Here is a 72,089-nt window from a genome sequence, read left to right on the forward strand (position 1 = left end):
CATAGATAATGTAGTTCTACATCATGAAAATTGCACGAGCAGAAGTCGTCGTTTACAATCATGAGATTGTGTCTAGCTTATGACTACAGGATTCAGGGGATTTGAGATTCAGTAAAAAGCTTTCAACTGCTGTTCAACCACAACTCTGAACTTTTGAATGTTTTGAGAAATTCCTGCTGAAGTTGATATTCTTTCTCGATATTTGTCAACAAATAGTTACATCCCGCAAAAGGTTAGTGGTACGATTGTTTTTCTGCAGAAGTATTGAAATAGGCTTATCTACCACTTTGAAAAGCTTTACACTGTCAAATTGCAGCTGTCTCTGGCATTTCATAATGTTGAAGCATTCATGAAGAAGTCACTATCCCTCCTTGATCACAGACACTGTTTAAAAACAGTGGTTGTGACAGACTGTTAGAGTAGGAAGTATATGCCTAAAAGCCACTACCGATATATTAGTCAATAGTAGCATACTCCTATGTCACCCCTTTACCAACTTGGTAACAATAGGCATGGTCAAGGTGCTAATTTGGCTGTCTAGCCAAATTAGCTACCTAAACTCGTCGCAGTTCTACAACGACAAGAGTCGCGAATTGACAAGTTAATATTCCCTTAAAATACAGGAGAGCTCAGGCCCTCGGTTAAAGGTTTTTTATGTCTAATTAAGGTCATTATTTCGATTAAGTTATTTGTGTTTAAGTCTTTTTCCCTTTGTAATACTCGTGATTGCAATTGTATTTTATTCGTGTAATACAAGTTCGAGTAATAATTGCATATTTATTCCTTGCACTTATTCATGATAAATAATTGTGGTAAAATCTCTATTCACGCACCTAGCCGGGGTAAGCAGTGTTTAATTAGCAGTGGCTGATTGCATTAGATGAATAGGGAACACATTAAGCACATAACTCTCTGTGTCAATCCCAATTATTGTGTACTTAAAGTGGCTAGCTAGCATCACACCAATCAGAGAATCCTAATCGTCATCTTACGATAAAGGTCTCTAACTACTAGTTATTTATCAAGACACTATAAACCAGTGTTTGTGACAGACACTGCTTAAAACTAGTGTTTGTGACAGACACTGCTCAAAACCAGTATTTGTGACAGACACTGCTCAAAACCAGTGGTAGTGACAGACACTGTTTAAAAACAGTGGTAGTGACAGACACTGTTTAAGACCAGTGTTTGTGACAGACACTGCTTAAAACCAGTGGTAGTGACAGACACAGTGACAGACACTGTTTAAGACCAGTGTTTGTGACAGACACTGCTTAAAACCAGTGGTAGTAACAGACCCTGTTTATAACCAGTGTTTGTGACAGACACTGCTTAAATCCCGCGTATGTAATTTATTTATGTATTTCGCCCTATTGGTTTGGTATGTATTACATTTTCTCTTCAATTGAGATACAAAATCTAGGCCTATCAAATGTGCTCAATAAAATGAAATGTTTAATTTATGTAATATCAGACGAAATCTTTCTAAATTGAGCATGTTTAATTTTGGGCTATTAATGAGGTATCTTATTATTTTTTAAATTGAAATAAATTCATCTTCTCTTCACGAATTCGTACTGATACAATCAAGGAAGTTTTGCTATGAGTCATCAAAATTTTACCGGTTATTGGTCAGAATGGTGAAATTCTAATCTTGATGCTTTAATCGGAAATAGCAACGCCATTGGTCGAATGGGTACCCACTATCCGGCTACCAACTAGGTATCATGATAAAGATAAATCTTTGAATTTTAAATGTTGAACATTTTCTTTTTCGCTTTAGTATGTACAACTTTAAGTAAAGGATTGACGTCGCCCTTGCAAAGTTATTTTCGTACGTGATTATGCCAAGAGTTTAATTATCAGTTACCTATTTTACTATGGTTAAATTTGGTCACCAGTTTTTTTTCGCGTTAAATGTAATTCATATTGCATTTTTTTCATATTGTCATTCTCAAAATTTGCAAAAGCCGGTTCTCCTACCTGCGAATAATACAACACCGCCTGCTATTTTATCGCCAGGGGAGGAGTACTGGAGAAAGAAGTACCTCGCACTTAATCGTAGAATCAGGTGTTTTAAAGCCGCGCACGTCGCGACAACGCATTATGAAGACCATTATATTCACCAGATCCCCGATTATTTTCCATCTTCCGATTGGTCGTGTTATGCTGCTCACCATAAAACATTTGTAAAAAGTCCGAGAGATTTTGTTTTCAATATAATGCGAAGGTATGGCGTATACTATGACCCTAAAACGCGAGTACTATCCGAGATGAAGGAGCGTATGCCTCCAAAAGATATTCCAGATACGAGTTCAAATTCTACGATGAAACCTGATTCATTGACTCGGTTCGAAAAGCAGGTTTTCATATTGGACACGGTAAAATCATGTGCTAGGTGGTCTCTTGATTTGGATCTTCAATTTCTACGAAACATGGTGATTGGGTATGAAAAAAAAGGTTGCAACATTATCCGTTTAGCTTATGTGATTACGACGATGATGAAAGATGCAAATGATAATATGCATGCGATTGAGCAAGATACTTGCGAAGGTGTTGACACGGCCACAATCAGCCACCATAAATTGGGCAATATAAAATTACTAGACGAATTTAAAAAATGCCTCGAACGATATTTCAATAACTTTGGTTTCGTGTTAAGTACAACACCATCAAATGCTGAGAAGACCACGCCTTCCGTTTTTGGCAAACTGCATCCATCATTTGACTCAATGGAATTCAAGCCACGAACCCAATAGTTCAATTTCAAATATCCTTGTATTTTGCTTTTTAAAATTTTTACCTCAAATGTAGGTATGGTGTTATGTACTTATTTTCAATGTAAAAAATTTTCTGTTTTTTGAAATTAATTTTTATAAGGGTCTATACAATATATTTACTTATAGTCTTAATTCTCATTTTCTCCATAGTCCGGCATATGACAATGGGATTCGTATACGGTTACCTATACCTAACATTCTCTGTTTTCTATTCGAGAGAAAAATTTATTTGCAAGGTCTCATAGATGAAATCGTTGTCTGTGTCAATTAGGAAATAAGTGGCAGGATTTTCAATCTCATTTAGGTAACTATCAGGAAAAAAATCGGATGTGAATTACAAAAGTAGATAGAAAAATTAGAAATTAGAGATGCTTGAAGGCAAGTGGTAGTCCGGCATATGACAATAAGAGTAATTGCACCCCCCCCGCCGATCCTCCGGGACAACTTTTTTCATGAAGGGGACATCCTAAGGAACATTTTAAAGCAAACTTGCCAAAAAAAAGTTGGCCTTACTTACAAAATGGCGGCCATTTTGATTGACAGGTCAGCCGAAATCGCAGATTTTGCGTTTTAACATAGGACTTGCACGAACTTTTTCAAACTTTACAAAGGTTGATCGAAAGATCATGCAAAAATTTATCACCTGTCAAAATTTCAAGTGCTAAAGTTCGTTTTTCGATTTTTGGTGAATTTTTGAAAATCGAATTTAGGCCAAAAATGAGGGAAAAAATCAAAATTTTACCAAATTGACCAAGAAAGCTGAAATTTGGGATATACCTACCCTATTTTCAAGATGCCAAATCGATTGGAAACAGTTTCAACTTGTTTTGAGCAGTTCTGGAGCCTCCAGCAGATTTTTGAAACTCGAAATTCCCACAAAATTCCATCACATTGGAGTTGTAAAGCTAAAGTTTATTCTAAAAACTAATTTCAATACGCTACGAAGTACTGCAGGTGAATTTCAAGTCATTTTGGATCCTCCAGTGACTTTTTGAAAATTCTTGAAGCGTCCAGCAGATTTTTGAAACTTTAAATTTTCACAATACCTATTTCATAAAATGGAGATGGAAAGCTGAAATTTACTTTACACTCCAATTTTAACACCCTCTGAAAACGACTTCTGGTGGATTTAAAGTCATTTTAGAGCATCCAACGACTTTTTTGAAAATTACTGGAGCCTCCAGTAGATTTTTGAAACTTTAAATTTCCCCAAAATGTCATCAAACTAAGATGGAGAGTCGAAATTCATTCTGCAAACTAATTTCAATACGCTACGAAGTTGACTGCTGGTGAATTTCAAGTCTTTTTGGAGCCTCCAACAACTTTTTGAATGGTTGTATGACGTTTTTTTGGAAAATGGAAATTTCCTAAAAGTAGCTGGAAGCTTCAAAACGATTTGAAACCACCATGTAGTCTGCGAAGTAAATTTCAGCTTGCCAATTAATTCCATTTGATAAATTAATGTTGGGGAAATTTCATGTTTCAAAAATCTACTGGAGGCTTCAGTAATTTTCAAAAAAAGTTGCTGGAGGTCCCAAAATGACTTGAAACTACCTGAAGTCGTCTTCAGAAGGTGTTAAAATTGGAGTGTAGAGTAAATTTCAGATTTCCATTTCCATTTTGATGAAATTTTGTGAACATTTAAAGTTTCAAAAATCTGCTGGAGGCTCTAGTAATTTTCGAAAAAAGTCGCTGAATGCCCTGAAATTACTTGAGCACACCTGAAGTCGTCTTCAGAGGGTGTTAAAATTGGATTGTAGAGTAAATTTCAGATTTTCATCTCCATTTGATAAAATTTTGTGAAAATTTAAAGTTTCAAAAATCTGCTGGAGGCTTCAGGAATTTTCAAAAAGTCACTGGAGGATCCAAAACGACTTGAAATTCACCTGCAGTACTTCGTAGCGTATTGAAATTAATTTTTAGAATAAACTTTAGCTTTACAACTCCAATGTGATGGAATTTTGTGGGAATTTCGAGTTTCAAAAATCTGCTGGAGGCTCCAGAACTGCTCAAAACGAGTTGAAACTGTTTCCAATCGATTTGGCATCTCGAAAATAGGGTAGGTATATCCCAAATTTCAGCTTTCTTGGTCAATTTGGTAAAATTTTGATTTTTTCCCTCATTTTTGGCCTAAATTCGATTTTCAAAAATTCACCAAAAATCGAAAAACGAACTTTAGCACTTGAAATTTTGACAGGTGATAAATTTTTGCATGATCTTTCGATCAACCTTTGTAAAGTTTGAAAAAGTTCGTGCAAGTCCTATGTTAAAACGCAAAATCTGCGATTTCGGCTGACCTGTCAATCAAAATGGCCGCCATTTTGTAAGTAAGGCCAACTTTTTTTTGGCAAGTTTGCTTTAAAATGTTCCTTAGGATGTCCCCTTCATGAAAAAAGTTGTCCCGGAGGATCGGCGGGGGGGGGGTGCAATTACTCTTATTGTCATATGCCGGACTACCACTTGCCTTCAAGCATCTCTAATTTCTAATTTTTCTATCTACTTTTGTAATTCACATCTGATTTTTTTCCTGATAGTTACCTAAATGAGATTGAAAATCCTGCCACTTATTTCCTAATTGACACAGACAACGATTTCATCTATGAGACCTTGCAAATAAATTTTTCTCTCGAATAGAAAACAGAGAATGGTAGGTATAGGTAACAGTATACGAATAATAAATTAAACTCGTCGTAATCGTTTTACAAATTCACCCCTCACGATAGGTCGACCTTCGACCCGACTTTACTCACGTTTCCGTACCTCGACAGCAGCAGCATTCAGCATACACAAGTATATAGCATTCTACAGTCTACACGTATCCAATGCGAAACGCAAACTCGTCCATCCATTTGATAGCGATTCAATTTATTAAACTGTCTTATAAGATGAGCGACCACATCTCGTCGAATAAATTTACTCGGTCGTTTTCTCGCTTCTCGTTTCTCTCACACACATGCTAAACAAACACATCTCGTATGTACCTACCAACGAGCAAGTATACGTTTTCCAATAACAACGATAGATACTTTTCACTTATGTGCAAACTTCATTTGTATTCCAAGAGGCGAAAAATTCGCCATACATTTGAATAAAATTGACCTCTACTCGGAGCAATGATAAAATATACCAACTTCCCATCACCATCAGCGTATATATAACTCTCAATCTTCGTGCTTAACCAAGACACATCACACTATAATACGAGTATAGGTACCTCAAAACTAATAAAGTCACTTTGTCATTCGCGATGGCCTTTAAAGTGCGAGAAAGAAGAGAAATCCTTCTTATTCGCAGCTATACGACGAGAAACTTTCAAAGAGGCCTACAAACGTAATGACCCCGAAATAATTCCATCCGACTTTTAAGTTGTTATCTTTTCCCGTCCTTTGCACCGATGGCTTTTTCCTCTCATTATCCAAATGGCATCAGCGTATCTAATTCTTTCCAATTCTTCGTCGAGCGCGGTTTTTTTTTTACTACTTGGGCTATATTTTATATTTCTTTTTTCTCGTTTTTCCCGCCTTAAGTCTTATATTCTTTTTGGGTGGATTTTCAAGAAAAAAATTTGGCTATTGCGAGGAGATCAATTTTAAAAGGAGGAAGGAAGGGAAAATTTTGATATACCCTCCTTTGTCTGTTTGTGTGGGCATTTTTAGAGGTTCTTTTGATTTTCTGTGTGCTGCTGAAAAATTTCTCTACTGGTTGAAATATGATGCTTGCTTCCTTTTTTGAAGCCTCGAGTGTGACAAGAAATGAATTGATTATATCAATGCTACGAAGTGATTTTATTTTAAATTTTCATGCTGGCATAAGGCTATCTAAAAAATAATTGTATGATAAGGTAAAACATTAATCGATGCTGGTATCAAAAAATATATTTATTAGGACCTGACGAAACACTTGGGAATACCGAGTTCCTTGATCATTCCATCAACCACCATGTTGGCGACAATTTGAGAAACAGTATTATCCTGTTCGTACTTTATCGTTGTATCTATCTTTGGAGCGTCATTCTTCTTCAAAAAGAACCCAAGTTTTTCTTTCAAAAGTTCATTACCAGTTAGATCAACTTGATGATAAATGCTTTGGATGCTGGCACTTTGTTTATGAGCATTCAAGTATACGAAGAAATTATGCACCCAATGCAAGCATTTCAGATTGGTGGAGTCGAATTCAGGAGAATTTGACAGTACCGATGACAGTTCTTTGTTGACAAGTTTCTTTATAGATTCTACATCCGCTTCGGTTGTACTCGTATCATATTGTTTAACAACCCAAATTTTGCTGAGCAGGCGTTTTGGTAGAATTTCCTCTAGGTCTTGCTTAGATTGCTCGGCAGTTCGAGATGCATTTTTTAATACTTGAGTAACTTTTTGGGCAAGTTTTCTATTCACTTTGATTTGTCTCAGCACATCATCCGCATCGAATTTCTTATTCCACAAGTCGTCCAGAGATTCTGGTTCGGCTGTACTCGTATTATGTTTAACCAAAATTTTGCTAAGCAGGCGTTTTGGTAGAATTTCCTCGAGGTCTTGCTTAGATTGCTCGGCAGTTCGTGATGCATTTTATAATACTTGAGTAACTTTTTCGGCAAGTTTTCTATTTACTTTGATTTGTCTGAGCACATCATCCGCATCGAATTTCTTATTCCATAAGGTGTCAAGGGATTCAGGTTCGGCTGTACAGGTGCATTTTTGTTCATCGTTGCAGGATGCTAAAGTTTGAGGGGAGTTTTGCAGTTTTGCCATGAATGTGCATTGAACGTCGCAACCGAGTTCTTTGAAAAGAACACAGCTTAGAGAGGGGTTATTGTCTGATGGGTCCTGGCCATAAACTGGGTTGAGATTGGCTGAAATCATTCGATGGGTTGAGATTATCGGCGAATCAGTTTACAAAATTGCAGCGTTGAACAAGTGAAAAATGCAATAAAAATTTTACCCGATATGATGCCGATGAGCAAGGTTCCGCAAACGAATGATAAGTTATTCATGGTGAGAGTTGAATGTTTGTCTGGTTCTGTGAAAAAAATGAATTAAGAATAACAGTTAAATACCTACCTATCAAAAAAAAAAAAAAAAATCGAAAAAAAATTTGAAAAATCAACAGAAGACAAATGTCTCTTAAAAAATTCATTTCTCCATAAATTCTGAACTTTTTTTATTTTATTATTTTTTTTTTTTTTTGAATGAGCGATTATGATAAGATGATTAATATCATCAACGATTTTTTTCACAATCTAAAGCACGAAATATAGAATATGAAATGTTTGACTTACAAGTTTCAGGAGCAAAGATTCGCTCTGGTTCCACTGAATTGAAATTCGATGAACTAATGTATCGAGTGGTAAGAAACGTCATGTTTTATAGCAAAATCATTCGATGTCAGGGTACCTAACACAGATGTTTTTGACTGGGGATATGACAAAATGGTGTTAATTTGACGAATGAACTCGTTAGATGTTTACCTTGATCTCCTGCGAACGTTTTTTGAGTGAGCTGTTCAAATGAAATCTATGAGGCATCATTTAATCAAGTGTACAAAGAAATCATCTATCGAATACCTATGAATTTCCTAGAAGCCTTAATTGCTTACATTGATATTTCGTACAAAGTCTGGTACCTAAATCGAATTTTTTGAACGAACTCGGTGATGGATCATTAACCATTCATTTATTTGTCTAATGAACCTAGAATTTTTTCCTAGAAAAAAACTAGCATGGGAAGTTTCAATGATCCAGGTGCTATCAGGTTTATCGATTTTTTTTTCAAATTAATGCCACCTTAATTTTCTTCGAACGCTGCGTTTGAATGGAATAGATTTCTTTTCAAAGTCGTATAATTTCTCGAGGAATGAAGTAGGCTGCAGTGGAAAGTTTTCATACGAAAATGTTTAAAGTGCTCAATACTGTCAAATATGTAGGAGTACCTAGGTATTTAGGAGCAATGTTGAATAAAAGTTGAAATTTTTATTTCAAAATTTTCTCCGGAGACTATGCTGTGATTTCTCGTTACAATAACTTCAAATAGATGAGTTACCTGAGTTGATTTTTCATTCAAGTACACCCTATTGACACTTTTACTAGCAGAATGCTAGCATTAGTAGCACCCATCTAGCATGAGTAGCAGGAAACTAGAAAGACGCTAGCATGCTGCTAGCATGAAATGAACTAGCATAACATGCTATCAAAATGCCAGCTTATTACTAGCACGATACAAACTAGCAATAAGTATGCTAGCAATGAGCTAGCTACATGCTAGCAACATAACTACTGATTGAAGCTAACATTTCACATTAGCAAAATGCTATCATATTGCTGGTATGAAATAAGCTAGCACAATGTATGCTAGCAATATGCTAGTTAAAACCTCGCTCCACAATTACTGACTGATGCTAGCATTTCCCTCCAGCAAAATACTATCATATTGCTAGTATGAGGTGAGCTAGCAAAATATATGCTAGCAATATGCCAGTTGAATCCCAGCACCATAATTACCGAGTGATCCCAGCATTTCACACTAGCAAAATTTCATCATAATGCTAGCATGAGATGAGCTAGCACAGTATATGCTAGCAATATGCTAGTTAAATCCTATCACCATAATTTCTGAGCAATGCTGGCAGTTCTGCTAGCATGATGCTACCATATTGCTAGCATGATGTGAACTGGCAGAGTACACAAGCAGTATAACTACCAAATGAAGCTATGTAGCAGTTCCTACAAGCATAAAGCTACCATGTTGCTAGCTTGATATGAGCTAGTAAAAAGTACACTGGCCATACAGTAATTAATCCTAGCAGAATGCTAGCATTAGTAGCGCCCATCTCGCATGAGTAGCAGAAGACTAGCACAGTACTAGCATGGAATTAACTAGCAGATTACTAGTTAGGATGGTGTTAGCACTTTGCCAGCAGACTTTTTATTGGAAAATGCATCCTAGCGTAGAATTGGTGTTGTGCTAGCATGAGGTGAACTAGCAAAAGGCAGACCAGCAATTTTATGGTTACATGTTAGCAGCATAACCACTGAGTACGGCTAGTGGTCACTACTAGCATATTGCTAGCGCATTGCTAGCATCCTGTGATTGCGCTAGCATGAGATGAACAAGCAAAACCCGACAAACCATCTCGACTTTCAATTTGAGGTCGAGTTTTGATCGATTAGAAATCACCTGATACTTTTAATCATTTTTTTGAGGATTTTGAGAATCGACAAAAAATATCAAAATAATTGACTGATAGTTTTCAACAATTTTCAACGAAATGTAAGATTGATGGAAACTTGATCCTAAATCTTCCTACATTATAGTGCTATAATCTGTGACGATTTCACGTTGAAAATTCAAATCAATTTTAGGTTGATTTCATGCTCAAGGGCTAAACTTGACTGCAAATGTTCGTCGATTTTTCTTTCTCTGTAGACTCAATTATGCATACAAAAATTAAAGTCAGTTTTAGGTCGATTTTTGCTAAGTCATAAAAAAAAAGTCGTAGCAGTCTGCCGCTACGTAAGAGCCAAATTTTTGTGCAAGAAACATTGAGGGCTCTTGAACTACTCGCACCCTCGCTTCGCTCCTGTGCTTCGCCTGTATTTGGGGGGACTTTGTCCCCCCTACACCCACCTTGGGCTTTGCCCAATTACCTCCTGCTAATGTCTTTTTTTCGTGTTCTGCGCTTCTCCTGAGCTACTCGCACCCTCGCTTCGCTCCTGTGCTTCGCCTGCATTTGGGGGGACGTTGACCCCCTACACCCCCCATGGGCTTCGCCCAAATCACTCCTTCCGCGATTTCTTTCTTATGTTAGCGGGGGGACTTTGTCCCCCCTGCATCCCCCTTGGGCTTCGCCCAATTACCTCCTGCTGATGACTTTTTTTCGTGTTCTGCGCTTCTGTTGAGCTACTCACACCCTCGCTTCGCTCCTGTGCTTCGCCTGCGTTTAGGGGGACGTTGTCCCCCCTACAACCTCCATGGGCTTCGCCCAAATCACTCCTTCCACGATTTCTTTCTTATGTTAGCGGGGGGACTCTGTCCCCCCTGCACCCCCCTTGTGCTTCGCCCAACTCTCTCCTTCCGCTGTTTCCTTCCCATATTCGCGGGGGGACTCCGTCCCCCCTGCACCACCCTCGGGCTTCGCCCAACTCTCTTCTTCCTCCTTCAAAAAATGTGGTAACAAACCTGTCTTGACCCTGAAACAGGTCAAATGGGGGTGGAAGGTTGAAACTGGCAAAAGGCACTTCGGGTACATCCTCCAACTGTACTGTGAAAATTTGAGCCATCTAGGTCAATTTGGAGGGGCTGTAGGCTTGGCTAAAGGTCAAAATTTTCAAAAAACACGTAAAATCGATGAAAAAAATCCACTTTTTTGACCCTGGAGAGGGGTCAAATGGGGTTGGAAGGTTGAATCCTGCAAAAAGCATTTAAGGAGCACCTTCTTATTGTATGCTGAGAATTTGGATCCCCTAGCTCAATTTTAGGGGTGAGGGGGTCAAACATAGGGGTAAAATGTGGTTTTTCCCAACTAAAATGGAGTGGGGATGACCTAGGAAGCTGAAATTTGGATATGTTGATCACAATAGGGGTACTGACCAATGGTATGAATTTGGACCCTTTTCATTCATTTTGGGTCATATTATTCCCCTCCAAAAAAATGACCTTTCTGTAAAAATGGGGTTGGACGGTTGAAACATGCAAAAGGCACTTCGGGTACATCCTCCCATTGTACTGTAAAAATTTGGACCCTCTAGGTCAATTTGGAGGGGCTGTAGGCTTGGCTAAATGTTGAAATTTTCAAAAAAACACGTGAAATGGATGAAAAAATCCACTTTTTTGACCCTGGAGAGGGATCAAATGAGGTTGGAAGGTTGAAACCTGCAAAAGGCACTTCGGGTACATCCTCCCAATGTACTGTGAAAATTTGGACCCTCTAGGTCAATTTGGAGGGGCTGTAGGCTTGGCTAAACATCAAAAAATACGCAAAAATCCACTTTTTTGATCCTGGAGAGGGGTCAAATGGGGTTGGAAAGTTGAAACCTGCAAAAAGCACACAAGGGGCTCCCTCTCATTGTATGCTGAAAATTTGGACTCCTAAGGTCAATTTTAGGGGTGAGGGGGTCAAAAATAGGGGTAAAATGTGGTTTTTCTCACTTAAAATGGGGTGGGGATGACCTAGGGAGCTGAAATTTGGATATGTTGATCATAATGGAGGTACTGACCTATGGTATAATTTTGGACCTTTTTCGTTCATTTGGGGTCATATTATGCCCCTCCAAAAAAATGACCTTTCTGTAATTTTCAACTTTGACCCTCCCCACTGCAGGGGCCAACTCTAGCTCCCAAAAGAACCCTATTCTCCAAGTTTCATCTCATTTCATTCATTAGAACGTCTCTTGATTAAAAAAGTAAAAAATTCAAGTTTCGGTGAAACTTCTATATATCTAAACATATAAACATATAAATATATATTTGCTTATGACCAGACATGTCAACTATGCTTGTCATATATGCTGAAAAGTGAACAAAATTTTAAAATTGGTATAATTTCTGTTCTAAATCACTTATCAAAATTTCATTTGCAGATTCACCCTAATATTTAAAAAATCTATGTGTTGAAAAAAATAAAAATATTTTTGTAGAGGGAGAAAAATCATGCTTTTTATACCACTTAGCTGGGATAAAAAGTATTGATGTATTACCCAACCTGACGCGAATATCCGCGCCGCGAGCCTTACTATAGAAAGGGGTAATTCCGCGAAATATGACCTAATATCCAGCCAATCACAGCGCACCATCGCGCGCAGCCGCTGCATCTGCAGCTCGTCCCATATTCATATTTTCATCATTGAGCTCTCTCAAGCTAGTTTCTAAGAACTTCAGTATTCATTCTACTGCCACCTGACCTGGTCAGCTCCAAGACTACGAGCTTGGACTGCCAGGGAAGTGTGAGGTCTAGTCCAATGCATTGATTCTATTGATTCAAATGTACTGAAACTAGCACAGAGATGATGCTCACGAGGGATTATTTTCCTATGGCTCGGATTTTTCCCCATTTATTCTATTTATTTTGAGTCAATAGTAGTGTGTACTATTCCGGAAGTACATACCTATACAACACCAAACAGCAATTTTTAATTATCATTCTGGTGTTGGAATGGTATTTATATTGTCTTTCCCAATTCCAAGGTATTTATCATTTATTTTCTTAGTTTTTATAACAAATACTTTCCTTTTCCCCAAATCCACAAGAATAGGCTATGAATGTAGTAATTCTTGTTTTAACTTCAATTATAATTACGTTTCTTGAGATACCAACAAATGTTGATCTTTTCTCTACGTGATGAAGTAATTATAAACAGTTTTGAAGTTCATTTGTGTTTCTATTTCTTTATATACATACGATCCTACACATCTAAATTCGTCCTATGATTATACCTGGGGTGGGTCCCTCACTTAGGTGATAGGTAATGTTGAGTAAATTTATTTGCAAAATATTAATTATTATCCTGACTCATACCCGCTCTCGTATATAGGGCTGGACCCCTAAAGTAGAATTATCTGGTTCGAGGGGGTCCTGGTAGTGGAAGGTGAGATTCATAATTAATTAGTCCCCTGATTAGAACCCAGGAATGTGGCTAAATTAGTTCCTACTTGAGACTGACGTGAACAACCTTCTCAAGTAGGGTTTATATGCTTTAATCATCACGTGTGCATTAATCTCCCCCTACATTTTGGCATCCTTGGTGGGGATCGATATTTATTTACTGAGATATTAATTCAAGTAAAAAATTCCTATGGCGAACCCAACCCATAGGTGTAGAAATAAGAAGAAATTAATTCTATTAATTCCAATTATTTCTACATACCAGGATATTTTGAAGAGAAATACTCTTGGTTCTTTATGATACAGTATTTCATTGAAGAATTTATTAATTCTCCGGAAGAAGAACTGATTAGTTCATTTGCGCAGATGAATTAAAATTCAGAGAAAACTGTGAGAAGGAAGTAAGTTTCTCATGATTATTGTATCCATGTATTTTTGTTAATCCCGCCAATAGAATTGATTCTATCAAGTCAGCGATTAATTCACAAAACATGCCAAATACAACAGAGATTTATGTAAATATTAATTAATTCAATTCACGAAAATGAAGAATGAGAATTTATCAACTTATTGATTCAATTTACCATGAAATTACCCACTCATGGAATTCATTCTCATTCTCAACGATTAATTATGGTGTTGAAAATTACTCGAGCTCGAATTTAACATCTCACACCATAATGTACCAACTTGTAAATATTTATTCTTTCGTAAATCTCCGCATTATTTATGTAATCGTATTCGTATGCTGCAAAAAAATTTGTTATTTGTGTGCGTTTTAGCAACCCTTGGACTTCGAACCCCCTGGGGCAACAATACCACCAAATACATCGAAGTAAATTGATTCAAATTATGTATTACACATAATTATTCACCATTCAGCAGCTTAACGTAAATATATCCACTCGATTACATATTATTTCAAATTCGATTATCAAAAAATTCGTTCATTCCAGCTTCCATTAAGCATAGGATTTTTATCACCTTTTATGAACGAAATTATCAGTCGAATTCATATCTAATTCATGCTATTTATTCTCCATGGTTTTATATTGGATGATTAGAAGACCAGTTCATCCAATTTCGACATATAAATGGTCATAATGGTGGTATTTTTCATTGTTTATGAGAGGAGATATTATGAAATATATATTGTCATTAATTCTACGAAAATATGACACAGGAAATTATAATTTTCATACACGTATTAGGATTTATTCACTTGCCCACGAACGACCTTGAACTAGAAATCAAACAAGTCGTAAATGTGACAAAAGTTGCACTGGGTTTTTTCCCATTTCCATATTCTTTCCACTCTATACACGTTTAGATGAAAAATACCTAAAATCGGACCAAAAGCTGGCGCTTAGATTAGATAACGGAATTATTCACGATATAATACAATAGCCGCGAGTGCCTACAAGATCATTATCTCACATTCACGACACATTATACGCAATTGTTATCTCATACCTGTCAATATTGCAAAAAGAGTACCTACAGGCCAGTAACTGGGGAAATACGTACGTGTATTTATCAAGATTAAAATAGCAACTTATTGTTTACCCTTCGCGATTACGCGAGAACCGCTAGATAATTGAGATATTTTTACACATATTGATTCCCTAATCAGCATCCTACGATTGATACATAATCATTTGGTGCGAAAGAACCTGCAGAATCCCTTATCTATGAGATAACGATATTGGTAAAATTTTATAACGCCACCACCATCAGGAAGTAGCGGCTACATTTCGCGATTATCTATCCCTACTCCCGGAAATAAATGACACACCCCTTCCTTCGCGGTATGAGTAGTAGGTCGATAGGTCACCAGCCAGTAGACAGAAGTTTCATTATGTTTTTCATTCTCGACTAGTTCACTTCTAATTCTACTACTGCTTCTTATTCATTCATTTACCATTAATACTTTGGTATTGGTGCAATAATATATCGACCTGTGAAATATAGTACAGTTATTTACGTAATTACTAATTCTATTAACTGATTCAATTAGTTAATAATATACTGCGGAAATACTTGGAGAATTTATTCTCTATTGAGATTTATCATTTTTCCGGAATTAGCAGATTTTACGCTGGTGTCTTAATTATTTACTTCTACGTACGTCGCGGTGAGTATTATTGAATTTAATCTTCGTTAACTGTCAACGTCTTCTGAACCTGGTGAATAAATACAAAATTAATTAGTCAATTTATTCGTAATTGTTTATGTGGATATTTCTTTGGACTCACTTACGTCTACCCTGCCAGATTGTATTTTTTCTGACAATTGTAATTTCCGGAGTGCTGTACTTATCTGAATTGATCGAACGATCCATTGGTTCAATCCTCGATTACGCTGATATTTCTGAAACATTACACGGAGATATTTATTTAATTTTATTCATTCTAATAAAATTCGAATTAATTTGGTATTTTCTTATTCGTAATAATCAGAATAATATTGACATTTAACTCCGAATCGAAAATATTACTGCATCAGAAATCTACGTAATTACTAATTCTATATTATGAGCAATGGAGACAACGACCGTAATTCCAACGGAAAACAAAGAAAAAAGTCAGCTCCTCCCAAACCATCACAGTTATTATCACGTCCGAGATGGACTCGTGAAACTGCTCGAAGAATTGCAGAATCAGACCATCCAACTCAGAGCACCGAAAAGGGAGCTACATCAAGATTCGTTGAAGAAACCCAACGATTCTACAATGCCAAAAAGAAGACTCCTCCTGAGCAATCCGTAATTATTAGTCCTACAACTACTAAGGTTAATGGCAAAAAGAAGGTTCGATATACCCTTCCAGATGGTACCATTTTGGAACCCTCCTCTTCAACTCCACGTAAATCTATTGAACATCAACCCATTCGTGTCAATTTATCAGCCGTTCAAGAGGAAGATGACGATGAAGATGAACGTATTGAATTGGACGCAACATATCATTGGATCGATGAATTTGATGAAGTACCTGAAATTAATTTAGAAGTACCTCCTCCAGCTGTTTTGCGACGAGCACCTCCAACACAAGATGACCAAGAAGATGAAGTTATTACTCTCGGTAATGACGGACAACCAATAGCTCGTTCCATAGGTGTCAACACTGGAGAAGAAGAAGAAGAGGAACACGGAAGAGTATATAGCTTCGAACCTTTTGATCCCGAAACTCCTTATCCGGAAATCAATGTTGACGATTTCGACATTCCTGAAGATGCAGTTCTATCATTACAACACGCTCGAGGAATCATTGATTGGGTTAAAAGAGAAAACAATGGATGGGCTTCACGTACATCTGCAATTAAAGATCGAATCAAAGGTCTAGAAAGTGGGATTTCTACCACTCGAGGCGATCTTAAGGATGTCTATTTAACTGTTCAAGAACAACGGTCTGCAGATTATAAAAATATGAGTAAATATTTGAACGAAGAATTAGGTAAAACTTCACGTAAATTTAATGTATTCGATAAAATGATTGCTTCTTTGAAAAAGGACGTTGTTCATATTGATCGTAAAACTGATGCGATTGAAGAGGTTACCAATGAACTTACTGATTCAGTAGATGATTTGTTCTATTACAATGCTCATGGTAAGTACAGGACGAAAATTCCCGAGTCAACGTCACGCGGAGACAATATCTCCGATGAAACACGTAATAATGATCGACGTTCCGGTCCCGGTGGTTCGAATAATCGAACTAATCGCAGTCAGCAACCTGACAGTGATAGCAGCGACGACGACGATGATCAAGACGGAAATATTAATCCTTTTAATGAATCAGGCGTTTTTTCCAATAAGATTAATCGAAAGAAAAATACCAGTTCCCGAACGAAACCACGTCAACGAACTCTTCGATACGATCTTGAATTCCTGGAAGGTAAATTAAAATTAAAAGCTAAGCATTTACAGGACAACGGAATTTATTACGACGATACTAATAAATATGAAGTAATGAGTTTCATTGAGAAGTTTGAACACTTCATGCGCGATCAAAGAGCTAGCGAATCGCAGTATCGACAGTTGTTTTCACAATTAATTCAAAGTGAAGAAGCTAAGGCTTATAAAGAACATGCTGATCCGAAATTACGTTATCTCGATTTTAGGGATGGATTTGTTCAGAAGGTATGGGATGGTGTTGAGCAAAACAACGCTCGAAATCATTTTATGAAAATGCAATTGAACACCAAATCATCGAAGAAACTTGCTGGCGAACTATTAAAGTGGTTCAATATTCTAGCCGATTCAGATATTACCGACGCCATGTTATTAGACACGATCTATAAGAAAGTTCCTAAGGACTTGAGGTTCAAATTTTCGGAATGTCAAGAAAATCGTATTCGTTTCAAAAATAAATTACAAGTTATGCGACGTCACGAAGAATACACCAATACTAATTCTGAAAGTAAAGATCAAAGTATTCCTCCTTTTTACAAATTCTGGATGCCTCCCTATATGTCGACTCCGAATTGTGTTCCAAATAATCGTGCGATAAAAAATTTATTCAATAAAACGAAGAATAAAGGAAATGATACTCAAAAGGAAAATGCTGTCATGCCTGGACCTAGTGGTACATCGAACGCTGCTGCAGGAACACAAACTGAACAAAAAGAACGTTCAAAACACCCCTATCGACAAATGCGTAACTATTTACATTCAGTTGGAATTAATATGAATGAATTAGAAAAAGCATTAGCACATTACGGTGAACAACAAGATGAAGAAAATATAAGTTCCGATTCTGATTCCGAATCTGACGCTGAGGAAATCAATGTTTCAAAAAACTTGAAGAAACCCTCCACGACGAATGTGGAGGGAGACGAACAGTAATTAATTCCATCTCATTTAATCGACCTTCAACTCCACTCGACAACTATGAAATTATTGGTGACAGTCTTGCGTATTATATTAAACACGGTGCTGCATTATTCGATCTCGATCCACAACCTTATTTGAAGGAAATTATTTTATTAAAAGAATTGGCTCATGAAATAGAAAATGCAACATTTACCAAACCACACGTATTGATTTCATTAGGCGACTTCGAGTTAAATAATTCTTCAATAGACATGAAGTACGTCCACACCTATGTAGACAGAATTATGAGATTATTGGTCAATAAACAATTTAAGGACATACTCGTTATATTTCCTCCAGTTCGTCCCAAAGCTGACGATACTGCGACAACTTCGCACAGGCGTTGGCTTGATTTTCTTCACGTTTTTAAGGATGTTTGTCCAGCACGGAACGTTCGTTACTCATTATATCCAGCAATATTTTTTGCAGAAGAAGTAAAACTTGAAAATCTAGGAAGAAAATGTTTAGTTGCTACTGATGCTAACGATAACGTAATTCCAGATAAGAAATTATTTTACCTCGACGAAGATCAGAAAATTTATAGATTGAGAATCCAAGACCGAAATACCATTCTCAAGTTCGTCAATGATTTGTGCGAACCAAATGAACGATTGATGGACACACGTGATCCTGTTACGATTCAAGATATTTCAACTAGTGAAGATGAAGGCGCTCAATTTGCTGCTCGACCAGATGGATCGCTGGAACATTTGACAACCAATTCATTAAGATTGATTGAACAAATATTAGGCTCTCCAAATCAAGAAGTAGCTTTAGATGTAATGCAAACCTTGAACACTAGTACTGGTGCGGGTGAATCTCTCGTCGATACACTGAATACATCTGATGACTTTAGTCTTGCTATTCATGATACGATTCCACCTGAGTCAACGCATAACGACGATCCCGATAAAACTCCTACAGAATTACGTAATTTTCCGACTTTTTCCGTAGGTATGGTTAATCGTATTTCAGTTAACGAAGAAAACACTGATTCATTCAATCCTTCTAGCTTCAACAAAACTCCAATGAAAGTTTCTGAAATGAACAATAATTTAAGATCGCAGTTACTTCATGTTAGAGACGAAATAATTACTTGCGTAATACCACTACGATTAGGAAATATTAATTACCCAGCTCAACTCGATTCTGGGGCAGTTCCAAACATCATGTCCGAAGAAACAGCTCTACATTTGATAAAAAATCATTCTGATGATTTAGATTTTATTGCACTCGACGAACCGGCCGTATGTGTGCTTGCTGATTCAAAGGAAGCTGAAACTGCGAAATATATTATTGTTCCTACGTTATATTTCGGCTCTCATGCTCTTAAAATACCTTTTTATGTACTCAAAGGCTGCAATCATATTTTTCTCATCGGTACTCAGTCTATGGAATACTTAGGAATTGAGCCTCGTATCAGACAACGTAAAGCTTTGTGTCGACCATCCGCCAAAGTCCATACTGAGGTTATTGATTTTATGTCGCCGTCAGAATATGAGGGTAAGCTATTTGTTTCCGGAGCTAGAATGAAAGAAGAATATAGGTTGATAATGAACGATATTTTACGAAGAACTAATACTGAAGATAATTATCATCGCCTACCTTACGGTATCATCGACGATGGACCAGAAATCTTTCTTGCCAAATTGGAGTCCGACTTACAAGACGCTGTCGATGATAATCGAATCAATGCCGAGCAAGCTAGGAAAGCTTTCAACAAATTGAGCCAATTTCACGATGTATTCTCCAAATTCCCGGGAAAATATGTCGGTGAGAAGATTCCATTGAAGTTCATCATTCCTGAAACAGAAATAAAATATAAAGGAGCTAAGTACAATCCATCAAAAAAGTTAATGAATGATCTACGTAAAGAATTACAAGTAATGATGGCCACGAATGTCATTGAACCATCAGACTCCACGTTCATTAACCCCATCGTAGTCAACGTTAAGAAAAGCGGTGAGATACGAGTGTGCTTAAATCCTGTCGATTTAAACCCTATTTTAGCTATTAATTACAATGAAGCTGGATTATTGGATAGAATCATTACTGAAGATGCCGAATCCAAACTATTCAGCACTCTCGATTTTGTCTCAGGATTTTGGCAACTTGTATTGGATGAGAATTCCCGCCAATATTGTGCTTTTCAGGTTGATGGACGCGTGTATCAATTTATTCGTTTGCCCTATGGCTTGAAAGTATCTTCGGCTCTCTTTGTAAAAATGGTTAATGCCATAATACCTGATAAAGTGGGAATTACTAAATATGTCGATGATATTTTACTCAGATCTGCGACTTTTGAAAATATGTTGGAATTATTGGTCGAAGTACTTACGATATTACGGTTAAATAATCTACGCCTAAATGCAAAAAAGACAACTTTCTTCAAAGGAAAAACTGAACATCTTGGTTTCGATTTAAGTCATGCTAAAATTTCAAAACAATCGTGTAAAATAGATAAATTTAACGATTATATTACGAAACACACGAAAAAAGGTAAATTTATTCTTAAAGACAAAATTCAAATACTCGAATTTATAGGTCTTACTGGCCTATATCGTAGATTTATTCCTACATACCAGCAAATAATAGCGCCATTATATGAACTAACGTGCGACAACGTACCATTTGAATGGGGACCTCGTCAAGATGCTGCTGTTGAAGAATTGAAGAAAGAATATACCAAAGATTTTGATTTAGTTCCACCGAGAGACGATATTGATCTCTACTTAGATACGTATACTTCAAGTGATGCGATGAACGCAGTATTATATCAGAATTATCAGAATAACGATGAAATAATAATGTTTACGAGTTATAGTTTCAAAAGTCATCAAAAAAAATATACATTGATTGAAAAAGAAATGTATACCCTTGCTAAAAGTATCAAAAAGTTACAGCTATGGCTCCATGGCCGGACAATTCATGTCCGAAGCGACTTATTATCCATCGTACATAAATTTGAAACCATAGCAGAAGTCCACCGTAAAGCCGCCGGGTGGATCACTTTATTCAATTGCTACAACTTAATTTACGATTTACGAAAGAGACACAAGAAGTGGTTCGGAATGCAAGCTCCCGAACTCACTATCAATAGTGCCAATTGTTCAAATTTTATCCTCGATGAATATGATATTTCTACACGTATCAGAGCTCAGCTCTTGAAGTATTTATCACGACTTAGTCATTTCCAAAAACGAGACTCAAAATGTTTAAATATTATTCGACGTTTAAAAGTCCCTGACGAAGAATTAAACTCTAGGGAATTATCGATTAAAATCAACCTCGCTAAACGATATTCCATTGATGTGACCAACGATGAAGAATTATTGATGTTCAATTATCCCGATGAGAGTAGAGTACCAGTTTTACCAGACCAAATATTTAAAGATATTATTATATTTTTACACGAAACTTACGGTCATATTGGTGCTAATAAGCTTGAACTTATTTTCCGTCGAATGTATTACTCATCGAATGCTAAATATTTTATTCGTCATATAACCAGCGAATGTTTAAACTGTAAAGCAAATAAAACTTATTCAGAACGTAAGCCATTAGAATTTGGATATACGCAAGCTCACTCACTCGGAGATGTAATTTCCGTTGATATTCTTGGTCCGATTGCAAACTATTCTAATCAGCCACGTTATTTACTGGTATCGAAGGACGTTTTATCAGGACGAGTTTGGTTATCACCACTGAAGAATATCGTTCAAGAAACCGTAGCTACTGCTATGGAATCTGTAATCAAACAAATTACATCAGATCAACGTAAAATTCGTAAAATTATCACAGATAATGCAACTCAGTTTACTAATTCTATATGGCGAAAATTGCTGAAGAAATATAAAATTAAAATTGGACACTCCACGGCCTACAACCCCCAATCCAATTTAGTCGAACGTACTATGCGTATAATTGGTGACCGGTTACGAATTAAGATGAATAGTACTGCTGATGGAGCTTACTCGCATCATGGTTGGTCCACTTACATCAGGGATATCGAAGAGGAAATAAATAATACTCCTAACGACGTTAACGTTCCCCCTAACGAAATCTGGAGCATTTCTGAGTTCGATACTGATTTTCCTTCTGAAAGAGTTAAATTTGATGCTAAATATCATTTACGTAAATTCCGAGAAAAAAGAAAACAAGATGAATTACCTTCAATTACTAGCGAAGAGCTCTTAAATTCCAAGCTCGATTTACTGAACAACGTTTATATTTCCAGCGAAGATGTTGTATGGGTTTCAGTTGATGGAGCCTGTGCAAATAACGGTTCAGATAATGCCATCGCTGGCATTGGCATCTGCTGGCATCCTGAAGGTAAACAAAATATCTCAGAAAGAATCAAGCTCGAAAATTATACGCCAACTAACAATTTAGCAGAGGCTGTTGCGCTACTTACCGCGATGAAAATAGCCATTCATAATAAAATTCTTCGATTACGAGTTATTTCTGATTCTTTGTATTTGACATCTGCCGTCAATAATACTTTCTCAAAATGGAGCGAAAATGATTGGAAGAACTCTGCAAAGAAGCCAGTTCACCATCAGGACTTGTTCAAAGAGATTATTCATTTGAAATCACAATTTGAATTATTTGAACTTACCCATGTATATGCTCGTGAAACAGACTTTGGGAATTTTACCGCTGATAGATTAGCTCGCAAAGCTGTCTATACCGTGGATCATGATTTAGCGCTGATTGATTCGCTGACTGAACACCAGGCTCTTATTCGATACATCAAAGAGAAACGCGAAGATATTTTCCAATCTAAAGAACAGAAACATAATAAGCGTTATGGAGATCCTAGGATTTATCAGCCTGGAGAACTTGTTATGATTACTAATCATAAGCAGTCGTCAGCCGATAAAGGAACTACGTATAAATTATATCCTAAGCGTTTTGGGCCATATGTTATTAAATCTCACACTGGGACAAATTGCTATGAAGTATGCAATATTGCAGACAAAAGTGATAAGCGATTAATAAACGTTAGACAAATTACAACTTACCTGAATTTACATCATTTAAAGCTGCTATCAGAAGAACCTAAGCTTCGTTCTAAATGGGATAATCAATCCTTGCAGAAACGAATGAAACAATTTGCTGAGCATCGTGATCTGCTGGAGAAATTTATACAAGAACTTGAATCACAAAAACAAAAGAAAACCACATCAAAAGTCGATGATATGACTGAGGATGAGAAATTGATTCAATTTAACCGATTTCGTCGAAAATTTAGAAAAAAGGTAGATGATTATAAATCTCAGCAATTTAATGCTGTATTATCAAAAGTTATTCCAGATGAAAAATCTCGCGAAGATCTTAAACAACAGGCTAATCAACGATATAATATGCGCAGGCGTATGGAGATAAATTACGACGAAGGAACTGACATACCCGAAGATGAACCTCGAAGGGAGAGGAAAAGGTTCAAACACGTTAATTCTATTATACTCAGTTTGCTTAACCACGATCAACGAATCGCGTTAGTGCATTCGTTATCAGAGCTCCCCGATTGGTCGACGGCTTCCTAAATCTCCCTCGATCTCACCTGTTAAATATTTTCTACCTACCTTGAAAAAGTAACTTCAATTTTTGTTCATTCGATATTAATTCTTCTTCACACGATCATCTCCAACTCGCAAATACCTCTTTACAAATATATTACCCATTTGTTCGTTTTATTTGTTCTCGATTTATCCCATTTAAGCAGCATTGTAAATATTATTTCAAATAAGAAGATTTTATTATTTCAAGAAGAGCTTATTAATTCTATTCAATATGTATGCTTTGGACAATAGCTACCCTCTACGTTATGTAAATAAAGCAGAAAACATCGTGAGAATTCGAAGATTTGATGGAGTATATCAAGACGTATTTTTACCTATTACTTGGGAAAACCTTGAAGATAAATTGGTCAACGAAGGATGTGACTATGGACCAATTATGCCTCTAGAATATCAAGAACATTTTATTTACGCTCAACAACATTTTTTCATAAGCCGTTATATTTCTCTCTCACGTTACGATGGTATGCACATTATGAGTGCTTTTCTGAACGGTTGGTGGCTGATTGGCGATGGCATTTCACACGCTATCGTGCGTCAAGTTGTAAAAGAAGAAAAAAGGGTTTTGAAACTATGGGATACCTCCAAAGTTTCAGGTACAAATATTTCTGCGAAGAGATTATGCCACAACATCCAGCATCATAAAATTAAAGTACCTAAACGAATTATTCTTTCTATTGGTAGTCACGACATCTTAAAGGAGTCATTTACCAAATGTTGTTACAACACTAAAGAATTGATTGCTTTTCTGCTGGACCAGGGTGTCGAAGACATATTGATTCTTCCCAATATTAATTCTAGAATCCTTCCAGATCAATCATTGCGTGGTAAATTCCGAAATTGGCTCAAAGGAGATCTAATTAAAATTAACCCACAAGTACTTAAGTATGCTCACGCTCTCGAAGAAATTATCGATCGAGCAGACCCTTTCTTTAAAGATGGAGCTGGAAATTACTACGCAAACCCTTTAATTTATGCAGAACTTGCGTACAGAATTGTAAAGTTCACACAGTCCCTGGAAGCTTCTAACCAACTTTAATCATTTCTACCGATATTTACGTAATTATCTATTGTCCAACACTTGTACATACTGTATTAATTTTAAGAGAAGAATTTTGATTTTATTTTTTCTACTTTGTGTTATAATTACGTCCCTTCTTATTATGCGAATAAATAAAAAAAAAAACTACCTATTAACGTGTACGAATTGTTTCATTTTTTCTCCTCTCAACCTTGAACAAAAATTTACCAGATTGATTTCTGTCGCATAAGAAGTTATATTTAGCGATGGAAAGTGATAGCCGTACGAGACGACAGGAGGGGAGGGGAATAAGATAAGGAACCGTCGCCTAAAAATTATACAAAAGGCAGATTCCTTATCGCATTTATTGCTTCTACGAACTGAACCTATACCATCGATGCTGACATACGATTATTCAACGTTTAGCTTTCAATGCGAATGTCTCTCTCGAATTGTGTGTGCTTTTATTTGCGTCGCCATCTTTTTCGGTAAATATTATTTGATTTTTTCTACACCATACTAGCCTAAAGGCATTTCATGAACTTCTTTTCTTAATTGCAGTGGTGTTTTTGTGCGATTAATGCGGTATTATATTTCGATTGGATTAATTTAGATTGATGCAAATTATCCTGCTGTAAGTACCACGTTGTTATTGTTTACCATATTTGATTGGAAGCTACTATTGTGATACTCTTTCTATCCATAATATCTACGACCATTTTATATAGCCTATTTGATTGATTCGTGAATATCTTTCAGTTTTGGAGATTAATTCAGCGACTTTGGTCAGATTGTGTCGCAGTGGATTTATCCTTATAATAAACGAATCTTGATTTAATTACGAATTGGATACTACATACGGTAAACAAGCACACAATATACCTATTTGTTCTACTCGAGACGAAGTATTAATTTGAAAAATTTATTCATTAGCATTGAGTCCAATCGGTGTGTATTTTCTACGGATATATCCATCTATGCGTGAAAATTGAGTTTAAAAGGTAAGAAATCAGTCAAGATATTTATTCCATAATAGGCAAGACTAGATACTCCAGTCGTACAAATATTCATTGATTAATTGCGTGCAATTCGTTCATTAATTTCAACATTTATTCATTGTTTGATCAGAAGTCAACGTGGTATTTTGGCAACAGCCCAGCTGTGTGATTTTATTGGTGATTTACGATATCAGCAAAGAATATTCGACGTTGTTGGTAAGAATTAAATTCATATTCATTCATTACTTAAATTTCGTCATAAGTTACCAATTTCGATTTATTTACTAGACGATTATTGATTCGATTAATTCAGCGAATTGGTGATACGGTTTCTTCAACTTGAATTCAACACGACCAGGTAAAATACCATTCACAATTTGTCAATATTTGTTACCGATTTATTCGCAAAGCTATTGAATTTACGTAATTACTGTTCGAATAGGCTAACCGGGAATTATTTCGATACTGTTTAGATTTGACTCTGACGACGCGGATTTCTTTACCAGGTACCTATTACTCTTTATACAATGAATTTTCACAATCTTATTAAATGGGAAGGAAACCGGTACTATTTTTCGAAGAAAGAGATTGACGATGATATTCATGATGCTCGTAGAGCTTTATACAAAGAAGACCTATCTCTTTACAAGCCCGAATTAGTTCGAGCATATTTCAACGAACCTAATTCATCCTACCGATCAAAAATTTTCGACCCTGATAGACCAATCACTAAAACGTATGTCGACGACATTATTTGTGCAGAGCCTAATAATGATTTCCCAACTGATTTTATCCAATCTATAGACATAGATATATCGGATTCTGACACTAATTCTATTCATTCTTCTAGAGTCATGGAATCGTTCAAAGTGCCTATGTGTGAACGTTGCGGCGACGGTTTTGAGATGCGTCAAGAAGTTGTAAAAAACGAATATTGCCCGCACGTATTCCATCAAACCTGTATTAAAGATGCAACAGAACAACGGACCCCGGCTGGAAATTTTAAGACGGTGAAAAATAAATGTCCAAACAAAAACTGTAACGCGCTCCTTGTACGTCAGCGGTACAATTATTTATCCTTCCGTTTTGGTACACCATCATGCGTCTGTACGAATCAATCTCATCGCATTAGTATTGACAACCAGGGAGAAATAATCCGTCGACAATCCGAACGCATTAACCATCTCCAAGAATCTCTCGAAGATGCTGAGGCCATATGTGTCGTACGTTTGAATAGAATCTCGGATTTGGAACAACAACTGCATAATATCAGACGTGAAAATGAAGTTAATCATCTCGACGGTAAGTTTTGTTGTTTTAACCATCCTGAATATACACGTAACCATCATCATCGTACCAATTACTTCAATTACGCTGAACAGAAATTGTTTTTACGCGAATTGCATTTTTTCAATTACTTCACCTGTGGAAACGAGAATTTACTACCTACACCTGTTGACATTAATTCTAAAGACGTATTCGTTTCAAAATTTCATAATTTAAGAAATTTTAATATTCCATGTGTTTCCACAGATATTGATGAAGAATTAGTTCAAGAAAACGGTGAATACGTCGAAGATACGATTGACGATGATACTAATGAAGTAGACAATTGCGCAAATACCGATAATAATAACGAAGACTTGCAAGATACAGTACAAACTGAAAACACGAGCCCAATTGGACGTAACGACTTGAACGAACCGATTGATCGATTATCGTCGATGTTCGCCGCGAAAGAAGGTATTATTAATCATTCTATTGATTCAATTAACAAGTCAACTGATTCATCTAATTCTAGCATTCTTTCTTTATTTGAAGCTGAAGAGCGTGAATTCCAACGACAACTAGACCTGCAATTGGATGCGCAAGATGGCTTAATTGCAAAGGTGCCCAATTCACTTCCTCCGGTCGAAAAAATCGGCGAAGCTGGTCCATCACGCCAATCGACGAATACTGATCAAGTATCAATTTACGGTTCGACTTCATCGTCGGTCATCGTGTCGCCTAAGACTATCGAGGAAAATAAAGAAATTACATCAGAAATCAACCTCGATGATGTGAACATGCCACCTGCTCATCCGTCAACTGAACCGCCAGTATTGGCAAATGATGCTGTACCAGCGACTTCAAGATTTCGCGACACCTTCCGTCCAAGCGGCCGCAACGTATTGGGAAGCTTTTTCAACGCACATAACGTGCTGGTCAACCATATCGTTGCGCCATCTTCAAACGCTACACGTATGTCGCGAGATCCGCGGACCCGTAACGTAATACCGCCACGTGTGGCTACTGTCGCCGAAGCTCAAAGACCGTTAATGGACGATGAAGACGCTCCGAATGAAGACTTCCGCGATGAACGTGAAATACGTATTTACGACGGAGGAGTAAACGGCCATTCAATGCAAAGAGCGATTTTTCCTAACCGCCGCAGTAATATTATGGCAATCCTCGAAAGAGCGAACTACCATTATGGTCGTCAAATTCAACATCAGCTGAGACAAGAATTTTCATTTCAAACGCAAGAAATGTATTCATCGGTTTTTACGACTTGGTCTGCGAACGATAACCAGCCATCAACCCATTGTTTCTTCAATGGGTGGTGGGTGGTTGGTGATGGCTTGGCACATTCGTTGGCTAGAGAGCCATTAAGAAGAAATTCCGTTCTGAAGAATCGGTGGGATAGGTCAAGATTTGCAGGGAGCTTCATTAGCGCCAAAAGGCTGATGCATAATATTGACAACCACTTGACAAACGTGCCGCCTTACGTAATTCTCTCTATGGGAACCCACGATAATACGCTTGAAAATGAATTGGCTACTCGATTAAACACCAACCTCGTCCTGAAATGTTTACTTGACCATGGCGTACGGCGAATTCTTGTTCTTCCGACCATCGTAGCTCCTAGACGAGAAGACGCTCAGAGATTGTTGGAATATCGCGACTGGCAGAGAAGTATCATGCCTCAGATGGATACGGAAAGAATTCACTACTTAGAATTCGTCGAAGAAACTATTGATCGCGTAGAGCCCTATCATTGCGATATGGGTGGTATCCTATACGTTCATCCGTTCGTAGTATTCGACGTAATCTACAGAATTAGCCATCTTCTCGCCTACAGGCCGTAGTACAGACATTTTCGTAAATATTTATTCTTTAAGGTGACACTTTTGTTTATTTTTCTTATTTGTTTGTTAAATTGTGAATTTGTTTTCGTTGAATTTTTTCTATTTTTAAGTTGTTTATTTGACAAGAATGCGGTAATAAGCTGAACATGGATCGGTATTTGTTCAATTCAAAGCTCGCTGTTTTTCGATCAACATAAGTACCTATGTTAGGACTTATGTTTTATACCATTACGCATTCAACGAGATTATTTCTATTATAAAAATTAAGCTAATTTGCTCTACGAAGCACTTATTTACGTATTTTGCTTATTATGATTAATTTTTCTACTTTTTCTATGATATAACAGGGATTTTCGGAAGTGGTTTCTATTTTTACGTGTTCGTGAATTGTATTTCCTTGTTTGATTCTTTTTTCTTGTTATATTTCTAATGTATAATTACTTTTTCGAGTTCGTATATTTACTAGAAGGCCCATTATAAAAGGTTGATATTTTTTCTATCTTTTTGATAATAAATATTCAAGAGCTGTAAGAAGTATACGCTCTTCTGCAGAAATCGCATTATTTATTTGTTCATGATTATTTCTATTGGAAGGTGATTTGAGGCAATTTATTCACTACTTGGGATTATCGGTATCAAAGTTTCAATTTGGTTAATTTCGCGGCTCAATTAACTTGACATAGTACTGAGGGAATTTTGCAATATGATTGATTTAATATTCATGTTATTTACTGCAGGTGGGTTCTATTTTACCGCTTACGAGACAAAATATTCCATTTAACTTGTCACTTGGTGACCATACTATACTGCAATTAATTCTATTTATAGTTCCATCTTCCGTGTACTCAATTCTCATACTAGTAGCTGCATGTTTTCACCTGAGATTATTATATGCTGAAATCGTATAAACTCTAATAATCTACAATACGGAAATATTCACAGCCATTTATTCAAGATAAAATATTTTACAGGTACAATTTATCGGAAGAATCCGTCTACTAGAGATAACAAGATATAAATAGAATTTGCCAGACGGATACTACAATAATCTGTAGGCCTTTGCTACATGGATAATCCCCACCTACTTAAATACAGTGATACTTAACAGCCTTATAAAGATAATCCCTTCCATTTACAGCATTTTTTCAATATAATATCCACAAGGAATTTACGCAAATATCTATTAGCCTTCATTAGTATTTTGAATGTTAACGTGATCATTGCTAGTGCTCCATTTCAGTTGACGTACGCGATTTTGTGCCATTTTTGCTGTTTTCCGTAACATTCGATATTTTATTTTGTGGAACGAGATTATGGCTGCTGCTAATTTAACACACTCCGTTGAGCTGAGTATCGCCGTCTGTACCATTTGCGATGATACGCTAGCTGCTCCGCCGGCTGGATCTACAGCATCTCCTGTCCTGGTAACCGGTTCGAATTGCCACCACGTAATGCATCTCAAATGCCTGATGCTAAAGACAAAGGGTATGATAGAGAGGAAATTAGATTGCTTATACAATAACTGCGGTGCATCGATCTCTGTTACTTCAATTCATGAAATCGTGGTTAAAGTATCACCTATATCAGAGAGCCTACGTTTATTCGTTAATAATTCTACGCGAGCTCAAATAATGTCGCTCAATCAAGAAATGAATAGTACATACGCGCAGAATAATCGACTCAACGGTGAAATCCAACGAACCTTAGATCGTAATGCCGAACTGCAAGCTAATTTACGCGCAAGAGACCGTCTAATCGAAGATTTACGTGCCAAACTCGCATCTCTGAAACTTTCGATCGATTCTATGCAGACGCTTGATTCCGATTCCAAGGAGTCTAAACCTAAACAGAAAATCGATGATAAGTCGTCAATGCCGTCCACCTCTACATCACCTAGACCCAAGGTAACAGTTGAAAATTTACAAGCCGCACTACGTAATTTCGAAACTGACAACTCACCGCCATCAACTTCCGGCTACCGAGCTCCAATCCCAGCCGATCAATATTCGCCATCGTCCGCTTCGTCGAATGATTCTGCCATGAATTTCGATCAACTTTATCATCCGATTCTCAATGCTGTTGTACCCGAACCTGCTCCAGTACCCGTACCTGAGCCAGCAGCTGCCATCGTACCTGTAATGAGAGAAAATCGTCGCTTACAAGTAAATCGACTTGATATTCGTAATAATTTTCCTATTACATATTACCATCGTCCGACGATCGGTTCGTTCCCAAAGGTGAGAATTCCAGCTGATGGTGTAATAACTACTGCGACTTTTCATATGTTGATTTCCGAACTACCTTTTTACATCGATCGTCAAGTGCCACGAGACGTTGCTAAATACGTAAATGACCACAAGTTCTATTTTTACATTGTTTCGGGCAAGCTACGCAGATCTGATGGCGTTCGTGAACCAGTCTATTTTATCCAAGGCCATTGGATCATTGGAGATGGCATCCTATGTGGTGCTGTAGACGATGCTGTCGCTGGAAACATTGATTTGGTCGATCAGCTTCCCTCGAATCTCTTCGTGAACCGATCTATAACGATAAAAGATATTCAGAAGAATTTACGGAAATATGTGGTAGTACTCCCTAAATACATTATTCTTTCTCTTGGCCATCGAGACATAGCCAACGGTACACCGTTGACCGATATCACCGAAGATGCTAAGAAGTTATTGGAGTTCATTCTCAAGACGCATGTTTGTAAAATCGTTATAATCCCTCCAATCTACACTAGCGAGACGGAGCAGACATGTAGGGACTTACGAGCTTGGCTTCGATATACGGCAGTGTTATTAAGTCGTTCCTCCAGAATTGTCTATCTACACGAAGTGGAGACTGTGGTAGATCATCATTTACCAATTGCACACTGGTCAAACATTCCCGCATTAACACAGAGTAGTCATCTTGAAGTTTTACTCGGCTTAATTCCTTATCTTGCAGAGCGAAGACTGTTGAAGCCATTCATGAAACGCGCCAATACAGATGAGCCCGATCACGCTGAAAAAAGACGATAATGATTAACAAAGTACTGATGTATCATATTATATAATATCGCGAACTATAATTACTTCCCGTTTATTCTGCCGATATTTTCGTAATCATCCTTGCGCATAATCTGAAACAAATTAAAAACAAACGCTGTTAATTTTTGTTATCATTACAAATAGATTATCGATACTTATATTTACTACGTCATCAATTATTGGACCAATTAGAAGTGTGAATTAAAGTTGGCAAATTTTCCTATTTTTCTTATTTTCTCGAAGACTGAATATTTTTATTTAATTTTATTTAATAATCGATTATTATTTTTGCTGGACACTATTGTTTCCTTATCATATTGAATATATTATTTCTTGAGTTGAATTATTGTTTCATTTATTACATAATGAGTAATTCTACGATCGACGAGAATCTTAATTTCTTGAATGCTGCTAATGAGCAATTATATATCTGGTATTTGAACTCGGTTTCGGCACTATGGAATGCAAGTGTACTTCATTCTTCATTTGAAAATTCAAAGATCATGCCTGCTAAAAATTTGGAAATAGGAATTTACGATACTAACTTTGGAAAATTTACTCATTCTCCACCATACAGTAATTACAAATATGCCTGCGACGGAAAAAACTTACTCGTTCTTAACGATATTAATTCTGACACCTTGAATTCTCCAAAATTAATTGTAACAAATGAAACCAGAATATTAAGTGATTATGACCTATTCTTTTCTTGCAAAAATATTGATCTGAGCAAGACATTAATTCCGAAATTTACAATTGTACAAGGTGTACCGGGCTGTGGGAAAACATCATTTATTCTAAGTAACGTAAATATTCTATCAGATCTTGTATTATTTCCAACCAAAGAAGGAGCTGAGAATTTTCGAAATAAAATGATTTTGAAAAATGAACATACTTTGGATGAATACCATTTAAAACGTAATTACAGAACAATTGATTCTTACCTAATGGGTACAAATAATAGGAATTATACACGGTTATTTATAGATGAAGCATTTTTAGTTCATTTAGGTGAAATTATATTTGCTATAGCAAAGTCCAACGTGAAGGAAGTAATACTTGTTGGAGACAAAAATCAAATCCCATATATCAATCGTTCTTTATTACCAACTGTACATTTTTCTACAATATCAGATGACTCCGTTTCGAATTATACCTATTTATCAATTTCTCATAGGTGTACATTAACCACCTCAACATTATTGTTTCAATACTATCATCAAGGTATGTTTTCATCGTCGCAAATACATCATGAGATGAATCTCGTCAAACTGAAGAATATTATTTCCCTACCTCATATAGTTGACGCTCATTACTTATGTTTTACTCAACATGAAAAACAGATCTTAGCACGTAACGGATTCCCAATTAACACGGTACATGAATACCAAGGGAAACAATCAGCCACAATTATATTAGTTCGTTTAATCAATCAGAACAATTCAATTTTTGATAGTATTCCACATATAATTGTAGCGCTTAGCCGTCATACTACGAAATTAATCTATTACACAGTAAATGATTTAGACCTACTTTCATCATTTATACGACGATCAAGTAATCTTCAACTTTCTGACTTGACTGCTGTATCCGTTTCCAACTGCTACATCTGAAATAAAATAAAAAAACATAAACTCAATTATTACAGAAGTTATATTATTTTATTAATACATCCAAAGCAAATAGGTACGTATTTACTTTTACACTGTACTAACTTTTGGACAGTTGTCCTACTTGTAAAATCATTATTTTTTTTTTTTTTTCTCACATTTTGCTTTTCATTTTCATTTTTCAAATTTCTGTACATTTTCATTTTCTATAGCATTACGTAATTATCTTATTTTTACGTATTTTTTTTTCAAACTTACTTTAAGCTGTATTTTCTATATTACGTAGTTTCGTATTGTAACTTCTTTTTGTAATCTTGTGGATGTTTTCCATGTTATTTACTTCTATCTTTCTATACCTCGAATTCTTGAAGATGTTTATTAATTCTATTACTTCCGGTACACACTACACGAGTACACAATAAACTACATAAATCGGGGCAGTGGCGCTGGATATTGGTCATCTACTTATTGATTCTATTGATTCTCCTGCTATTTTTTGGATTTACGTACCATATTTCGACCTCGCTACATGTGTTACCTAAATCGGGGCATATGTAGAGGGAGAAAAATCATGCTTTTTATACCACTTAGCTGGGATAAAAAGTATTGATGTATTACCCAACCTGACGCGAATATCCGCGCCGCGAGCCTTACTATAGAAAGGGGTAATTCCGCGAAATATGACCTAATATCCAGCCAATCACAGCGCACCATCGCGCGCAGCCGCTGCATCCGCAGCTCGTCCCATATTCATATTTTCATCATTGAGCTCTCTCAAGCTAGTTTCTAAGAACTTCAGTATTCATTCTACTGCCACCTGACCTGGTCAGCTCCAAGACTACGAGCTTGGACTGCCAGGGAAGTGTGAGGTCTAGTCCAATGCATTGATTCTATTGATTCGAATGTACTGAAACTAGCACAGAGATGATGCTCACGAGGGATTATTTTCCTATGGCTCGGATTTTTCCCCATTTATTCTATTTATTTTGAGTCAATAGTAGTGTGTACTATTCCGGAAGTACATACCTATACAACACCAAACAGCAATTTTTAATTATCATTCTGGTGTTGGAATGGTATTTATATTGTCTTTCCCAATTCCAAGGTATTTATCATTTATTTTCTTAGTTTTTATAACAAATACTTTCCTTTTCCCCAAATCCACAAGAATAGGCTATGAATGTAGTAATTCTTGTTTTAACTTCAATTATAATTACGTTTCTTGAGATACCAACAAATGTTGATCTTTTCTCTACGTGATGAAGTAATTATAAACAGTTTTGAAGTTCATTTGTGTTTCTATTTCTTTATATACATACGATCCTACACATCTAAATTCGTCCTATGATTATACCTGGGGTGGGTCCCTCACTTAGGTGATAGGTAATGTTGAGTAAATTTATTTGCAAAATATTAATTATTATCCTGACTCATACCCGCTCTCGTATATAGGGCTGGACCCCTAAAGTAGAATTATCTGGTTCGAGGGGGTCCTGGTAGTGGAAGGTGAGATTCATAATTAATTAGTCCCCTGATTAGAACCCAGGAATGTGGCTAAATTAGTTCCTACTTGAGACTGACGTGAACAACCTTCTCAAGTAGGGTTTATATGCTTTAATCATCACGTGTGCATTAATCTCCCCCTACATTTTTAGGCTAAATTTTGAAGTAAAATTTTGAAAATTGACTTGAAGGAATTTGAATGTTGAAAAAATTTTAATACCACAAAGAAGGGTGAACAGCATAGAATTTTTTAGCGTTTTCAATTTTTCCATAAGTCAATAAACTGCTGAGAAATTTTTAGTCAAATTTATTGTCTGGTACACTCCGTTTCAATGTATTTAGGTACATCTCCACCAGCACATCACATTCTACTCACTACAAATCGACTACAGACCCTGCGTTCGTCCTCGCGCCTTGATTTCTAAGCCATGCGCCCTCTGGTGGAAGTTTCTGAAAACTCATAGTTGACTTGTATAGTAAAATTAACCCATGACTTGTCAACTATAGTTGAGAAGTTGGTCAGTCCACTTGTATAGTAAAATTAACCCATTCATTAGTTGACAAGTCTGGATACTAATACCTATATATATAAAAACTGACACACCGGGAATCGTCTAGTCTGAGCTCAAAACGTCGAGAACTATCAAAATTTTTGACCCCCGACCTTTTTATCCAAAGTTGGGCCTACCGCAATAGCCATCATTTTTTACAAAAATTTGGCTAAAAATGATGTGAAAATCAATTCAAAATCATTCAAAATTTGTGATATCATAATCGATACCTTTTTTCAATTCCAAAGTTTGATTGATTTTTCATCAATTTTTTGCTTACTTAAATAAAAATATATCATAATAAATCAATTTAAAATTATTTCAAAATTGTAATACATATTATATCTAATTGATAACTTCTTTTTAAAAAGTTGGATCTATTTTTCATCAATTTTTTGTCAAAATGATAAAATGATAAAAACTTGATATGAAATATTCATTGATTTTGCCTTGAAAATAGACATTAATTTAGATAAAAGCTGAAGTTGATTTTAAGCCGATGATCACTTGAAAATGAAAATGGCGTGAAAATTTATTCAAAATTAATGTATTATTTGTGCTGTCGTAACCAATCGTTTTTTCAAGTTTAAAAATTTGAATCAATTTTTCATCAAATTTTTTGATGGATTGAAAATAGTCAAAACTTGACTCAAAATTTTCATCAATTTTTTTCTTAAAAATATAAAATTTTTCCTGCACATTGATGTTGAAGTTGTTTTTGACTATTTTTTGATGAGAAATGAAAATGGTATGAAAATCGCTTTAAAATTTTATGGTTGATTTACAGCGTCAATTATTCATCACTGATACAATTTACTACTCGCAGATAAAATGTGCAGCAAACTGTATAAGTATCTAGTTTTTCCAAAAAAATTAATGTTGAAGAAAAGGAGTGTTATAATTGTAACTTCATTTCTAAGGGGTCATCTCGACCCAATTTTTGAGTCATGGGAGAGTCGAGGTGCAGGGATTTTACCATCAAATAATTTCAAATATCAATTCACATAATATTTTGTATAATTTGCGTAAATATGCACTAGAATTATAGAATACAAAGAGCGATTTTCTGAAGATTTAAGGTTGTTTTTCATAAGCTCGACACAAAATTTATTAGAAAAAAGTGTTGATAGAGTACTCAAAACCGTCGTCACAGATATTGAGTCGATTTTGCATTAAATCACAAGAAAGTGTTGAAAAATCGACTAATAAACTACACACAATCTTCAAATTATCGACAAAAAATATGTGGCGATGTCTCAATATGAAAAATGCTCGATGGTAAATTTGGGTCGATTTTATATCAATAATGTTCGAGAATAGGTAGATTTTATGCCGAAAAAAAATGATGAAAATGAAATTTATTGGCCCAAATTCGACTTAAAATTTGAGCTAACTCGACCCTATTTTTTTTTTTTCAAGATTGTGTCAAGGTGGTTTGTCTGGAAGGCATGCTAGCAATACGCTAGTTACTTGCTAGAAGGACAATCACTGGTAAACATGCACTAGTCTACTGCTAGCGCTATTCCAATCTTGGTAAAGCTAGCAGTCAAGGTAATAGCATGGAGCTAGATTTTTGTTGGAAGACATTCTTATCCAGGTGCTAGCAGTCAAGGGCTAGCATAATGCTAGCACATTGCTAGCATTGTTCTCTATCATGATACACTTAACTTCTCTTAGATGAAGTATGTAGTCAATGTGAATATAAGCTCAATGTGGTTTCTTGTTTAAATATAAGAAGAGTGAAGTTCGCCAAGTAATCACTCAGCTTATACTAGCACAAGATGCTAGTGCAATGCTAGCTCTAAACTAGCATTGTAGAGCTATTGCCCTTTTTTGGATATTTTTGGGAAATTTCATACCATTAATTAAAAATACCCTATAATCTTTTAAAGAAATTGATATTCTTTTAGCATTATACTAATTATACACATGCTAGCATATGCTAGCAAAAATCTGGAAAGAGCATGCTAGCAAAAAGCTAGCAAGAGCATTCTAGCACCAGTAGCACCATTTTGGGCACCTTGACTAGTTCATTTGCAAGCAAATTGATGCTAGCACAATGCTAGTCTCCGTGCTAGAATTATGTCAATTGTATGCCAGCATATGCCAGCAAGATGCTAGCGTGACCATGCTAGCACTGGTGGCACCATTTTGAACACCTTATTAGCATATCTGCTAGCAAACTGTTGCTAGCATAATGCTAGAAAAATGATGCTAGCATAATGCTAGAAAAATGATGCTAGCGTGGTGCTGGTACTACTTTCCTAGCACCATGCTAGCAACAGTTTGCTAGCAGATAGGCTAGTTATGGTGTTCAAAATGGTGCAACTAGTGCTAGCATAGTCATGCTAGCAACGTTGCTAGCATTCTGCCACTTGAAATTGTCAATAAGGTTACACAAATTTTGACTCAACATTAAACCATTTGTCTCACGATTTTCTCAATTAGGTAATAGGAAAAAAAGAAAAACAGATATGGCGGGCGTTAGACCTACTGCATGGAGACTTCAGATGTCTTCTTAAGCCGATGAATGAATAAGCTATTACATACAAATGAATTAATCGAAATGATGCTGAAACATTTATTTTATAGTCAATTTTCCCTCATTTGGAAATCTACTAAATGTGGTAGTACTTTAATAAGTATTCATAATATGTACATAAAATGAATTATTCGTACAACACGAAGCATTCTTATGGGAAATTACGAAAATCTTCAGGAATTTTAACATGATTGATCATTCCATCCAAGGCCATATTAGTGACCACTTGAGGAAGTCCGCTATCTTGTTCGTACTGAACAGTCGTATCTACCCGAGGAGACTCTGGGTATCTTTTCAAATAGTTTTCCAGCTTTCCTTTCAAAGTATCATTGTTGGTGAGAGCAATTTGATGATATATACTTTGGATACTAGCTTCATCCTTGGTTTCGCGCAAGAAGTTGAATAAACTGAGTAACCAATTATGACGTTCTGGATGCTTATGGTTATAATAAGGCGAACCCAGCACTTCGGATAACATCTTTTTTTCGACAAATTTCTTCAAATCAGCCAAATCTGGGTTCCTCTGGTTCAGTTTGTTAGTGTCATACCTGAGGCGAAGTTTTTCGAACATTTCTTTTGGTAAAATTTCCTCGAGGTCTTGTTTACTTTGCTCGCCCGTTTTATATGGGTTTCGTAAAGCTTCTCCAACTTTTCTGATGAGGGTTTTATCTTTTTTGATTTGTTTGAGAATATCGTCCGAGTTAAATTTTGCATTCCACAATTCGCGCAGAGTTCCCGATTGGATGTTACAGATGCATGCTTGATTCTTGTCGCACTGTCCTAATGTAAGGTGGGCGTTTTGGAGTTTTCCAATGTAAGAGCATTGAACTCCGCATCCAAGATTTCCTAAAACAATGCAGCTCAAAGAAGGAGTATAGATGGACGGTTGGGAGGGTGCTGTGGTTTGAGAATCTTGCGCATTTTCTGTGCTGTGAACCGGAGTGATATCGGCTGAAATCATTTGCAAAGTTGAAGTTATTATTGCGAATTGAGTGGATTTGGACGAGGGCGAGTGAAAAAATGTAGAATGAAGAGAAATTCCAACTTACCAGCAAGTATACCAATGTATAAGATTCCACAAATTAATGATATATTATTCATGGTGAGGAGTGAATGCTCACTGGGAATCTGTGAAATGCATAAAAATTATTGATTGGACAAATTTTATGGCATTTTTTTGACAAATAAAATTCACCAAAAGTCTATGAAGTCTCCAAAAACGCTTAAAATCATCTCCAATCGACTCAGAAAGTTGAAATTAAGGTTCAGAATGGATTTTCAGCTTTCCAATTTCCTTTTGAAAAATGTTGAAGAAATTGTAATTTTCAAAAATCTGCTGTAATCTCCAGAACTGCTCAAAACGGTTCGAAATTATTTTCAATCGATTTTGTGAGTCGAGAGTAGGGCATATCAGAAATTTCAGATTTTTAGATCAACATGGTGAATTTTGATTTTTTCTAATTTTTTGGGCCCAATTTTGAAAAATAATCATCAAAAATAAAAAAAAAACTGAAATTTTGGCAGGCGATTTATTTTTGCAGACTTTTTTCGATGTAGCTTTGTTCGGTTCAAAAAATGTTATGTGAGTTGAGATACCTTCTTCTTAAGAGTTTCAATTTTGAGTGATTAGATTTGTTCAGACGTGATCAGATCCATCTGTTTAATTAGATCTGATCTCATGATCTGATCTGATCTGATCAGATCTAGACATGACCAAATAAATCGAAATTTGGACCACATTTTATCAGACCTGTTTGATCGGATCATCAATTTTGACCTGGTTAGATCTGAGCATTCTCTCGATCCAATCAGATCCAACTATAGACATGGAATCAGATCAGGTGATCATCAGATTATTTAATAATTTTCCCTTGGGTTTTCAGATGGTCAATACGACAGACTTTCCCCATAATTACAGGCATAAAGTCGGCATAGATATGGTATGCATTAAACTTGACTTACGTGGTTTTGGAGCAATGAAGAATTCACACTTTAGTAAAGTTACACTGAAGTCAGTCTGTTTGCAATAACTATTTTACGCTATGAAAAGTTTCCTGTTTTATAGTAAAATAGTGAAAAGAAACGTGATCGTAGTACAGGTGTTTTTAATTGGGAGTGACAAATTGTCATTCATTAATTTGTGACCTCGATCTACATGTATAGGTTTTCAAGAAATTAAAAATTCTGCGTAGGTATCGTAGATCAGTAAGTAGGTACCTAATAATGCACGTGCTGTTGATTGGCTGTCACAACATGTTTGTGCTGCGAACGAACTCATTAATTGCTGGCCTTGATCTCCGCTTAAAGCTTCGTGAAATAAATTGCGCAAATGAAATTGACGAAGGATCATTAATCAGGTGTACCCACCAGCGAAGAAATTATCGAATAGTTTTTTCAATAAACGTTACAGTTTCTTTTTTCCTGGAAATAAGCGTAATTTCAATCACATTCAAGTGCAATTGCATTCGTGAAATTTTTCAAATGAAGTTCACCTTGATTGTCATACAATGAAGAAATTTTTCCACTTTCGAAATCAATACGAATCGCTTTCCGAGAAATGAACATAAAATATGAAAAATTTCGCAAATTTCGTGAAATTGTTCCTCACATGCTTTAATGCACTTCGACTTGTTTCATATGATTATGATTTTTTGTAGAAATGAAGAAATCTGAATTCCATGAATTTTTAACTTTTCATTCAAATACCTTATGGTGAGCTCATATTTTTTTTTAAATCTTCTTATCTTTGTTTCCAATTTATTTTTTAATGCAGAAAAAATAAAAAATAACGATAGAAAATTTTAAATCTCCCAAAAAGTATATGAATTACTTTATTTTTAAGCATAAATTAATCTAATCAGATGAGCAGATCTATCCAACTGAAACTTTGAGATTCGGTCAGATATGATCAGATCAAAACTTTTGGGGGCAAATTACGATTTCCAACAAGACTCTACACCTACACCAGAAACTATCAATTTGGTGCCAGCCCTCTCAGAAGGGCGGGCCAGAAGATTCTATCGTTTTCACTTTGTCTCGAGGTACTCAGCATCAGCAGCGCATATCTGCAAAGCTATGATACTTGGATCAAAACAGATTTCACAGTTTGAAAGTGCATTGCATTTCAGAATTTTTAAGTAAGTAGGTATTTTGAAATTTGCCAAAAGTTGAAAGTTCAAATTTCAATTTCTCATGAAGAAAGGTTTATTTAAAAGGATATACTGATACCAACAGAGAAATTTTAATCCTTTGTCACCAACATTTCATTAACTTTTTCAAATCGGTATTCTTGTTTTTTTTTTTTTCAATTTTTTTGGGAAAGGGAGGATAAAAAGATTTTTCTGAGAAAGAAACGTTTGGAAATAAACTGATTTTTTTCAATTGATGCTAAATTTTAAATTGAACGGTAAAAATTTCTTCCTAATAAAAATCAAATCTATGTGGTGTAGAGCCAGAAAAAAATGGACCAGTACAATAAATCAATCAATTAATCAATCAGTATTCATTTATTTCTAAACATATTTCAAAATTACAAAATATCCCCCCAATGCGCAGTTACGCAAGCGAGCCCAGTTGGGTGAAAATCTGCTCTTACGCGACATAAAAACGTGGGCAGGAGATTTAACACTTCACGCCAATGCCTTTTCTGCCCATAAATCGGCGCGTATTTTAATTACGCCTAAAAATCTGCCATTGATAAATATTCTTGAAAAATCTTTCGGCACTAGCGGGGATCGAACTCGGGTCCCCGGATCTGTAAGCGGACTCCTTGCTACCTACTCCACCAGGTCACTTGGTAGAAGAGAACAAATATTTATATACTAACCTATAACACACGCGCAAAATACCAAATTTACGCGCGTTTTTCAACAAACACGCGATTAAATACGCTACGAAATATTTGTGTAGCGTATTTTGTGGCTGGTTTTTTCAACGTGCAAAAATACGCCACATAATTTAGAAGCGTAGCGGCTTTACGCGATAAAAATACGCTACAAAATATTCTTGTGGCATGTTTATCAGCAGAAATTTTATTCTGCTGTGCAGAAAATGTAACAACCTAAAAAGTCGCTTCAAATTACGCCCGTGAATTGAAGCGCGATTTTGAAAACTGTAAAATCTGCTGCATGGCAGCAGTTTAAAGTCGCATTGAAGTATAAAACGCCAATTAAACTGCTCTTTACCGCGTATTTATTGGCAGAAGAGCAGATTTTCACCCAACTGGGAGGGGGCCTCCATGGTAACATTGATCATGTGAAAAAAATTTAACAGATTGAAGGAGGAGAGAAAAAAAAGAAAAAGAAAGAGAAACAAACAAAACAAACCAAAATAAATAAATAAATAAATATGTAATTAAGCAAATGAAAGAGTATAAAACAAAACTAAAAGTTAAAAATAATGAACTTATGCAGGAATGAGTACATCTACAGCGGAATAACAGGACCTCACATACTATAAGCAAACAGAAGGCAGACATGTGACATGTAAGTGTTTTCACTCTCCAGTAACCACAGGACTAAGTGCCAGCTGGGAGCCCAAATCTCTACTCATCACTGCATTAAACAGCTTTGGCAAGCACCATGGAGCCTGAGCACCAGATCTGTCTTGTCGGTACCTAGGTAGGGGAGCAACGGTGTTATCAATTTTCCTCCCCCTCTCATTCACAAACTCTAAATTTGGACCTATTCCTTTGTAAATAGTCAATTGCCTGAACTTAATAGTTTTTGAATAGGCAGAATTGCTAGTTTTTGAAAATTGTTTTTTGTACTTTCCCCCCTTTTTTTACCTACAATGCTCCTAACTGCCCATTTTTGTAGAATATGGATATGTTCTAAGTGACAGTCCACCGCCCCCCCCCCCAGATGAACAAGCCATACTGGAGCACAGATTGATAGAGAGCATAATAAATTTTTACCATGTGTTGAGTGCCAAAATGTTATGCCAGGAAGCGAATCAAATAGTTTAGTTTTCTAGTTTAGTTTGTAAGTATAACCTCTGTTCTTTCCAGATCAATTTGGAATTGATCATTATTCCGAGGTACCGAGTTGACTCAACTTGTGACAGGGGTATGCACATGGAGCCCTACAATCCGGGCTTTCATGCATGTAGCACCTAGACCCCAGGTCATGGGGAAACCCTATAGCCAAAACTTAACAATTTTGATTTGAACAAATTTGGTTTTAATTTATGTTGCCAGAACCAGCCTCCCAATAATTTCAAATCTTCATTAATAAACTTAATAAGATCATCTTAATTTTTGGCCCTATTTACTAAAGTTGTATCGTCTGCAAATCCATATAATGTCCCATGTCCCATTTGATTTTAGTTTGAAAATGTCATTAATGTAAATTGAAAAGAGGATTGGTCCTAGTATGCTGCCCTGTGGTACCCCATGCACTACAGGTAAGAAATTCCCAATTTTATTCCCAACTTTAACAGCTAGAGTTCTTCCCTCCAAGTAGGATCTGAACCAGTCATGCTGCACGCCCCTTATCCCACAGTTCCAGAGCTTCTGTAAAAGAATCCCAACATCAACCGTGTCAAATGCCTTACTGGGACCAAGGTATGCTGCCTCAACACCTGTAATGTTCCATAAATAATTTACTCTTGTTCTTATGCACAGGGACAACAATGGTCTTTTTCAGAGACCATGGAAATCTTCCTTGATTTATTGATTTGTTTAAGATGTCAGCGATAACTGGTGCCAAAATAAGGGTAATTCTCAAAAAAAGTTTAAATTTCAGTACTAAAATTTTTCAAAAATAAAAACCTTTTTTTGATTTTTTTTCAGAAGGGACCTGATTCTAGGCATACCCAGGACCCCTAAAATGACTTCAGGCCCAAGTCATCCTCAATAGGGGTGGGGGCAGGGGCTTCAAAAAAATTGGTGTTACATATTGGAAAAAAAGGCTGTTCCCTACTTTTGGGTAGGTATAGGTATAATTGGAGCAGTTATTGGTAGCTTTAGCTCACAAAAAGGTCATCAAGTAGGTACCAGGTACCTTTTGATGGGAGTATTCGAACACGATAGGGTAGGTATTTTCCTTCGCCGTGGACAAAAAATCACAATAGCCACAACGAAATACCAAACTGTACTACCCACGACGTAAGAAAAAAAAGAACTAAAATTTGTTTTACTGGTAATAGAATTAATAATTTTTCAATTTTCAAAGTTGTGGTCATGAAATACTTACCATTTGAATATTTTCTTTTTTTCAAGAAAAAAAATGTCTCTTTTAAACGTGAGAATGATAAGCCACGGCGATGGATCCGAAAAATGGTAATCAGTACAATTTTCACAGATTATAATTTGCAGACTGGTTAACTGTATTTGCTTGATGGATTTGAAATGGGCGCAGCATTACTATCACTAAAACGATACAGTGTACCCATTTCACATTTAAAAAAATCAAATAGGAGAGCTTGAAAACAATTAACAAAAATTGGCCACAGCGATGGACAAAAAACTCATTACATCACTTTATGATCTCGGTTTCAGGGTATAAAGTATCATTCCAAAAATTTATATCAGTTCTGTCATTTACTCTCATATCGTATAATAATATGTACCATTTTTTTTTTTTTTTTTTTTTTTTTTTTTTTTTTTTTTCAGAAAAAGTGATAGTGTAATTCATTTTTGAAGATGAAGTTAAAAAATTTAAGTCATTACAGGCCACGACGATGGAGTTTTCAGGGTTTGGGGGGACTTGACCCATAGTGGAGGGGGGTTGGGGGACGTTAAACTATATGCACGTGACCCCTGAGTTGGTATCTACACAATACCACTGAAAAAAATTTCAATTGTCAATAGTATTCAAGTAAACCACCCATTACACGATTTTTAAACTTTTTTTGAGAATTACCCATAACAAAATTTTCCTTAAACAGTTTTGGCGGAATGTTATCAAGTTCCATAGATAGTTTGTTTGGGAGATTTAAGACCTCAGCATGAATCTCATCACATGTGACTGGAGGGAACCCCAGGCTATTTATAATTTTCTTGGCTGGGTAAGCGCTATTTGTTACAAGGTTTTGGAATTTATTTGAGATTTTATCGACAGAGTCAATAAAAAATTTATTAAATACATTTGAGATCTTAATTCCATTTCCCTCAACCTAAACCTCCTCCTGATTTATTCTAATTTTTGTCAGTTCATCTTTCTGCTTCCTCTAGATCAAATCTATATGTTTCCAGTACTTCCTTGGGTCATTTTTACATTTCGAGCCACTGAATTTTTGAAAATTTTCAGAAAAACGAAAAATGAAGTTCAGCTCTTCAAGTTTTTTTTGTGTGGGCATTTTTGGATGCCCTTTTGATTTTCTGTGTACTGCTCAAAAATTTATCTACTGGTTGAAATGCGCACTTCCTTTTTTAAAGCGTTGAGTGTGACAAAAAAATAATCCAATGCATCAATGCTACGAAGTGATTTTATTTTAAATTTTCATGCTGGCATAAGGCTATCTAAAAAATAATTGTATGATAAGGTAAAACATAAATCAATGCTGGTACATATCAGAAAATACGTTTATGAGGACCTGGGGAAACATTTGGGAAGACCAAGGCTCTTGATCATTCCATCAACCACCATATTGGCCACAATTTGAGAAGCAGCATTATCCTGTTCGTACTTGATAGTTGTATCTATCTTTGGAGCGTCATTCTTCTTCAAAAAGAAACCAAGTTTTTCTTTCAAAAGTCCATTACCAGTTAGATCAACTTGATGATAAATACTTTGGATGCTGGCACTTTGTTTACGAGCTTTCAAGTATACGAAGAAATTATGCACCCAACTCAAGCAATTCAGATTGGTGGAGTAGAATTCAGGCGAATTCCGCATCACTGAATTCACTTCATCTTCGTTGACCAATTGCTTTATAGATTCCACATCTATTTTTGTCTGATTAATTTCGGTTGTATTATTTTGTTTAACACGAATTTGACTATACAGGCGTTTCGGCAGAATTGTCGCGAGGGCTTGTTTACATTGCTCGCCCGTTCGAGATGCATTTTTCTTCAACACTTGCTTAACCTTTCTGGGAAGTGATCTACCTTGTCTAATTTGTTCAATCAGGTCATCATCCGCTTCGAATTTTTTATTCCACAAGGCGACCAGGGAATCGTCAGATTCGTCCGATTTGACTGTACAGGTGCATTTTTGCTCATCGTTGCAGGATGCTGAAGTTTCAGAGGTCGAGTCTTGCAGTTTTGCCATGAATGTGCATTGAACGTCGCAGCCGAGTTCTTTGAAAAGAACACAGCTTAGAGAAGGGTTATTATCTGATGGGACCTGGCTATGAACTGGGTTGGCATTGGCTGAAATCATTCGATGGGGGATGAGATTAGCGGTGAATCAGTTTACAAATTTTCGGCTTTGAAGGAGTGAAAAATGCATTAAAAAGTTTACCTGATATGATGCCGATGAGCAAGGTTCCGCAAATGAATGATAAGTTATTCATGATGAGAGTTGGAGATTTGCCTGGTGTCTGTCAAAAAGATGAAGTCCAACGGTTAAATATCAAAAAAGAAAACAAATATTTTTACGAGTACATGAAAACATTGCGCAATTTATCAATGTTGAATGAATTTCTCCAAAAAACACTAGGTAGGTATGGACCTAAAGATATTTGATTTTTCAAGAATTCATCCGACATTGAAAAAGCAACAGAAGGCGAATTCTCTCGAAAAACTCATCATTTGATGCATTCTGGATCAAATTTCAAATGAGTGATTGATCAGATGATCAATCTCAACGATTTTTTTTCACAATCTCAAGCACGAAACAGAATACTATATGAAAGGTTTTACTTACAAGTTTCAGGAGCAAAGAAACGTTCTGGTTGCACGGAAATGAAATTCGATGAACTAATGTCTCGAGTTGTGAAAAAACTTCACGTTTTATAGTAAAACCATGTGATGTAGGAGTACCGAGTACCTAAACACAAGTGTTATTAATTGGATGCATGACAAATGGTGTTGTTTTGACAAATGAACGCATTTTCTAGGTTTTTTGAATCAGTTCTTGGAAAGAAATCCGCTCCACGAGGCATCATTTAATCAGGTGCAGGTATGAAGAAATCATTTGTCAACTGCATCTTGATATTAGTTGTTATGAGGTCTAGTAAATTAAGTTTTTTATGTCATCAACGAGGTGTTCGAAGAAAATCTTTGATGTGTTTGTCTAATGAATCTAGAAGTTTTTATCGAGAAAAACATAACTTTGATGACTGAGATGCGATGTGTTGGTTGTTGTTGTTGTTTTTATCAAATTAATGTCACCTTACTTTTCCACGAAACAGAATAATAATTTTTTCCCCCTTCGAAATCGATTAATTTCTTGAGGAGTGAAGCAGTTCGTTGAAAATTTTGCAAGCGCTCATCATTTCATCAGCAGAGTGCTGAGGTGTAATGTTGAAAACAAGTTGAAATTTTCACCTTCAAATAATTTTCATTTCATTTTCAAAATTTTTCTGCATTATCTCCTTTTTAAGGAAGGTTTCACCCCCAGTTATTATGGTCTTTTTGTATGGACTGGAGCCTCCAAAACTGTCTCTTTCAAGAGAAGTTCTTGCTTGGTGTTCCAAACATGACTGTTTTTTTTTTGCGTGAAGTTCTCAAAAATTTAAAAACTTATAAAAACTAATCATTCAAATTTTTTTTTGAAAATTTATAATTTTATTTCTGGAAGGATTAGAGGAGGAAAAGGGGGAGGGAATGGGCAAAATCATAGTTTAAAATTTCATGTTCTTTTCTCGGTCAGCTAAAATCAAAAATCTAAGAAATGTTGATTTTTTTTACTTTTCTGAGTGGATTTCCTAAAATAAGAGGTACAAATTTGTGGTTTCCACCTTGTTTCACAGCATGCAATACAGAAAATTCTAGCTGGATGAGATCAGCAGGAGGCTCCGGAATGTCTCAAGGCCCTCTCCAATCTGTTCGGAAAGTTACAAATAAGGAAAAAATCTTTCATATTCATGCGTTCATTTCAATTTTCAATTTTTTTTCTCAAGGCAAAGAGCTTTTGAATTTTTAAAAATTTGTCGAAAGTCAAAAAATGAAATCCCATCTATTAAATTTCGGTTCAGTGCTGTATTTTATATAAGATGCCCTATTGCAGGTTTTCTGTGTGCAGGCTGAAAAATGTTCTAAGTACCAATTGAAATTCACCCTTTTGGGTGTTAAAAGAACTACCTATTTATTGCAGAAATGAAATTGACTGGGTAGTATCAATAATCAAACATTTCTTTTCAAAATCGAATAACCTCTTGCAGAACCCGGATGGGAAAATGATTCGATAAAATCCAATAAAAATTTATCCAATTTGATTTTATATTCGTATTCAGCGTCACCAAAAACCTAATATTTGATGCGTCGCACAAGAAAACCCCTATTTTGAACTTTTACACCATTTGGGGAGATTTTTTTGAAAGTTTTGCCCAAAATTGAGGGTGGGGGTGCTTCTCCTCCATTATGGGATCTCATCTCGAAACTTAAATATTTCAAAAAAGCATCAAAAGGTACGTGTATGGAAATTTTTTCAGACTTTTAAATGGTAGCTCCCACTTACTGTGCCATTTTGAAATTTGAACTTTCAATTTGAAACTTCAACTTTCAAATTTTGAGAATTTCAAAATGCTTAAAAAGTTCAAAATGCAATGCCCTTTCGAACTGTTGAATCAGTTTTGATCAAAGTATCATAGTTCTGGAATGCGCTGCTGAAGTTGAGTACTTCAGACAATGTGAAGATAATGGAAGCCCCCCACCCACCCCCTGAGGGGGCTGGGGCCAAACTGATTGCGAGTTTCTTACTCACTGGGTGGGTAGATATTGTAAAAAAAATTAAGCGAAATCGAAGGACATGACTTTCAAAATCGCATTTTTTTGTTCGAATTGACATGGAATGACCCACCTTGATCTACGTACGTACATCAATAGGTTTTCAAGCAATGAAAAATTTTGCGTGGGGTATCCTATGGATCAAGAAAAGTATCATGTTAATGATGCATGTGGCACGTTTGATTGACTGTCACAACCTTGGGCAGCTGAAAATTTGGTTACACGAAACTTTCATACACACTTGGCAAACACTAGAAAATGAACTTCAAAAAACACTATTGCCACCCCCCCCCCTCCCTTGAAAAATTTCACCAAGGGTCTAAAAATTTTGCCAACGTCTCATCATGGGTCAGCTTTGTGGTAAATTTTGTCCAAATCCATCAAAACCCTTCATTATCCTCGGACTATACATACATACCTTTTCTAGGAATTTTCCCCCCATAAAAACCAAAAACTATAGGGGTGTGGAGGCAGTAAAAAAATTAAAAAAGTAAAAGGGCATAAAAGCCTCTGAATATTTAAAAATATTCAAACGACAAGAAAAAAGTTGAACGACAAAATAATTTTATTCAGTGATCATATAAAAATTGAACGACAATATAAAAAAGTCAGTGAAGGAAAATAAAAAGTAGCCCGATGGCAGTCAACGACCAATTGAAAAAAGTACATGACCGATTTTTAAAAATACACAACATTTTTGTGCATCGATTTCTCGTCCATCTCGAGTCTCTGGTATCCCAAATACAATCCGAGTATTCATTAAATTCAGTCAAAAAATCCTGGAATTCGGAAAATTGTTATAATTTAAAAAAAATTGGAGTAATGGCTCTCTCCTCTATAAAAAAAAAGAAGAGACACTGGGTTAAAATTATTCTTTAGGGCTCTCATCCCTTACTCATAGGATCTAAGAAGTCTTTGTGATGACTAAACGAATTAAAATACCATTTTCAAAATTTTGGAGCATTTAACCCCTCTCCTTCTCTCGCTCATTAGTCTGTCTCTTGTCCTTCGGATCCCAAAAATTCAATTTATTCTCAAATTTGACAAACTCTAATGAAAAAGGACCCCCCCTCTCACAAGCTTCTTATTTTTTATGGATCATGAATTAATCTATCTACTGGGACTTATCTTTCCTCTCTTCTTTCCTTTCGTGAGAGTCCATCTTAAGTGTTTTGTGTCTCATTTGTTTCGTAAGATTCGCAGGTTATTCTACTATTGTCAGGAATTATTTTTTTTTTTAACATGCAAAGTGAATATCCCTGTCGTTACACTGGTCGTCGTTCAAAAACTAATTAAATTCGTCGTTCAAATCACTTATACCGTCGTGCATTTATGGCTGTCGTGCAAACACCCAATTTCGTTGTTGAACTTTGCTGTTGTTCGATATATTTTTTTGTTGTGCCATTATATATTTCCCTATTGAAAAAGACTTATAATTAATACTTACACTTTTACTCCACAAAAACCGAATCACTCAAGGCAGAGGACCTGAGACTCAAGCACTAAACTTACGTAGGAGTGGATAGGACCAATTATTTCCGACTACCAGACCTACAAAGAAGAGCTCAAATCAACTAGTGAAGTTCAATTCCTTCTCGACTTGGCTGATAGCCTTGAGTTTAGAAGGAATTGAGCTTTATGAACTTACAAGCTTTTCACATCTGGTCTTAATGGTTGGTGTGAAAATACCACCCTAGTTGTTCCCACTTACTAAAACACTTTACATTGTTTTCTCATCATGGGTCAATTTTGGGGTAAAATTCGTCCATATCCATCAAAACCCTTCATTATCCTCCGACTATACTTACCCTTTCCAGAAATTTTTCCCCCTTAAAAACCAAAAACTATGGGGTGTGAAGGCAGGAAAAAATTTAGAAAAGTAAAAGTGCATTAAAGCCTCTGAATATTTAAAAATATTCTTGGATATCCTCTCGATTTCATGTGTACAGCACAAACAATTTCTCTACTAAGTAGTTAAAGTATGTAGTTCCTTCTTCAGAGCGTCGAGTGTGACAAGAAATGAATTGAATATGTCAATGCTGAAGAGGAGATTTTATTTTAAACATTTATGCTAGCATCAGGCTATCGGAAAGATACCTGTACATATGGTAAATAATTAATCAAGGCTGGTATCAGGGCTGGGGGTAATCTTGGGAAGACCGTATTTATTTATCATTCCATTGATCAGCCTGTTAGCCACCATTTGAGCAACAACATTATCCTGTTTATATTTTATTGTTCTATCTATCTGTGGAGTGCCCTCTTCCTCTAAATAGAAATCGAGCAATTCTTTCAAAACATCATTTTTAGCTAGACCAACTTGATGATAAACGCTTTGGATGCTGGCATTTTCTTTATTACCATCCAAGTATGTGTAGAAATTATCCACCCAATTCAAGTAATCCAGATCTGTGGCGTCGACTTCGGGTGAATTTAGAAATTGCACTAATGATTTCACTTCATTGTCGACAATTTTCCTTATTTCTCCGACATTGATTTTGGTTGTATCATTTTTAACTTGAATTTTGCTGAACAGTTGTTTTGGTAAAATTGCCTGGAGGTCTTGCTTGGATTGTTCACTCGTTCGAGATGCATTTTCTAATACTCGTGTAACCTTTTCGACAAGTTTTCCATTTTGTTTGATTTGTCTAAGCACATCATCCGCATCGAATTTCTTATTCCATAAGGTGTCCAGGGATTCCGAATTGATTGTACAGGTACATGCTTGCTCATCGTTGCAGGATGCTGAACTTTGAGAGAAGTCTTGTAGTTTCATAATGGATGTGCATTGAACGCGGCAACCAAGTTCTTTGAAAAGTATACAGCTTAGAGAAGGAGCATCGTTGGGTGGTGTCGAGCTTTGAACCGGTTCAACATTGGCTGAAATCATTAGGGTGGTTGAGAATATTAGTGAATCAAGCATTAGTACAAATTTTTGGCATTGGATAATAACATAGTAAAAATTTTACCTGAAATAATGCCCATGAGAAAGATGCCACAAATTAACAATATGTTATTCATGATGAGAGTTGGAGGTTTGCCTGGTGTCTGTGAAACGAGATGAAATCCAACAGTTAAATATATCGAAAAATAAAACCGAAATTTTGTTAGGAAACATGGCGTAAATAATAATCAACGCTCATTCAACGTTTTCAAATAAACTCAAGATATGTAGGTACTTACATCGTATCTAAGAAATACCTAAAGATATGCAATTTTTCAAAAATTCAGCAACCAATTAAAAAATTAACAGAGGGCGAACTCTCTCAAAAAATTTAGTTGTCAATGAATTCTGGATTATTGTTTGAATGAGTTATTACGATCAGATGATCAATTTCAATGATATTTTTTCACAATCTCAAGCAGAAAACAAAATATGAAGTGTTTGACTTACAAGTTTCAGGAGCGAAGAAAATCGAAAGATGTGCTGCAGCACCTGAAATTTTTACTCTATCAATAGTTCTGACCTCTGTTGATCTCATCAGATCAGATTTGACTAGTTTATTGAAAATCAGAGAATTCAAACCAAAAAATTCCATTCACAGTTAAAAAGGTATCACATCTGATCAGATCCGGACATTTCATGGATCAAAACAAATTCAACCTCAATAAATTAGATAATAAATGTTTTGATCTGATCAGATCTAGGTACATTCTACGGGTCCAATTAGATTTGAATAGAGTTTTAATTAGATTAATAGATCTAGTGTGCAGTCCTGATCAAATTCAATAATTTTCCTTCGAGTTTTCAGATTGTCAATACCACAGTCTTTTCTTATAATCACGGGTGTAAAGTAAGCATAGATGCTATAATGTACGAGTATCAAACTTGAATTACGTGTTTTTGGAGCAATGAAAAATTCACACTTTAGTTGCACTGTAGTCAGCTTGTTTGCAGTAACTATTTTACGCAACGAAAAATTTCCCGTTTTATAGTAAAATAGTGCGAAGAAACGTGATCGTAGTACAGGTGTTTTTAATTGGGAGTGACAAATCATCATTTGTTAATTTGTGGGCTTGATCTACACATGGGTGTAGGTTTTTAAGCATTGAAAAATTTCGTATTGGGTATCGTAGATCTAGAAAAATATCTACGTAACCCCATCATAGTAATGATGCACGTGGTGTTGATTGGCTGTCACAACATGTTGTTGCTGCAAACAGACTCATTACTTTCTGGCCTTGATCTTTGCCTAGAGCGTCGTGAAATGAACTGCGCAAATGAAATTAACGAAGGATCGTTGATCAGGTGTACCAACCTGTGAAGAAATTATTGATTAGTTTTTCCAATAAACGTTGTTACAGTTTCTTTTTTCCTGGAAAGAAGTGTCATTTCAATGACATCCAAGTGCAATTGCATTCGTGGAATTTTTCAAATGAAGTTCACCTTGCTTGTCATAGAATGAAGCATTTTCCCACTTTAAAAATCAATACGAATCGTTTTTCAAAAAATGAACGTAAAATATGTATGAAAAATTTCTCAAATTTCGTGACATTGCTCTTCATGCTTCAATGCACTTCGACTTCTTTCACAAGATTCTGATTTTTTGTAGAAATGAAGAAATCTGAATTCCATAAATTTTCAATGTTTCATTCGAATACCTTATGGCGAGCTTATATTTTTTTAAAAAATCTTTTCATCTTTGCTTCCAATTTATTTTTCAAGATGAAAAAAAAAAGTTAGAAAGTAACGACACAAAATTTTAAATCTCCCAAAAAATTTCAGAATTATTTCATGTTTCTCGGTAACGGTACTACTTTTCTCGGTAATGGTATGCCTACCGAGGCCCTGGTTGACCTATGTGGTCTTAAATCGTAACGCGGAGGGTCGTCCGTTATGTCCGCGCTTTTGTGCAAACTATCGCGAGCCTAGCTCCTCAAATTGTTCCTCAGTTACGCCCGGAATACATACCCCGAGCAGACTGGAAACCTACAAGAAAACGCCCGGAATAAGTCCCCGTGCGCGGTCGGAATAAATACCCCGATCTGACTGTTGTTTTACGCCCGGAATAAGTCCCCGTGCGTGCCGCGTGATAAACCACGAGCCAACATCCCTAATAGGCGAGAGGAGAGAGAGAGAGAGTGAGAAAACGCGAGTCAAGAAAGCAACACGAACACCAAGTTAACAAGAGAGATGTTATTTGGTTGTAGGTTTTTACAAGACTAGTTTCTAAGCTGAATACAGCTTATATTTATATAAAAACCCTTATTTCTATTAACCAATAGAAAAGAAGCTAGCCTGAAACCTTTTTCGATAACGTTGTTTTGTAATGTAGATTGTTCAACCAATCACATTACAGAAAACTGTATAAGAAAAAAGGTTCAGTGCAGGTATAGTGGCTAGCATTCTTCACTACGGTACTACTTCGTGATACATATACAAAAAAAGCGATTTTTAAATGTATATGTATCACTGTAGTATGTAGAGGGTGGATGTGAATGCATCGGACTTGCGAGAACCGCTTTTAGCTACCTGGAATGCCGTTAGGTAGGGTCGAACGTAATACAAAGGCATCTCGCGTTGTCCGATGCGATCACAGATACCCCTACAAGACTCCCCCCATAGAGGCGGAGCCGATAAAAAAATTGAAGAAATATGTACACAGCGTAAAAATAAACAGTGCAAAAAAAACAAAAGTTCCAAAAAAAAATTGAGAAGAGAAAAAAAAATTGAAATTAGGTCAATATATGAGTGATTTTAGCACTGTGAGTGAAAATTAGAACTAATTATTGAGTAGAAATTAAAAAATGAAATTTTACATTAGAATGTTAAGAAAAATAGCGAATATCTTGTAGGTTGGTTGCCCATGTTACTTGTTTTTTAGTATTTAGGGAAGCAACATACCGGTCTGGTTGTTTGATTGTTCTCCCTGATCTAGTGGTGTACTATACAGGAGCAGGATCAAGGGGAGGAAAATTATTAGGTTCATTCCATGATAGAGTTTCAGTTTCATTTCTGTTTTCCATTTGTTGTTCTGGGTTTTCATCCAAGTAAAATGCAGGCTTCAGTCTGTCAATGCTAATAGTTTTTATTGTACCATCCACATCAATTGTAAAGACTTTTTCAGTTCTTTTAATAACCTCATATGGACCAGTGTAGTTGAACGAGAGTGGCTGCTTTACACTATCCGTTCGGAGATATACTTTTTTCGCGGTGTGTAGTTTTGGATGAGTAAAGAATGATTTTGAAGTTTTATGTAGAAAAGGTGCCGGTCTGAAGGTGGCGAATGCTGTTTTTAATCTGCTTACATAGTCTGGAAGAGGTAGGATGTCTAGCTTATCTGTTGATTGAAGGAAATCACCAGGTAAACGAATTGCTTTCCCAAACATAGTTTTAGCTGGGGAAAATGGAAAATCATCTCTGCATGCTGTGCGAAGTCCAAGCAGCACAACTGGTAGCGACTCGGTCCAGGTTGAGTTGTGGCATTTAAGTGCTTCTTTAAGGCGGCGATGTAGGCGCTCAATTATGCCGTTACATTGAGGGTGATAGGCAGTGGTAGCGAAATGTTGAGCTCCGAGCAGAGTAATGAATGAATGATGTATTTCGGATATAAATTGGGTCCCTCTGTCAGTTGTGATGACCTTTGGGACCCCGTACCGGGAAATCCAGTTGTCCATTATAGTTTTCACAACGGTTTCGGCTCTTATGTTTGGAATGGGCACAACTTCCATCCATCTGGAAAATCTGTCAATCATTGTGAGCAAATATTTTTGCCCATAGCTTTCAGAAAATGGACCAACTATATCGATGTGGACACGTTCAAATTTTTCGGAAGGCGGAAATGCCTGGTAGCTGGATCGAGTGTGTCTTGTGATTTTGGCTTTTTGGCAAAGGTCACAACTTTGAGCCCAGGTACGAATTTGTTTTCTCATTCCTGGCCAAATGTATCTCTGTTGAATTAGGCGTAATGTTGCATTTGGGCCAGGGTGAGATAAGTTGTGAAGTTGTTGGAAGATTTTGAGTTGAAGATTGGCAGGTATGTATGGCCTTGGATTGTTGTGCTCATTTTTGTCGCATTGTAGAACTGAGTTGTCAGCTAGCAGGTATGGAGTTAAGGTGAATGGACAATTTTCAGTGCCATCTAGCCATTTCTTCAGTTGAGGGCAATTTTTCTGCTCATTTGCAATAGTTGTTTGGTTGATAGGAGTGGAAATTTCATGGACTCTGCTCAGCATGTCAGCTACTTGGTTGCTTTTTCCAGATATGTGTTTGATGTTGGAGGTAATTTGAGCAATTTCGTCGAGATGAGCTGCGCACCTGGCATTGTATCGTTTATTGCTGACTGGTTTTTTTGTAAAAGCGTATGTTAGTGGTTGATGATCCGTGAAAATAGTGAAATTCGGATGACCTTCGATTAAATGGCGAAAATGAAGTAAACCTTCGTGAATGGCGAGAAGTTCGCGGTCATAGGTAGGATAATTTTGCTGACGTTCGTTCAACTTGGCAGAATAAAATCCTAGAGGCTGGATTACTCCATCTGGCTGGATCTGCTCCAACACTGCTCCGATTCCAGTGTCAGAGGCGTCTGTGGTAAGTTGCAAAGGCAATTCGAGGTTGGGTATAGCGAGAAGTATTGCATTTGCCAACTGTTCTTTACACTCAGCGTAAGAAGCAAGAGCGTGGTCATTCCACGGAACTGGAGTTTTGTCACGTTTCTTAGTGTGACCTTTGAGTAAATCGTTCATTGGAGCGAGTAGAGTGGCTGCATTTTTGATGTGTTCTCGGTAGAAAGAAAATGAGTTGATTGCTCTCCTCAATTCAGCTATGGTTTTTGGTGTTGGTAATCCAAGAATTTTGTCAACATTTTGCTGCTTCGGAAGGATACCCTCTGCTGAGATGGTGCGCCCAAGGAAGGTAACTTCACGCTGTCCCAGTTGGCACTTGGCCGGGTTAATTGTGAGCCCATATTCGCATAAGCACTGGAAGACGAGTTGTAGATGTTCCAGGTGCTCCTCTTCATCCTTGGAGAAAATGAGGATGTCATCTAGGTAGCACAATACGAAATCAAAATCTCTCAGAATCATGTCCATGAAGCGTTGATAAGTACGAAGGGCATTTTTAAGGCCAAAAGGCATACGTAGATACTCAAAAAGCCCAAATGGAGTAGTTACAGCTGTTTTTTCGATATCATTTTCATGGACTGGAATGTGATGAAAAGCTTTAACAAGGTCGACGACTGAGAAGATTTTGCAGCCTACCAGTTTTGGAGGAACGTCACTCATGTGAGGCAGGGGGTATTGATCAGCTTTGGAGATGGTGTTGAGTTGGCGATAATCTCCACATGGTCGAAGTTCACCATCCGATTTTGGGCGCAAGAGTAGAGGTGAGGCCCAAGGTGATTTGGATGGCCTAACAATACCAAGTCTCATCAATTCTTCGAACTCGTTTTTTGCACGTTTGTATAAGTCTGGATGAAGACGCCTTGGTTTGGCAAAGACTGGAGGACCCTTGGTTTCAATATGATGCTGAATTTCGTGTTTTGGTTTTTCATTGAAAGGTGCAGGTCGAATTAAAGCGTGAAATGAGTTCAGAAGTTTATGGTATTTATCACTAGTGTTATCTACCACATGAATAGATGAGCCTGGTGACCATTTAACAGTGCCCTGAACATAAAGTTCTTTGCCCCTGACCAATTTCTTTCGTCTGAGGTCAGGTACAAGGTCATAGTTGTACAGGAAATCGGCACCGATGATTGGTCTGTCAACCTCCGCAATTATGAAAGTCCATGGCAGCGTATTTGGAAAGCCAAGGTCAAGGTCTACATTTTCGTATCCGTAGGCGTTGATTTTTTCATTGCTGGCCCCAAATAGTGGAAAAATGGGGTTTCTAGCTTTTTTGAACAGCTTTGAAAATCGCGGAGGAAGAACTGAGAAGTCGGAGCCGGAGTCGATCAGGTATTCGGTGCGAGTTTTTCTGTCAGTCAGGTGTAAGCGGCAAGATGACGGAGTGAGTGGGTTGTGTGCCGCTGCCACGAACCCTTTTACTGGTTTTCCGGTTTGCCAGTGGAATTCAGAGAGACAAATTTGCACGGAGGAGTGCATTTTTTAGCATCCATGCCAAATTTGAAATGATACCAGCAGTAAGGATGATTTGCTGAGCGAGATTGAGAACGAGAACGACTGCGGTCCCTTGGTCCTTCACTTCTTGAGCGGGAGCGCTCCCTGGATGGCCTAGATGAAGAGGCGATGGCAGCAATTTGGGCAGAAAGTGCTGCAATTTGTTGTTCTAGGCGCTCGATTACTGAATTTGGAGGAATTGGCGAAAATTGAGAAGTTGATGGAACCGATGAAAATTGCGAAGTTGGTAGAATTGGCGCGAATTGCTGTGTGGCGAAGGACGTTGAAGGCATTTGCGAAAATTGTTGCATAGTCAGGTCAGCTGATGGAGTGAGACTCGAGATTTGTCCAGTATTCAGCATTACGGAGTGCAGAGAGTCAGCAATTTGCCCCAACGCTTCTAGGGATACGTTATGCGCAGCTAGGTGCTCCTGCATTCGTACAGGTAGACGACGCATCCATAGGCGTTGCAATAATTCTTCATTGGAGGCGGGACCAGCCAAAATTCGCATTTCGGCTAAGAGCACCAAAGGTTTTTTAGTTCCTAATGAGCAATTTTTTAGTAACTCATCAAGGCGTTCTTCACTCGAAACGTGATATAAGGAATTAATTCGTTTGGTTAATTTGGCAAGTACAATATCCGCTGCCTCCTTTGAGGCTAGTATATCGCTTGCCCTGGACAGTACCTCATGCGGTAATTTGGCGAGAATAAAGCCCAATTTTTCATCAGGGTTAGTGATGCTGTGGGCTTGAAACTGGCGATCAGTTAGTGTAAACCAGAGATTTGGATCTGCAGGTATAAAGTCGTTTAGAAGAACGCGAAAGGTAGAATGCATGATCGGGGCAGTGATACTTGCAGTGGTTACAGTTGGAGTTGCAGTTGAGGTGGTAACGGTGGAGGTAGCTGTAGTGACAGTCATCTTGACGCGATCGCGATAGTTCCCGGGTTTCGGCACCACTTTTCTCGGTAACGGTACTACTTTTCTCGGTAATGGTATGCCTACCGAGGCCCTGGTTGACCTATGTGGTCTTAAATCGTAACGCGGAGGGTCGTCCGTTATGTCCGCGCTTTTGTGCAAACTATCGCGAGCCTAGCTCCTCAAATTGTTCCTCAGTTACGCCCGGAATACATACCCCGAGCAGACTGGAAACCTACAAGAAAACGCCCGGAATAAGTCCCCGTGCGCGGTCGGAATAAATACCCCGATCTGACTGTTGTTTTACGCCCGGAATAAGTCCCCGTGCGTGCCGCGTGATAAACCACGAGCCAACATCCCTAATAGGCGAGAGGAGAGAGAGAGAGAGTGAGAAAACGCGAGTCAAGAAAGCAACACGAACACCAAGTTAACAAGAGAGATGTTATTTGGTTGTAGGTTTTTACAAGACTAGTTTCTAAGCTGAATACAGCTTATATTTATATAAAAACCCTTATTTCTATTAACCAATAGAAAAGAAGCTAGCCTGAAACCTTTTTCGATAACGTTGTTTTGTAATGTAGATTGTTCAACCAATCACATTACAGAAAACTGTATAAGAAAAAAGGTTCAGTGCAGGTATAGTGGCTAGCATTCTTCACTACGGTACTACTTCGTGATACATATACAAAAAAAGCGATTTTTAAATGTATATGTATCACTGTAGTATGTAGAGGGTGGATGTGAATGCATCGGACTTGCGAGAACCGCTTTTAGCTACCTGGAATGCCGTTAGGTAGGGTCGAACGTAATACAAAGGCATCTCGCGTTGTCCGATGCGATCACAGATACCCCTACATGTTCAAGTCTGAATTACTTTAATCAGATGCACTCATTTTTCCTCACTGCATCTGAACAGATCTATATACAACCGAAATTTTGAGCTTCAGTCAGATATGATTGAATCAAAACTTTTGAGGGCAAATCACGATTTTCAGCAAGACTCTATACCTACCCACCTAAACCAGAAACTCCTGCATATTTGAAACATTAGAATTGAAAATCCTTATTGGGAAATACCTACATTTACGTTCAAAATTATGGTTTCACATCAGATCAGATCAAATTTAGGCATTCTCTGCATCATATCTCATCCGATCAATTTAATTAGATCTGATCACGTCAAAGGTTCGGTTAGATTTCATCACTATTCAAACTCCCGATTGGCACATTTCTGGTGATATCTGACTACTAATTTCTGCAGTCAGAAATTGCCGCTGTGACAGTCAGATTCGCAGTCTAACTACAAACAACCAATCAGAAACAAGGATTTTTTTGATATTCCAAGATGGAGCTGACTTGTCAGAAGACTGAGTGGAGATCTGAGGGCCAGTAGCACAATGCAGGTTTAAACCAGAGTTATAGGTTAACTCTGGTTTAACTAAAATGCAGTGTAGCACAATGGACAATTAAACTGTTTTTACAGTTTAAACCCGGTTTTACTCAACTCGACAATTTTTGGCACGTGTTCATTGGTTGTTTCAAGTTGTGTGATTACTGATTATTTTGCAAATGGAAACCGATAACTTCAAATACCAACTTTTGACAAAGACAAAGTACATATATTATTACTTACATTGAATGACAAAAAACAAGAATAATATTGTTGAATGTAAAATCTCGAATCACATCACCACCATACTGAAAAATTTGATGACTATTGTTCAAAATTGGACATTTTACCTCAAAAAAATTAATTTCCTTCAGCAAAAAAATTAAATCTAGTCAACTATAAGTAGGTATTTGTTCAAGAATATTAATTTTTTTTAATTAATTCAAAAATTAGCAGTAGGTATGTTTCCAATTGTAAGATATTTCTAATCATTAAAAATATGTAATCAAAAATCACTCCAAAACATTGATATCACAGACATAACCAACAATAATTGTGGCAAAATTTGGTTGAATGACGCGTTATCAAAGGATTAGTTAATCTAAACCTGAACCAATTTTGTGCAATGCTACAGAAGTTGAACCTGGTTCAAGATTTAAACCAAGTTCAGCTAAACCAAAATTTAAACCTGTGTTGTGCTACTGGCTCCAAGCAGGCCCGGACCCACCCACTGAGTTACCGAGAAAATCTCGGTGGGCGGTGATGTTTTTGGGCCGATGAGGTAAAAACTGGGCCACTTAAAAAATTCTGAATGAATTTTTATACTCAGTGTCTTGCACTTTAAAAAAGGGGAGAAAAAAATTTGACAGATTAATTGAGGAGCCCAAAATCAGGGGGCTGAAATGGGATATCTCGGTAGACCACATGTTCAATGGGTCCAGCCCTGGCTCCAAGTGTGGATCTGACTACTCAGAACCACAGTCAGCTTTTACAAAATGGTCGATTTGCGTTGTAATCTACATACCTATACATATTTGAAGATAACTATGAAAATGATGTTGATGGAAGGTTATCCCCATTGGGTGAAAATCTGCTGATGATACGCGACAAAAACGCGGTAGGAATTGCAGCACTTTCCGCCAATACTTTTCTGCTCACTAATCAGCACGTGTAATTTTTTACGTGATAAATTCTGCCAATGTCCAATATTCATGAAAAATTGTATGGGTGTGGCGGGGATCAAACCCAGGTCTCTGAGTTTGAGAGCAACTTTTCTACTTACCTAACCACTGGGACATGTGATGGAATGAATGCAAATATTTCTATACTATGCTAAAACATTCGAGTAAAATACTGTGCATATTGGCATGTTATTTATGTTGGAAAAATGCAAAAGAATACACCAAAAAACAGGTTAGTGGCATATTTTGTAGTTGGTTTCCTCCAATGGGAAGAAACATGTCAGGTAATCTGAAAGCACTGTGGCCTTACATGAGAAAAATACACAACTAAATATTCACCTACCGTATTTTGTGGCAAAAATTTTTTTGGTGCGCCAATCCGCCTTCTGAACAGCGCTTTTTCATGCTTAAGGTATATTCAAAATAATGTCAATAAACCAGCTTGTTTCATGGCATCTTTTTCAGCTTATGGGCAGATTTTCCCCAATGGGGTCAGTGTGAGTAGATATAAAATGTATTTCCTGGCACTGGAGTAAGAATTCTTACAATACTTTTTAAATTCAAAAGTATGTGGAAACTTATGTGAAAAATTTCACATAAACCTTCACATAGTTTTTCATTCAATCAAATGCAAAAATATTTACAAAACTTAGATATTGAAATGAAATGCAAAATTTTTTGCAATACTTAAACATTTCAAACAAATGCAAAAATTTCATCAAAACCTAAACATTTCAAACAAATGCAAAAATTCATTCAAAACTTAAACATTTCAATGAAATGCAAAAATTTCATCAAAACTTGAACATTTCAATGAAATGCAAAAATTCTTTCAAAACTTAAACATTTCAAACAAATGCAAAAATTCATTCAAAACTTAAACATTTCAATGAAATGCAAAAATTCATTCAAAACTTAAACATTTCAAACAAATGCAAAAATTTCATCACAACATTACCATTATACCACTAGTTAAAGAAAACATTATCTCTAATAAAGCGGTAACACAAACACCAACACCTTTATCATAGAAACTGATTCTTTTAACTAATGCACCCACCACATGTGGAGGTAGTTATTGAAGAGAAATTTTTGCATTTGATTAAAACAAATTGACATTTTTTTTTCTTTCTATTATAAAATAAATAATGAACACTATTGAAAAGAGCCACCTTGAATTAATAAAAGATTATGTTGATTGGGAGGGAATTTCAGTTCATCAAAAACTGTCAGAAGATTTCATTAGGGAATTCAAAGACAAAGTAAATTGGGAAGAAATTTCACGTTATCAAGAACTATCAGAAAACTTTATAAGAGAATTCAAAGATCAAGTACATTGGAAAAAGATTTCAAGATATCAAGATCTATCTGAGTATTTCATAAGAGAATTCAAAGATCAAGTAAATTGGGAAAGGATTTCAGGTCATCAAAAACTGTCTGAACATTTCATTAGAGAATTCAAAGATCAAGTAAATTGGCATTGGATTTCATGCCATCAAAAACTGGCTGAAGATTTCATTAAAGAATTTAAAGACCAAGTATGCTGGGAATGTATTTCATGGAGTCAAAAACTGTCTGAACATTTCATTAGAGAATTCAAAGACAAAGTAAATTGGAGTGCAATTTCAAAATATCAAACACTATCAGAAAACTTTATAAGAGAATTCAAAGATCAAGTACATTGGAAAAAGATTTCAAGATATCAAGATCTATCTGAGTATTTCATAAGAGAATTCAAAGATCAAGTAAATTGGGAAAGGATTTCAGTTCATCAAAAACTGTCAGAAGATTTCATAAGGGAATTCAAAGACAAAGTAGATTGGAGAGGAATTTCATGGTATGAGATGCTATCTGAAGATTTCATAAGAGAATTTAAAGACAAAGTAGATTTTAAATGGATTTCAAAACATCAAACACTATCAGAAAACTTTATAAGAGAATTCAAAGATCAAGTTGATTGGGGAAAGGATTTCAGTTCATCAAAAACTGTCAGAAGATTTCATAAGGGAATTCAAAGACAAAGTAGATTGGAGAGGAATTTCATGGCATGAGATGCTATCTGAAGATTTCATAAGAGAATTTAAAGACAAAGTAGATTGGTATAGAATTTCAAGGTATCAATATTTATCAGGAAATTTCATAATAGAGTTCAAAGACAAAGTAAATTAGTGCGCAATTTCAGAAAATGAAAAACTACCAAAAGAACTTAAAGACATAGTAAATCGCAATATTTCAAAAGGCTTAATTGAACATATTTTATGTAACTTAGACTCAAGTAATATTCATATTGTCAGACTTTAATGATGTGAATAAAAAACTTTTTTATGAAAAAATTTTTCATAAAAGATGTAAGATTAATTTACAACAGCTCTATTTGTGAAAGGGTTATAAGTAGAAACAACATTATAAATAGTTACAATGTGTATTACTGTATCAGCAGAAAGATCTTCCTTGAATCTAAATTTTAATTTTACGTTTGTGGTACTCTCCTTTATGCTTTCAGGTTGGCAGGTACAATCAATAGCTATTATGGGATATTTGTTGACATAATCATTTAAAGAACAAATTGGTTTCCCTTCATTACCATAATAAGCTAGTTTGAAATTTTTAAACATTTGATAAATTTTATTATAATCATTTTCTGAACTATTTATATTTAGTTCAGTTTTAGGATAATGTTCATTATTGTTGAGAACAGCTTGAACGTTTTCAAGGCCACATAAATCAAATTGACTATTATCCACTTTGATGTTATCATTTCTATTTTTTTGCATCCCAATAAGAATAAATATTGGATTCCCATCACAAGTATATTCACATGTATACTTTTTTGTTGTTATACCAGTTTTAAACTCATATCCCCAATGTCTAAAAATTTGTGGTAAATCTTTTGAAGCCAGTATTTGTTTTAGACATTTGTTTTCCATTTCTCTTCTCAATTTTACCTGTGACATTATCAACGCAACATCTGTAAATTTTATAGTAATAGTATGTTCATTTGCAAAAGTACTATCAACTTGAAACATATTATTATAATTATTGAGATGGGTTTTTGTTAACCTTAATTCATGTGGGACGTGAAATACATAATCCTTGTGATCCTCATGATAACCAAATAGTGTTTCTAAAGGATCATACAAAGTAAAATACCCAGATTTGTTCAGAACATTTGAGTTTGGAGAGGAGATATTCCAGCCTCCATCATTGTAAATCGAATCAGAACCAAATGAAACAATTCCTTTCATAGTAGTAACCACACCTGGCTCTTCAACTGAATCTATTATTTTATCACATTCCAAATATTCAATTTTTGAAAATAAATGTGGTAGTGGATTAGTAACAAATGATATTTTTTTCAAATCAAGTTCTGCTACAGCACTCTTGTCAGAATTTTTAGTCACTGTAACAATTCCTTTCACAAGTAATCCACTTCTATGTGGATGGGTAATGACATCTTCATTGTATGTTCTTATACGAATTTTACTATTTCCTTTATTTATGTCATCTTGTGGAGAGGGTCTGTAGACTACAAAGTCTTCACTTTCAATGTAATTTTGTATCATATTTATAATAGGAAAAATTTTTTTTATTAAAACTTGGATTTTAAAAGTTCTTCATTATAGAATTTCCCTTCAATTTCTTCACCATCAGTATCTTTAATAGAATAAGTTACAGGAGTTGTGTGAAATATTTCATCAACTACAAAAATTTCTTTAGTCCAGTTATTCTTGTACTTGTTATCAAAAACTTTTTTATATGCAAATATTCTAACTCTATCTCCTTCCTTGAATTTCTGATGTGATTTACATTTGGGTTTATTTTTGTTAAATTTCATCAAAATTTCCTCTTCATTATCCTTATCAACTTTAATAGGTGGCATACCAATAGTTCTATGAACATCTTTTGTGTTATATTCTTCTAGTATTTTAGGTAAAATATCGATCCATCTGAAATTCTTCCTCATCTCAAAATAAATTTTCAACTTTTGATTTAATGTTCTGTTGAAACGTTCAATTATTGCAGACTTTTCCTCATTATTGGTATGATACATTTTAATGTTGTGTTTTTTCAACATTGTCTTGAAAGTTTGATTTACAAATTCCCCACCTTTGTCCACATGAAGTAAATTGGGTTTTCTTTTCGAGATTTTCAAAATATTTTCAAAAGCATCTGTAGCTGCTTTGCCTGACTTATTCTTCAAAGGTTCAATCCATACAAATTTAGAAAATGTATCTTCAACATTGAGCATATATTTAAAACCATCATTTTCTTTGGAATATTTGTCCATAATTAATAAATCAGCTGCCCATAAATCGTCAATACCTTTGGTTACAATACTTCTTTTACAAAATTTTTTCCTAATAGGTGCATGTAATTCTTTAGCTTCTTCCATTTATTTATTGTATATAAAAAAATCCTTTAAAACTTTGTTTAAAAATTTCATTCACATTATCACAATCTTTATCAATTACTAGAAAGCCATACTTAGTTTTCCAACAAATATTGCACATTTCCAAATATTCATCAAATGTTACTAAATGTGAGACATGATTATCGTAGATGTGTCTCGAATTTCTAAGATCTTGCATAAAAATTGCCAGTAAATTAAAATTATCTCTTATACATTGTTTTGGACATTTTGAATAGGATTGAGCTAGATAAAAGCAAGAAATATTGTAATGTCTTCCTCTCAGATAGAAATTTGCTATTTTATCTTGAGGGTCTGTCAAAACATCGTCAAAAATTATAACTGAATTTGGTTTCATTTCTTCAGGTTCTTTCAAATCTTGAGGTAATATAGTACTAAAACCAATGTTCTGTTCTGGTGATGTTCTGTTGATAATATCTATTATGTTTTTCAATCGAATATATTTTTCTTGATGAGATGTTTTTGAGCAAAGATAAATATGGGTATATGTATTTATTTCCATTAGGATTTGAATTAAAAGATTGGTTTTACCACAACCTGATGGACCAAATATACCAGCTCGAATTACATTTGGAAAATTTCTATTATATCGTGGACCCACCTCCTTGTAATCATAATTTTCAATTTCAATAGGTATATCACTTTTAACTACTTTTATAATACGTTTTTTCTTCATTTATATTAGGATTTTTTTTTTGTATTATAAATATGAGATTTGATTTAATAGGCGAACGTAAAGGAGAAACTTTATCTTCTTACATTCACACAATATTTAAAAATAGAGTTAATCTGTGTTCTAATAAACTCTATGGAGTTTGTTTACTCATTCTTAGTCTCTTTAATTCTTTAATGAATGTAAGAAAACATAACAACAGGTTTGATCTTGTAGATGATCAAGGAAATCACGAGGAAATTTATATTCCAGAAGGTGCCTACGAAGTTACGGATATTATCAACGCTATAAGAGATAAAAAATTCAACTCTTTATATAATGTTGAGAGAAAAAATATACGATTTGATCTTTCAGAAGATGAAAAGAAGATGATTACAGTTCCAGAAGGAATTTATGATGTGGATAATCTAGAGAGTACAATCAAAGCAAAGGAATTTGATAAACTAAGTACAATAATACAAAAAAGGGAAGATTTACATCTAGATAAGTTATTAGATAAAGAGTGTCGTCATTACATTCACATTCCTGGAGATAAGTACAAAGTAGAAGATATCTTACAAGCAATTAAAGAGAGAAGGTGTGCAGCAGATAAATTGAAAATGAATTTAACACCATATACTCATAAAGTAAAGATAATATCTGAAGGTAAAAAAGTTGACTTTAGTGTACCCAACTCTATTTGTAGAGTTTTGGGTTATAGTGAAAGGGTTTTAGAAAAAGATGTAACACATCATTCAGATAGAATGATTGACATTTTTCCTCTTACTGCTATTCAAGTAAAATGTAATTTAGTGAATACAAATTATGAAAATGGAGAAGGAGGAGGTGGTGTAATATACTCCCACCCCTGGTCAGCTCCAACAGGTGAAAAATATTGGATAATCCCATATCACTACTTATACTATGAAATAAATACACATTCTTTCAGGGAAATTGTAGTTCAGATTGTAGATCAAGATGGTAATCTGTTGGATTTTGGTGATGAAAAAATTTATGTAGCATTGGATATTAGAGAAATGTAATTTTAAGAGAAATTCTCTTAAAATACTTAGAACTCAGCTAAAAATTTCAAACAAAGATGTCCACAAATAACTTGATTGAAATTTTGCTTTTGGTCAACATTATAATATACATTCTTTTGAAAATAGTTTAGTACTTCACTAGGAGGTCTTTCACCAAAAGAATCAAAATAAATTATATAATCATCTTTCTTGAAAAAACAAACCCAATGAGATCCAGGTCCAATAGAATCATCTAAATTGATAATCATGCTTTCATTTCTTCCAATTTGTTTTGGTAGTTGATCTTTCATAAACACTCCCCTAAAATAAGGTATACACAATTCCTTTGCATATAATTCTAGTTCCATATTGGATAAGGGTTTAATAGGAATTTTTATTAACCTCCCTTCCTCTTTTTTTTTTTGCTTTCACATTAACCCCAGCACCTTCAACAGGTTTTCGATGAGAAGCTGGATTTAAATATAACCCCTCACCTTCAACAGGTTTTCGATGAGAAGCTGGATTCAAATATAATCCTTTTCCTACTTTCTTCATAGCTAATTTGATATCTTTAGAATTATTTATAAATTGCAAAACCTTTTCGTTGTTTTCCAAACCTGTACCAGACTTTACTGGTTCCTCTAGTATATCAGTTAGTTGTTTGTGAAGAGGTTTTTCTTCTTTATATCTTTTTTTAACTTCTTCAACTAACTGATTGTTTGCTCTATGATTGCTATAGGCATCAAAACCATTTTTAATTATGGATGATGCTGCAGCTATAGCTGGTAATGCAGCAACTAGAGCAGGTAAGAAACCTCCAGTTTTATTATTTGTGTTGATAAATTCCAATTGTTTTGCAGACAACTTTATCTTGACTGATTTCTTTTTAGTACGCGCTTTACTGATTTCCTTCTTTTGATATGTTGTCACTGGTAAATAAGTCTCTTTCATCACACTGTTTTTTGTTCGAATCAATTGTTTGTGATCCAAGTTTAAAGTAATTGGTTTCCCTAACTTTATTCCCTCTAGAATTAACAGTTGTTCTTTTTCATCTAAATTGACAGGAATTTTTTCATAATTTTCCTTTTTCATACCTGTACAAAGTACCTTTTTACACCCATGGCAGCATCCACAAGCTGAGCTTGTTTTTCCAATTTTTTACTTGTATCTTTATCACGTGCAATATTTGAAGCTTCTCTCTGTAATATATAATCAGCTTCATGAAGTTCAGCAGGATCTTCCATCAATTCATAAGCAACATCATGTCTCCTAGATGCATAATCCAGTTTATTTCTTGGTTCAACTCCTTTCAATATTTGTAAAGTTGGATTTGTCCAGGGTCCAGTAAAATTATGATCTTCTAAATGCATGGGAGGTAATGGAAGCTTCTTTATTGCCCAATTTGCAACTGTACCCAACATACCACTACCTTCTTTCACTTCACCATCAAACATCACCTTGGGAATTCTTTGTCGAATTTTGTCATTCAATATAGTTTTAAAGTTGTTACTATTCATGTTTATTACAGAAAAAAAAATATCATTTCTTCTTTTTGCGTCTAATCACTTTTTTTCTAAATTTCCAAATACTTTTCAAGAGAATCGTCATCAAGAAAATACATGTTTTCATATTTTGATGCTGGGAGCTTGTTCTCCCACTTTGTGTATTAGAATTATTTCCTTCACTACTACATGGAGAGTCACTATTCATTTTATAATAGGAAATTTTTTTTTCAAAGTTCTTTAAGTTCTTGCAAAATCCTAACAATTTCATTTCTTAAATGAGGGTTGGAATTTCCAGCTTTCTTTTCACCATACAAAACAACTAATTTATCAAACAATTCAGGCAAGTTATCCCAATAAATATATTTATCCCCAGATGTGTTGGCATACAAATTCATTTTTTTGAGATGATTTAAAATTGGTACTATTGCCTTACCATCTAAAGATCCTTTTTGAATCTCTGAGTAAATTGTGATTAATTTTTCTAGATAACTATCTATGCTATCACTTTGATACAACCCTCCCCCCTTTTTCAGATATTTATCCAGTAAAGGTTTTATTACAGAAATGTATTTGATTCCACAACTTGATTTCACTCTGGAAGATGGATTATTATTTTGTTTATAACTACTGGTTTTATCAATAATTTTCCAAAAATCCTTTAAATCTTCAGAATCATACTCATTTGGATCTGGATTTTTTAATGTCAACAACTGCCATAAACCATGAGTTCCTTTAAATTCAATACCACCTTTAAACTTGATGTTATTACCATTAAAATTAATTTCTTCATTGCCAATCATCCATTTATTAATGTCTGGATCATATCGAATCCCAAAAGTAGTATCACAAATTTCTTTTTTATCATCAGCAGCATAAAATTGTAAATATTGTTTTGCTATTTCGCCAAGAACATTTTCATGAGAACTATTCCACTCAAGCATATTTTGGGTAGGTTGTGGGAAGGTTTCTGGAAGATTTTGGGAAGGTATTTGGAAGGTTTCTGGAACATTTTGAGTTATTTGGTTTCTAATTTTTTCTAGTGGTGTAATGATTGGTTTAAACTGTTCTTCTAATACTTCTTGCTTATAAATTTTACCTGCTTTACTTGCCTGATACATTGCCTTCAATTCCTTTCTTATATTAACATTTTCATTTACTAAATTGTAATTATTGCTCATTTATAGTAGAAAAATTTTTTTTCCTATTATAAAATGAAGTGTGCTGGTATTATTCTGTTTACCCTTTTTGTATCAACTTTACAAGAACATGATTTATTCTTTAGATCTCAAAAAATAGTCAACAATGAGGGAGTTACACTATTTTGTAACGTTACATTTTCAGAACAAGAATTTGTGTATCAGCTGGAATGGCTTAAAGATGTTCCTTTTGACATTCCAGAACGTTTAAGTATCAATAAATTTGAATATTTGAATTCAACATCGAAGAAAAAGGTTGAGGTTGTATCATTTTTGAAAGTTATAAATGAAGGACAATACATGTGTCGAATTAGAACAAAAAAATTTGGTGAATCTTCAAGTAACTATTACTATGATTATTTGGTAGTGTCGCAGCAAAATTTAAAGAGTCAACAGCATTTGGTGACAAAAACTTGGGTAAAATTGCTTATGGAAACAGAGGGAGTCAATACAAAAATTGAATGTGTTTATAATTTTGAGAAATTTCAGTCAAATAATAAGTGGTTCAATTATAACAATGAATCCATCATTTCTAATGAGCGAATTCGTACCACAGACTTGTTTATTGAAATCAAAAATCTAACTTTTACAGATCAAAATGCGTACAGATGTGTGAGTCCAAACAATGAGTTTTATACAGCTTTAGTGGTTACAAAAAATTATAAAAAGTGGTAATATCTTTTAGAACAGTGTTCTAAAAGAACAAAGCAGTTAATTAGATGAATATTTCCATCCTAAAGAAAGGAATATTTTTCTGCATATTTCATCACATTCCCTCTTGTTGCCAAGTGAAATGAAATCTTCTGGATCAAAATTGTGACCATCTTTCAACATTAATTTATGTAAAAGAAATTTCATATTTATAAAGTTTTTTCTATGGCTATTTATCAAATCAAATTGATTGGAAAATTTTTCAAAATCATTTAGAAGTTGTTGTTCTAAATGGGAAATATCACTTGGTTTCTGCCCTGTTAAATTAGAATGAATTAGAATATAATCGTCATAGTGTTTATGATAACCTAGTTCTTTCAAGAAATAAAAAACAGTTGATTTTTTCACTTGTCCAAATGTAGATAAAGCTTCTTGTAAATGTATATAAACCTCTGGACTTATAAAATCAGTTTGTTTTCCTTGATATTTCTCCAAACACTTTTTGAAATTACTTAACCTATTGTAGTTTGAATTTTGTTTCTTGAAGCAATGAGGTTTAGAATTATGTTTGTAGTGAATTACCTCGGCAAAACATTTTTTGCATATTAAAATATTATCTCGATCTTTGAAAAATTCTCGAGTACTTCCACAGTTTTGACACCTTTTGGATGAATAATACTCTTTTTTTGATACATTGCATATGAGACCAAATCTCTGTGAAGCTTCCTTCATAATCTCATAAGGAATGATTTTTTTCATTTCATTCAAATATGTATTCACATTTGTTTTCATCAAGTTTTCTCTCGTTCTCAAATATAACATCAATATGCTTTCTGAAAATTGAAACTTGTCCATGTTTTTAAAATCATTCACAACTTCAGGAGAAAGAGCATCCTCAATGTTGTATGTTTTCACTCTTTGCTTAGATTCTTGAAATAATTGAATATTGTTCCTTAAAGTATTTGTTATAAAATTATCCAATTCTATAATAGAACTCATTTTATTATAGAAAACAATTCTTTTAACTATTACATTTTTTTCCTAG

General features: G+C 35.6%; 5 protein-coding genes and 1 long non-coding RNA gene across 9 annotated transcripts; 1 reads left to right on the forward strand and 5 right to left on the reverse strand.

Moving 5' to 3' along the window:
* Window positions 1–6,547: 6,547 nt before the first annotated feature.
* On the reverse strand, window positions 6,548–8,112 carry LOC135844058 (uncharacterized). The gene is made up of 3 exons (XR_010558440.1): window positions 8,056–8,112; window positions 7,719–7,796; window positions 6,548–7,629 (listed from the first exon to the last, which is right to left on the reverse strand). It is a non-coding gene; the product is annotated as an uncharacterized LOC135844058 (long non-coding RNA).
* An 18,259-nt stretch (window positions 8,113–26,371) lies between these two features.
* Window positions 26,372–29,651, forward strand: LOC135843574 (uncharacterized). Its single transcript, XM_065361505.1, has 3 exons — window positions 26,372–27,146; window positions 27,378–27,587; window positions 27,666–29,651. The coding sequence occupies exons 1-3, from the start codon at window positions 26,372–26,374 to the stop codon at window positions 28,970–28,972; spliced, it is 2,292 nt and encodes a 763-aa protein (XP_065217577.1). The 3' UTR covers window positions 28,973–29,651.
* Window positions 29,652–38,235: 8,584 nt separating this feature from the next.
* LOC135844892 (uncharacterized) lies at window positions 38,236–40,304 on the reverse strand. The gene is made up of 3 exons (XM_065363281.1): window positions 40,173–40,304; window positions 39,260–39,338; window positions 38,236–39,161 (listed from the first exon to the last, which is right to left on the reverse strand). The coding sequence occupies exons 2-3, from the start codon at window positions 39,309–39,311 to the stop codon at window positions 38,362–38,364; spliced, it is 852 nt and encodes a 283-aa protein (XP_065219353.1). The 5' UTR covers window positions 39,312–39,338; window positions 40,173–40,304; the 3' UTR covers window positions 38,236–38,361.
* Window positions 40,305–45,620: 5,316 nt separating this feature from the next.
* On the reverse strand, window positions 45,621–47,167 carry LOC135844776 (uncharacterized). Its single transcript, XM_065363121.1, has 3 exons — window positions 47,021–47,167; window positions 46,616–46,694; window positions 45,621–46,524 (listed from the first exon to the last, which is right to left on the reverse strand). The coding sequence occupies exons 2-3, from the start codon at window positions 46,665–46,667 to the stop codon at window positions 45,737–45,739; spliced, it is 840 nt and encodes a 279-aa protein (XP_065219193.1). The 5' UTR covers window positions 46,668–46,694; window positions 47,021–47,167; the 3' UTR covers window positions 45,621–45,736.
* Window positions 47,168–51,077: 3,910 nt separating this feature from the next.
* On the reverse strand, window positions 51,078–53,060 carry LOC135844641 (uncharacterized). Of its 4 annotated transcripts, XM_065362892.1 has the most exons (5): window positions 52,883–52,947; window positions 52,439–52,480; window positions 52,228–52,336; window positions 52,014–52,092; window positions 51,078–51,924 (listed from the first exon to the last, which is right to left on the reverse strand). In XM_065362892.1, the coding sequence occupies exons 4-5, from the start codon at window positions 52,063–52,065 to the stop codon at window positions 51,161–51,163; spliced, it is 816 nt and encodes a 271-aa protein (XP_065218964.1). In that variant the 5' UTR covers window positions 52,066–52,092; window positions 52,228–52,336; window positions 52,439–52,480; window positions 52,883–52,947; the 3' UTR covers window positions 51,078–51,160. The 4 variants fall into 4 exon arrangements, with proteins under 4 accessions (XP_065218964.1, XP_065218963.1, XP_065218961.1 ...); XM_065362891.1 differs by lacking the exon at window positions 52,228–52,336 and having other exon boundaries at window positions 52,883–52,962; XM_065362889.1 differs by lacking the exons at window positions 52,228–52,336; window positions 52,439–52,480 and having other exon boundaries at window positions 52,883–53,020.
* Window positions 53,061–58,025: 4,965 nt separating this feature from the next.
* LOC135843575 (uncharacterized) lies at window positions 58,026–59,021 on the reverse strand. The gene has a single exon (XM_065361506.1). The coding sequence runs from the start codon at window positions 59,019–59,021 to the stop codon at window positions 58,026–58,028; it is 996 nt and encodes a 331-aa protein (XP_065217578.1).
* Between the last annotated feature and the right edge of the window lie 13,068 nt (window positions 59,022–72,089).

The sequence above is a fragment of the Planococcus citri genome, chromosome 4 (assembly GCF_950023065.1).
Source record: "Planococcus citri chromosome 4, ihPlaCitr1.1, whole genome shotgun sequence".
NCBI classification, from domain to species: Eukaryota; Metazoa; Arthropoda; class Insecta; order Hemiptera; family Pseudococcidae; genus Planococcus; species Planococcus citri.

Bases quoted from the DNA above. Each gene is read 5' to 3' on its own strand.
- LOC135844776 (XM_065363121.1), bottom strand. From the start codon at position 46,667: ATGAATAACTTATCATTCATTTGCGGAACCTTGCTCATCGGCATCATA. The intron at 46,525-46,615 runs GTAAACTTTTTA...GAATGATTTCAG, and splicing joins GCTCATCGGCATCATATCAG to CCAATGCCAACCCAGTTCAT.
- LOC135844892 (XM_065363281.1), bottom strand. From the start codon at position 39,311: ATGAATAATATATCATTAATTTGTGGAATCTTATACATTGGTATACTT. The intron at 39,162-39,259 runs GTAAGTTGGAAT...AAATGATTTCAG, and splicing joins ATACATTGGTATACTTGCTG to CCGATATCACTCCGGTTCAC.
- LOC135844641 (XM_065362888.1), bottom strand. From the start codon at position 53,045: ATGATGATTTGTCACTCCCAATTAAAAACACCTGTACTACGATCACGT. The intron at 51,925-52,882 runs GTAATTCAAGTT...TAATGATTTCAG, and splicing joins TTTCATTGCTCCAAAAACAC to CCAATGTTGAACCGGTTCAA.
- LOC135843575 (XM_065361506.1), bottom strand. From the start codon at position 59,021: ATGACTGTCACTACAGCTACCTCCACCGTTACCACCTCAACTGCAACT.
- LOC135843574 (XM_065361505.1), top strand. From the start codon at position 26,372: ATGAATTTTCACAATCTTATTAAATGGGAAGGAAACCGGTACTATTTT. The intron at 27,147-27,377 runs GTAAGTTTTGTT...GTGTTTCCACAG, and splicing joins TGAAGTTAATCATCTCGACG to ATATTGATGAAGAATTAGTT. The intron at 27,588-27,665 runs GTATTATTAATC...CTTTATTTGAAG, and splicing joins GATGTTCGCCGCGAAAGAAG to CTGAAGAGCGTGAATTCCAA.